The sequence below is a fragment of the Barbatula barbatula genome (assembly GCF_947034865.1).
Source record: "Barbatula barbatula genome assembly, chromosome: 22".
NCBI lineage: Eukaryota > Metazoa > Chordata > Actinopteri > Cypriniformes > Nemacheilidae > Barbatula > Barbatula barbatula.
Genome location: NC_136785.1, coordinates 2,967,141 through 3,039,229, shown reverse-complemented (window position 1 = coordinate 3,039,229; position 72,089 = coordinate 2,967,141). Strand labels below are relative to the sequence as shown.

The 72,089-nt window shown below is 38.7% G+C and overlaps 3 protein-coding genes across 3 annotated transcripts; all 3 read left to right on the top strand.

The window, feature by feature from the left end:
* Window positions 1–29,400: 29,400 nt before the first annotated feature.
* On the top strand, window positions 29,401–30,225 carry LOC306911555 (G-protein coupled receptor 4-like; the record flags this gene model as incomplete). Its single annotated transcript, XM_079487024.1, has 2 exons — window positions 29,401–30,054; window positions 30,172–30,225. 2 exons carry the CDS (start codon window positions 29,401–29,403, stop codon window positions 30,223–30,225), a joined length of 708 nt encoding a protein of 235 aa, XP_079343150.1.
* A 9,616-nt stretch (window positions 30,226–39,841) lies between these two features.
* Window positions 39,842–40,678, top strand: LOC306911554 (C-C chemokine receptor type 8-like; the record flags this gene model as incomplete). Its single annotated transcript, XM_079487023.1, has 1 exon — window positions 39,842–40,678. One exon carries the CDS (start codon window positions 39,842–39,844, stop codon window positions 40,676–40,678), a length of 837 nt encoding a protein of 278 aa, XP_079343149.1.
* Window positions 40,679–40,986: 308 nt separating this feature from the next.
* Window positions 40,987–42,729, top strand: LOC306911838 (uncharacterized protein). The gene is made up of 2 exons (XM_079487515.1): window positions 40,987–41,055; window positions 41,573–42,729. Exon 2 carries the CDS (start codon window positions 41,637–41,639, stop codon window positions 42,474–42,476), a length of 840 nt encoding a protein of 279 aa, XP_079343641.1. The 5' UTR covers window positions 40,987–41,055; window positions 41,573–41,636; the 3' UTR covers window positions 42,477–42,729.
* The last annotated feature ends 29,360 nt before the right edge of the window (window positions 42,730–72,089 follow it).

Sequence of the window (72,089 nt, the reverse complement as noted above, 5' to 3'; positions counted from 1 at the left end):
CTCTGAGTATAAGATACCTCGCTTTCTGAAACGGGCTTGACTTACCCCGCGGTCGCGGGTTTAATATACCTCGCGTTCTGAAACCCCAGAGTATCCCGTTTTCTTTGGTTAACTTACTCGGAGTTTGCACTTACCTTGCTTTCTGAAACGGGTCCCAGGAGATGAAGAGAAGAGCGTTTTCTCATAACTGTTGTCTGCATGATTATCGCATACATCCCATGTTCTGTTTTGGGATTTTTTGCTGGTTTGAAATTTGAGGTTATTGAGGGATTTTGGCTCTCTGGTTTGATTTGTGGTTTTGTTCAGCCAGTGCTTTCTGAACCGAGCTGGAATGCTCACCCCGTGACAGGGCCGAGGGTTATTTACCACACTCCGGAGGAGCAGACACCAGAAAACACCAAGAGGCGGACAACAAGGATGAGTTTAAAAAGGTAAGTTTTTATTAATCTAAAAAGGGATAAAAAGCAGGGGTAGGGATGCTCGTGGCTGTAGCGTGGACGCAATGAAGGGGGGGGGCTGGTAGGTACTTTTCCGTCCTTCAGGTAAGTATATTCCTCTCTAGGTGGGCCTGTGGCTGTAGCGTTGATGAAGTGAGGAAGGGGGGGGTGCCAGTAGGTACTTTTCCGTTCTTCAGGTAAGTATATTCCTCTCTAGGTGGGCCTGTGGCTGTAGCGTTGATGAAGTGAGGAAGGGGGGGGTGCCGGTAGGTACTTTTCCGTTCTTCAGGTAAGTATATTCCTCTCTAGGTGGGCCTGTGGCTGTAGCGTTGATGAAGTGAGGAAGGGGGGGGTGCCGGTAGGTACTTTTCCGTTCTTCAGGTAAGTATATTCCTCTCTAGGTGGGCCTGTGGCTGTAGCGTTGATGAAGTGAGGAAGGGGGGGTGCCGGTAGGCACTTTTCCGTTCTTCAGGTAAGTATATTCCTCTCTAGGTGGGCCTGTGGCTGTAGCGTTGATGACGTGAGGAAGGGGGGGGGGGTGCCGGTAGGTACTTTTCCGTTCTTCAGGTAAGTATATTCCTCTCTAGGTGGGCCTGTGGCTGTAGCGTTGATGAAGTGAGGAAGGGGGGGTGCCGGTAGGCACTTTTCCGTTCTTCAGGTAAGTATATTCCTCTCTAGGTGGGCCTGTGGCTGTAGCGTTGATGAAGTGAGGAAGGGGGGGGGGGGTGCCGGTAGGTACTTTTCCGTTCTTCAGGTAAGTATATTCCTCTCTAGGTGGGCCTGTGGCTGTAGCGTTGATGAAGTGAGGAAGGGGGGGGCTGGTAGGTACTTTTCCGTTCTTCAGGTAAGTATATTCCTCTCTAGGTGGGCCTGTGGCTGTAGCGATGATGAAGTGAGGAAGGGGGGGGGGTGCCGGTAGGTACTTTTCCGTTCTCCAGGTAAGTATATTCCTCTCTAGGTGGGCCTGTGTCTGTAGCGTTGATGAAGTGAGGAAGGGGGGGTGCCGGTAGGCACTTTTCCGTTCTTCAGGTAAGTATATTCCTCTCTAGGTGGGCCTGTGGCTGTAGCGTTGATGAAGTGAGGAAGGGGGGGGGGGTGCCGGTAGGTACTTTTCCGTTCTTCAGGTAAGTATATTCCTCTCTAGGTGGGCCTGTGGCTGTAGCGTTGATGAAGTGAGGAAGGGGGGGGGGGTGCCGGTAGGTACTTTTCCGTTCTTCAGGTAAGTATATTCCTCTCTAGGTGGGCCTGTGGCTGTAGCGTTGATGAAGTGAGGAAGGGGGGGTGCCGGTAGGCACTTTTCCGTTCTTCAGGTAAGTATATTCCTCTCTAGGTGGGCCTGTGGCTGTAGCGTTGATGAAGTGAGGAAGGGGGGGGGTGCCGGTAGGTACTTTTCCGTTCTTCAGGTAAGTATATTCCTCTCTAGGTGGGCCTGTGGCTGTAGCGTTGATGAAGTGAGGAAGGGGGGGTGCCGGTAGGCACTTTTCCGTTCTTCAGGTAAGTATATTCCTCTCTAGGTGGGCCTGTGGCTGTAGCGTTGATGAAGTGAGGAAGGGGGGGGGGTGCCGGTAGGTACTTTTCCGTTCTTCAGGTAAGTATATTCCTCTCTAGGTGGGCCTGTGGCTGTAGCGTTGATGAAGTGAGGAAGGGGGGGTGCCGGTAGGCACTTTCCCGTTCTTCAGGTAAGTATATTCCTCTGTAGGTGGGCCTGTGGCTGTAGCGTTGATGAAGTGAGGAAGGGGGGGTGCCGGTAGGTACTTTCCGTTCTTCAGGTAAGAATATTCCTCTAGGTAGGCCTCGTGAGACAGACCGGGACTTTCCTCATCAACAGACTCGTGGAAGAACTCTTGGGGCAGGCAGCTTCCGGGCTCGGATTCGTTGACGTGCTTGCGAAGCCACCATTCAACTCTTCACAAAAGCTCCCTCTTTGCTCCCTGTAAGGGACGGACAATTCGACAGTGAGGCGGACAGTAGTAGGTGAGACAGAAAACGGAGTACTTTACCAGCCTTCGCTCTCGTTCTGGGTGTAATGGAACGGCATCGTCAGAAGAATGGTAAGGCTGGACTTTCGTTGATGTGGGATACAGTGCTCGTGACTTGTGGCAACAACGGTGCGTTGAGTTTTCCTTCCTCCTCTACACCATCTTTAGGGACCTGAAAACAACTACGGGGACAGTTCAATTTGAAAGCATCTTCAAAGTTATGGACCAGTTTCATCCATCAGAGACTCAGAGAAAACACAGTGGTTTGATCTCACCACACTCGTGCATAAATCACTCTGGTAAATCCTCACACGTGTTGGTTTCACTCTTTCAGACACTGCAAACTCACTCTATCTTTACAGCCATTAATCAACTCGTTTCTCTCCTCTTCATAGGGTGGATGATCCAAAGGATAGTGGTTTCAGAAGATAAGCCCGAACTCAATGATCTCCCCAGCTGGTACAGGTACTGTTACTGTTACTCACTCGCCGCTCACTGCCGCTACTATGATCCACTCGAGTACTCCTGCAGCACTTCACAACTGCCCAAACATTCTCTTCCCCCTTCCTCTTTTCTTACCATGCTTTCAGCCTCTCTCTTTATACTGTGCTTCAATGAAGCGCTTATCATTGGCCTCAGCTGGTGCTCGTTATGGTGTCGCACCGGCATTTCTTCCCCCTAGCAACGAGTCGAAATCTTTTTGGTTCCTGGTTTGTTCACCCGGTGACACATGCATTGTGATTGTTTAACAGAACGTTGTGATTTACATTGTTTTGTTGATCTAAAGGGATCCCTTACTTAAACTGAACTCACAATAAAAGATTTAATGGTGTAATTTGCATTAGTGTTTGTGCGTGTGTCATAGTTCCATCATCATTTTTAAATGATCAGTCCGGACTTTGCATTTCAGGTGTTTAAAGTGCAGGTGCTGGCCAGTTTACATGAAGAGATTGATTTGGATTTTGCTTAGGTGATAAATCCTTCTTAAAAGATGTCATAGACCATTTTTACAGTGTTCCCGCCTATACGATATTTAGGAGGTCAAATGAATTGATAAAAACGGAGGCTCGTGGGAGATATTTAACTCGAGCACACCACACGGGACTGATGGAGAGAGACAATTAGACACCCAAGATAACAGGTGAGATGATCCTCCTAAACCTTCAGAATGTTTCAAATGAACATTAGGAAATAAAAAATGATGCTGGTGTTTTCATCCACTGTATTTTCTTACCTTTAATGTTTACATATTCGATGTTTTCTGTGATGTCTGGCATACGAGGTGTTAATATCTGTGGATATAACTTAGGGTTAACTTAGCATAACTTAGCAATTGAGTCAAATGGGAATGCGTATTTGCTGTTTTATTTAACCAAATTCAAGTAAATATAGGTTGAAATATTAATAAATATGATTTTTATACGGATGTATGAATTGATATGTTCTAACGTAAAGAAATGATGTTCATTTGACATCAGAAAGCCTTTTTTAGGTATAATTTAAATATTACATATAGTATTGTATTAAATGTCATATAATATATAAAAGTAAAGGCTGATGTTTTGATTTTGAAATGGAAACGGTTAAGAACCACAAACAGGATTTTCAATCAAATACAAAAAAGAAACCGTTGGGTTGTTTTAACCCACAGCTGCGGCTAAAATATAGACCCTTAGTTTAAATGAACCTTACAAATTTGCATATTAATATTGATCTGTTTTAACTTCATACTGCATAAACTACCACATAACCCTTTTTACATAGGTGAATGAACCTAGGAGAAGATGATCCAGGAGGAGATAAACGTTACAGTGAACTTCACATCCTCTCAAGCGCACACTAACTACACGACTCCTTTCGGACTAATTGAAAGCCTGGAGATTTGTGTGCATATCTTCAGTTTATTCTTTGGTCTTCCTACACACTTCTATGTTATGTGGCTTATCGTAACAGGATCAAGAACGATACCTCCATCCGAGTTCTTCATCCTCAATTTCTCTGTTTGTGAGATTGTAAGCTGTCTGAATTATTTGGCTTTAATACTGTCGGCCTGGTTTTTATGTCTCCGAAAATTAACACGGTTTATAACAGAACTAGTCATGACCGGCCGTCCTCTGTTTCAGTGTCTGATCTGTGTGGAGCGTTACCTGGCGGTGGTTCATCCTGTAACCTTTCTGAAGTACAAACCTCTCAGATATCGTGTGATCTTGGCATCCGCTGCCTGGATCATGTGTCTTGGAACTTGTTTGTTCTGCATGTTCTGCGCAATTGTACAAGACTTTGTTGGACATTCGTGGTTTTTCTCTGTTCAGTTTCTCGTCTTTCTCTCCATCCAGTTGTTCTGTTGTCTGGCTGTTCTCAGAGCTCTGAAGCAGTCTGGACCAGGAGAGAGAAGAAGAGAGAGAGAGGAGGAAAACCACATGAAGAGAAGAGCGTTTCGTCTCATTCTAATAACCACTGTGAGCATGGTTATCGCGTACATCTCATATGCTGTCTTGGGATTTCTTGCTGTAATGACAACACAGGTTATTAAGGTATTTTGGCTGATTGGTTTGATTTGTTTTGTTCTGTGTGGTTTTGTTCAGCCTTTGCTTTATCTGCACCGAGCTGGAAAACTCAACCGCTTCTTTTCAACATAAACCTGTTTAAAAAGAAATATTGTGATTAAACACAATAACTTTAGAGATGTTTAGAGAACTTTGTATCAGAACGTTTGGTTTTACGTTGCTTGAAACTGATCCGCATGTCAATAAAATATTAAATGGTGTCATGTACATACATTTTAGGTTTAGAGATTTTTATATTAAATATAACGCCCTGTTTTAACATCATGTATGTATATAATTACTATCATCATTTTAAATGATCAATCCAAACCATGTGCTGGACACTTTACATGAAATGACAAGATTGATTTGGCAGGCTGGATTTTGTTTATATGATGAATCCCTCGTAAAAGCATTTGACAGGCCATTGTTAAGTGTTTTTTGAGTTTGCCCACCTAAACAATATTTAAGAGGTAAATGTAAATTCATTTATCCAGACAGGCGCTCGAGGGATATATTTAACTAATGAAGTTATTTGCCCGTTTTATTAAACCGAATTCATTTAAAATCCTGAAAATCCATTCAGTCCATCAAATATTAATAAACATGATTTTTGTATAGGCCTTATCTTAAAATAAATAAATCAAAATACGTTCATTTGACACTGAAGAGCATTTTTGTAGGAATACTTTCTTTTTTTAAAGATTTTTTTTGGGGCGTTTTTGCCTTTATTTAGACAGCTGTTGTTTTAGAGAGGACAGGGAGCGAAGTGGGCGAGAGAGAGGGGGTGGGGTCGGGAAAGGACCTCGAGCCGGGACTCGAACTCGGGTCGCCCGGAGCGCAACAGCGCTTGTAGGTATAATTTCAATATAACATACTATGTACATACATATAATGTTTAAATATAAAGGCTGATATTTTTGGATTTGAAATCTTCCACGGATGTTTTCAACCTTCCCCCTTTCTCTGTCCATCGTACCCGCATGCACGTCCTGTTGCTCTGAGCCCCATCATCAGGCTAATTAAAGATGAACATGTTGCCATGGAGATTGTTGCCTTAACTTGACGTCCTTTCATAACACAGATGTATGGTGTTTTCTTTTAAACAATTCACAAATGTTGACTGAATTTGACTCTCTGTAAATTTGAATATCAGTGTGCCACCTGTCAAACCTCACCGATAGATTCATGTCAAGTCAAGTCAGCTTTATTTATATAGCGCTTTTACAATTTTTCATTGTTACAAAGCAGCAGTACAAGAAAACATTGACTTTAAGCAAAACATAAAAGGTTATGCAAGTCAAAACACAGGTCCAATATCAGACACACTATAAATTCCTATATGCAATGTTAATTAAATAAGACCTATCAAATTCTATAAGAAACATAAACACTGTTTCAAAAAGATTCACATGATCACATGTTGCTCTCATATTAAATGTTGATATTAAAAATACATTTCAAACCTTTCCATCTCGTTTTATTTAACTGCCTCATGGTCCACAAGACAATCATTTCTGCATGAATAAAAAACACGATGAACAAGCAAATCAAAATGTCTATTTTATTGTTCTTCGCATAACATTGCCTGTCTTTTTTTGACCTAATTTGTTTTCAAATAAATATTTGCATATCTGGTTTTAAATGCGCTTGAAGTCATGCACAAGTTCATGTAACACGTCAGTCAGTCACTGCACAAAGACTTCAATCACTCTACAGAGACCGGACACTTGCTCTTTAGGTAAACTTCTCTTTCAAAACGACACTTTTTTCTGCTGATATCAGTTTATTCTATGATAGCAAAAATAATTATGTTATACTTTGTTTCTAAAAGTTATAGAAATGTTCATCATATATATATATATTGACATTAGGATTTCAAATGGAAACTGTATAGATAGACTGTGTAGTATTACAATGGATTATAAAATGTCTTATTTCTGTTCTTTGTGCATTCTGAATGACACTAATCCGTTTTCAAATGTCTCATCTGCATATGTTTTGTAATAGAGTCTGAGAATCTGGGCTGGGAAAACAATCCAGGAGAGATGAATAACTCTACGGGGAACTTCACACCTGAAGCGTACTCCGCAACTCTTTTCTTTGGACTAATAGAAAGTCTTCATATTAGTTTGTCAAGCTTTGGTTTGTTATTTGGTCTTCCTACACACTTCTTTGTTATATGGCTCATCATCACAAAATCAAGAACGATACCTTCATCAGAGTTCTTCATCCTCAATGTCTCTGTCTGTGAGATTGTTAACTGTCTGAATTTTGTGCCTTTTATACTGTTTACCTGGTTTTTGAGTCTAAAACAATTAGCACAGTTTTTATCCGGACTTGGCATCACCGGCCGTCCTCTGTTTCAGTGTCTGATCTGTGTCGAACGTTACCTGGCGGTGGTTCATCCTGTAACCTTTCTGAAGTACAAACCTCTCAGATACAGACTTGTGTGTTCTGCCGTTGCCTGGATCATAATTCTTGGATCTTGTTTGTTCTGCATGTTCATGGCAATCTTAGAAGACTTTGTTGGACATTCATGGTTCTTACTTGTTCAGTTCCTTATCCTCCTCTCCATCCAGTTGTTTTGTTGTCTGGCTGTTCTCAGAGCTCTGAAGCAGTCAGGACCAGGAGACAGAGAGAGAGAGAGAGAGGAGGAAAACCACATGAAGAGAAGAGCGTTTCATCTCATTCTCATAAATACTGTGAGCACTGTTCTCACATATGTTCCAGTTATTGTGACTGGAGTGTTTTTCATTGTCTCACGTCAGCCATTTACTCGGGCAGCTTGGCTTCCTTCTTCGTTTTTTTATATTCTCGCTGGCTTTATGCAGTCTGGTCTTTATATATACAGGGCTGGAAAACACCCCTGATTCTGTTCCTCAAAACCAGGAGGAAATTGTTGGAGAATTCTTTAACTTTTATTACTGCGCATTGTTTTCTTGGTGAGCATAGCTGCTCTGTCCTGTCCAATAAAGATGTAAAAGCCCATAAAACAGCCTTTTTTATATCATCACTAAAGCATCTGTGATTCGGTTCGAACGAAACAGAAGGGTCGCTAGGTTGAAGATCAAAGATATATCGTTCTAAAACACGGCCACCTTTAACAGGGCTAGAAGTAGCTGCAGCGGTACTAGAGCTGACCAATCATGTTTTGAGAGAGGAATAGGACCGCCTACCTTATTAACATACGGACACAGAAATACAGAAATAAAATGCATAAATCAATGTAAAAATAAATGTAGAAATAATGAGGTATCACAAAGAATGGTGCAAAGATCATATTTTTGACAAATGTATTTATATATTTATGTGTTAATTGATTTTACTATTTATACAGTTATGCATGTTTTTTTCTATTTATTTATTTATGCATGCATGTATTTATTTATTTAATTATTTATTCCTGCATTTATGCATGTTTTATATATTTATTTATGCGTGTATTAATATATATTTATTTATGTATTTATACTTTAGTCATTTCTCGTCCTCCATAAAAACTTGCTGTAACCTGAAAACAAGTTGAAAATGTGAAAAGTAAGTTAAATGCGAGTTAATGTAAACTTCATCACATAACGTTTTACAGATCTAAGTAAATATGGACATGGAAATGTAATTTAGATCCGTCTTTCTTACACTCGTTTAATTTGACATATTTGCACATCTTCTCTATTATATGACCTGAAGTCTTCTGCTTTTACAATACGAAGCCCAAGAATACTGATATATAAATACATTCACAGACATCAATAAATAAATATTATAGTCTATTTCTCACGCAGAATGAATTACCCTGCACTCTAAAAACACTTTCTGGTGGTTTCATCATTATTGTATTATTGGTTTGAATTAATCCAAACATAGGCTTAAAAAAATATTCTCTTAATCATAGATCACTTCTGCGACATTATTTTTGCGTTTTAATAAAGAAGATTTTAAAAGAAACACCGGGAGGCAATAAATAACTCTACAATGACATGTTTGTTTGTCCAACAAAATACTTTGTCAAACATCACCTGTTTTTACATTGAGGACATTGTTTTGACCTTGACGTCCTGTTATAAGAGACATATAAACACAGTTCTAGAAGCTATAAATATCTATTTCTTTTGGACTCAATCTTACTACAAAGTTATTTTATATTATGTCAGTATGATTTTTGTCTTAATGGATTATTGCCACAGAAATTCAGTCTTGATGTCCTGTTTAAACACGGCTGTATACTGTATATTTCCGATCATAATTCTGAAATGTCAGTCCAAACATTTGCATTTCAGGCGGTTAATGTGCAGGTGCTGCCCAGTTTATATGAAGAGATTGATTTGGAAGGCTGCTTATTGTTAGTTTTTTTTGCCTTTCGTGAGTTTGCCCGTCTATACGATCTTAAAGGGTTAAACTCAAATTCATTCAACCAAACAGGGCCTCGAGAGAGATATTGAACTCAAGCACTATTTAGAGCAAGAAAGATGAAAGGTAAGATGTTCCTGCCGAACCTTTACGAACTTAATGTATAAAATTAACATTATAAATATTATAAATAATTATGCTGCTGTTTTATTTAAATCTTGAGACTGTTTTCCTCTCGAACCTAATGTTTTTTTTACCCCAAATAGGCCTATTTACATATGTGACGTGTATGAAGTATTGCGCATTGTGACTATTTCAAAGTCGATATCTATAAGCTTATAATTCAGAAAGATTCTGGTTGACTCTTCACATTGCAAGTACAATAGCTACATGTATACTTTTATAAATTGTATTTTGTAAATGATAAATAACATTGTTACTGTGGATGTTGTAGGGGTGTAAGAAACAAATAAATGAAGCTTTTTAGTCAAATGGTACTGGGTTATTTGCTGTTTTATTAAACCAGATGAATGTGTTATGATTTTAAACCTAATTTATTTCATATGAATGATCTCATACGTAAACACTTTTATTTAAATAGGTGATTGGTTTTACCTTGGTGTCTGAGCTGAGAAAAAAACAAGGAAAAGATGAATAACTCCGCATTGAACTTCAGCACATCGGGAGCATCTACCAACATCATAACAAATTCATTCGGACAAATAGGCAATCTGGAGATTTGTGTTTACAGCTTAAGTCTACTGTTTGGTCTTCCGACACACTCCTATGTGATCTGGCTCATCATGACGGGATCTAAGAGTGCAATTGCATCCGAGTTTTTCTTACTCAACTTGTCTGCCTGTGAGATTGGTATCTGTCTGGATGGTATTTTCTTTGTACTGATGAAATGGGTTTCAGGTCTCTCCCATTTAGCACTGTTTTTACAAGGGCTCATCATCACTGGTCGTCCTCTGTTTGAATGTCTGATGTGTGTCGAGCGTTACCTGGCGGTGGTTCATCCTGTAACCTTTCTGAAGTACAAACCTCTCAGATACAGACTCATGTGTTCCACCGTTGCCTGGATCATTTGTTTTTGCTCCTGTCTGTGCTGCACACTCCTTTTAACCTTATGTACCACTGACATTTATACATGTTTCTTCTTGCAACAGTTTTTTCTCTTCCTCTCCATAAGTCTGTTCTGTTGTCTGGCTGTTCTCAGAGCTCTGAAGCAGTCAGGACCAGGAGAGAGAGGGAGAGAGAGAGAGGAGGAAAACCACACGAAGAGACGAGCGTTTTATCTTATCTTTATAACTACCGTGAGCATGATCATCACATACGTACCATATATCATTTTGGGAATATCTTTTATTTTGAAAACACATTTTGTTAATGGATTCTGGATTACTGGTTTCATTTGTTTTGTTGTGGCTGGCTTTGTACACCCCGTTCTTTATCTGCACCGTGCTGGAAAACTCTCCTTCCTCTGTCCTCCGATGTAGCATATGTTAGTGAATAAGTGAACACTCGATTTTGCGTATCATTAGGATCAGTAACAATTTCGATAAATCTCATAAATAACCAAGCATCTTGTTCTCATTTTGATGGTTGCTATGGAGATTGTTGCCTTAAACTTCCTATCATGATCCAGACATGTAGTGCTTTCTTTCACACAATTTGAAAGTGTTGACTTTCTCTGTGCCAATTTATATATTTCCTAAAGATTTATGGATATTTTGCTCATTGTGATTCCTCCATCCGAGGTCTTCGTCCTCAATCTGTGATTGTTAACTGTCTGAATTGGTTGGCTTTATACTGTCTGTCAGCCTGGTTTTTGCGCAAGGCATCACCGCCAACTAAATCATTGGAAACATTAAATGAAATCACATTTTTTGGAAACATTCTCCATTTAAGCATAAAACCTCTCATTCTCTTTACTATTTTTAAAACACAAATTGTGTTTGTTCGGAGAGTGTTTAGATACTATTAGTTTGATAGTTAGTCAATACATATAACTCATATAATTTTGACGGTTCCTACAAAGATTTCCTTTCACTTGACATCCCATATATTATTTGTTGTTTATAGGTTTACATGTTAATATAAAGTGTGCATTTTAATATCTGTGTGCCACCTGCGAAAGCAAGAAGACTGAACATTCATGCATCACTCACTTGAGAATTTGTTTTAAATGTTTATTTCAAAATGTAATGCAAATTTAGTAAAATATTCTATTGAAAAACCTTTGTCACATTTTTTTATTCTCAATGAATTTATTTGTGTACCCATCCCTTTTGTCCATTAATAAAAAAAGGATCATGTGTTAAATTACAAATATAAGTCAATGTCTTTTTGACACACAGTGATACATCATAGGGAGGCACTAATACACAAAGTGCTATACGGTCTGTTTCGTACAATACAGTATGATTTGATTTCGTGGAATTATTTGTTTTTTTTCCTACTCTCACCTATGGCCATGACCTTTGGGTCATGACCGAAAGGACAAGATCCCGGATACAGGCGGCCGAAATGAGCTTCCTCCGCAGGGTGGCTGGGCGATGTCTTAGAGATAGGGTGAGAAGCTCGGTCACCCGGGAGGAGCTCGGAGTAGAGCCGCTGCTCCTCCACATCGAGAGGGGTCAGCTGAGGTGGCTTGGGTATCTGTTCCGGATGCCTACTGGACGCCTTCCTCGGAAGGTGTTCCGGGCCCGTCGGATCGGGAGGAGACCCTGGGGAAGACCAAGGACACGCTGATGGTACTATGTCTCCCGGCTGGCCTAGGAAACGCCTCGGTGTCCCCCCGGAAGAGCTGGAGGAAGTGTCTAGGGTGAGGGATGTCTGGGCATCTCTGCTTAGACTGCTGCCCCCGCGACCCGGCCCCGGATAAGCGGAAGAAAATGGATGGATGGATATTTGCATTTGTGGTTAGCTGATGAACCGGTTCACATATATTCCACTAAAAGCTTTGAAATCAGTCTATAAAACACAGCACAGAGTTTTAAAAACATCCACAGAGACCGGACGTTGACTCTTTAGGTAACGAAATCGTCTTTAAAAATGAATGAATGAATTCTCAGTTGATGATTATATTCTATGTATGTAAAAGAATGTTATAAGAATGTCTTATATATACTGTAATATAGGATTCGTGTTATTTATTTAGCTATAGTGTCTGAGCTGAAATCAAACCAGGAGGCAATGAATAACTCTACAGCGATCTTCACCACACCTGAAGCTTTTTCTGACTCCTCGACGCCTTTCATTGGACTAATAGAAAGACTGCAGATTTGTGTGTACGGTTTCGGTTTGTTGTTTGGACTTCCTACGCAATTCTATGTTATATGGCTGATTGTCACAGGATCAGGAACGATACCTCCATCAGAGTTCTTCAGTTTCAATCTGTCTGTTTGTGAGATTGTTAATTTTCTGAATTGTTTGCTTTATATTCTATCATTCTTTTTCCCAATTTTTTATAAAATAGCACAGTCTCTATCAGGGCTGGGCATCACCGGCCGTCCTCTGTTTGAGTGTCTGATCTGTGTCGAACGTTACCTGGCGGTGGTTCATCCTGTAACCTTTCTGAAGTACAAACCTCTCAGATATCGAGTGATCTGCTCCACCGTTTCCTGGATCATTAGTTTTGGATCCTGTTCCGCGAGCAGGTTTCTCGGAGGCTCGCAAAACTTTACAGGGCATTCGTGGTTCTTCTCGGTCCAGTTTGTCTTCTTTCTCTCCATCCAGTTGTTTTGTTGTCTGACAGTTCTCAGAGCTCTGAAGCAGTCAGGACCGGGAGAGAGAGGGAGAGAGAGAGAGGAGGAAAACCACATGAAGAGAAAAGCATTTGATATCATTCTAATAATTACAGTGAACATGATTATCATAAATGTTCCAATGATCATAAGTGGAGTCATAACTATTTTAATTCAAAAGAATATTCAGGTAGTTTGGTTTCCCTCTAATATTTGTTATGTTCTGGCTGGTTTTGTGCACCCTGCTCTTTATCTCTACAGAGCCGGAAAACTCTCCTGCCTCTGTTCGGTATAAATGTTTTTAATCTTCAGATGAAATGTCTCTGTGTTGTAAGGTGATAGTTCACCCTAAACGAAACTTCTGTCATGATTTACTCATCCTCATTTCAAAGCTGTATGTCTTCCTCAGAACACAAAAAATATATTTTGAAGAATGTTGGTAAATAAATCGTAAACAGTTCATGGGACCATCAATTATTGCTTGTGAATGAAATCCTTTGCAGTTTTGTTTTATTTAAAACACAGATGTCGCTGTGTTTATAAGATATGGTTGTATTCCAATAAAACATTTAAATTAAAGACCCGATGTCACCTGTAAGAGTTGTTGTCTTAAATTTGACCTCCTACACGACACAGATCTATAGTGTTTATTTTTTACACATTGTTTTTACATGTTGAGTTTTTCTGAACAGTATACACATTGAAATATTCATGCCTCCTGCGAAAGGTCACTTCGAGATTTGTAAACAATGTCAGAAGACAACATTTTTAAGTCATAATTGATACTGCAAATATATAAATACTCTCTATCATTAAAATACTTGGCGTCTTGCATAGCTTTAATCAATTAAAATGAATTACAATATACCATGAATGCAAATTTTAGAAACAAGAATTATGAGCTGTCAAATAAAGAAATCCCATTTGCAGGAAATGTCATTTTTTCTCTCTGTCTTTTTAAAGCTTATTTATTAATTTACAAGTATTTGCATGTCTGTTTTTTATGACTTTGAAGTTAGTCTACAAAACACACCTCAGTGATGTATCTACATTCGCAGAGACTGGATATTTGCTCCACAGGTGATACACTTCTCTTTTAAAATCACTACTTGTACTTTTTCTCTGCAGATGAGATTAAAAATGAATGGAGACGTGTCAAATAAATCAACATTTTAGATGAGCATTCAGTATATATATAACTATGATTGGAAGCATTACTTTCTTTTATTTAGTACAAATGAATAATGCATTCAATCATCCTACAATAATGCTATTTTTATTTATTTCAATTTTTTAATGTACAATGCTGTGTTCACTAACAATGCAGTGTATTGAAATGACACATAAACAATATATTTGCATTCATGTTTTTATCTTTTATCAAGGCTTGCATATTCTGTAGCACGTTTTGACTCATGAATATAAAAACAATGTAACATTTGACAATTTGATCCTATTAAAATGCTGGTAAATACCAGATTTACATTAAACATTAGTTCATTTAGCTTCTGTTTAAGCCAATAATATCTGCAACGGGGGAAAGGTGCGTTGAGACATTTCTGATCAGAATGATTGTTTCCACTTCCATCCATGTAACTTGCTGTAATAAGGATTAAAAGTGGAAAGTGTGTCGAAACACAAGCTATATAAAAATATACCTTCATAAATGTAAAAATCGCTTTACCCTCAGATCACATTGTTATTTTGCTTTTAACTGAAGTTCCCTTTCTGTCGGTCTCTCGACGTTGTGTCGAAGCCGACAGATGGGGTTCGCCCTTGAGAACCAATCGTCTCTGACTATTTTGAAAAGGCCAATGAAATTGGCGAATGAAATTTGCATGCCGGGCTCCGCCCCCGGATATCCGGGTATAAAAGGGGAGCCGGCGTGCTCATTCATTCACCTTTTGTTCTTCGGAGCCTTCGCATCTGATGACATTCTTCGAATTGCCGATTTCTACGACGCGGTGCAGCGGAGATTCCCCTGGGCGTCCTGGCAGTTCCTGAGGTATTTTTCTAAAAGAGCAATTTCCTCAGCGTGGCATTGCCCGCTGATCTCTTGGGTGCAGTACACTCATCGAGGACGGGGACGGACACGGTGGTTGCCGCAAGTGTTCGGGGGTCCGATCACTGTGGCAGCCTCGTGGATTCGTCCTGCCCGCACGGCGCGCGGATGGCTATTCAGACGTTGCGTCACTGCGCGCGGATGGCTAGTCAGACGTTGCGTCACTGCGGGCGGACGGCTATTCAGACGTTGCGTCACGTTGGCTACGTTCTGTCAAGAGCAAGCCACCACCTCGTTTGCTTCCCGTTCTGTGACCGCAGCGGCTACGGCCCTGCCGTCAGCGGCGGCGAGCAGCGAGGGTGATGTGGGGATTATCGTGAGCGTTAATCCGTCAGCCGGTCGGCTCGCGGACCGCTCGCGCCCCGTCTCGCTTGTTTAGCAGGTCCCCAAGGATGGTCCTAAGCCATCTTATTCCTCAGCCACGCGCTCGGACACGAGCCGTGGAGATGAGGTGTCTCTTGCAACATCGGAGCGCGACCTGCTGGCATCAGACTCTGGCGATTCCCTGAAGCTCCCTCCCTCGGGAGGTCGAGCACAGGTGAGAGCAGACGTCAAGATGTCAGCCATGCTCGCTCGGACCGCCGTGAGCGTCAGGTTGCGGTGCAGCCCTGGTGCTCGCGGCTGGGTACTCGCACATTGGGCCCGGCTCAAGTGCCAAGTTTTACCGAGCTGCATAAGGAGTTCAGTAAGACCTGGAGCGTCCCTTTCGGCGCGCTTCCGTTTAGCTGACTCTATCGCCCTCTCTTCCCTCGGGGCGGGGAGGCAGCTAGGGACTATGTCAGTGCACCCTGGGTGGAGCATGCAGTCGCGGGTATCCGCAGACGGCGGCCACCTGGGGGGCTTGACCTAGACTCACCGTCCAGGGCATGTAAGGTCTCAACATCTCTGGTGTTGGGGCTGGCAGTGCCGTGGACCAAGCTGCCTCCACTCTTACGCATGGCCTTCCTGCAGGCCAGGGCGCTAAAGAGAGCCCCACGGGGTAAGACCGACCCAAGTAGTGCCGCCGCCGACTGGCCCTCCGGGGACCGCGGTGGCAGCGCAGGCTGGGTCGGACGATGTCCACATCAGTGGCCCGGAAAGATGCCTCGGACCCAATCTTGCGCAGGGGGGCGATGTCGAGAAAGGCCACTTTCCCGACTCCCCTCTCGCAAGGTCGGCTGATTGGTGGCGCTGTCAAGGACTGCTCCAGCAGCCTTTTGACAGTGTAGAAACAGACCGGCCTGCTGTGACCCGGCCGCCTTTCGGCCGTCGAGGTCTCGCACGTGGTCTGCCCCCAGCAGCCCTGGCCTTCTCCAGCGTCGACTCCGGTTCTGGTGCCCCCGCAGGTGGCCCCCCGGAGGAGGACGTCAAGAGAAGGACCACCTAGAGAGATTGAACCATCGGGCCCGACCCAGCCTGGGTTGCTGGATGGTCGGACTGGGGCGGTCCCTGCCGCGTCCCAAACACCTTCTGGGCCCCTTCGGGGGCCTAGTGCCCGCCTTCTCACAAGGAGAGGTCTCTCTCTGGGTCCCACTTGCAGCCGCTCTCACCCTCTGAAAGATGGTGTTCGGCAACTCGACGTTGCGTCGTGGCGGCACGCAATGACGAGTATAAAGCAGCCCTCAGCACTCTCGCTTCGACGGTGCGTCGAGCTGCGCCATCGCCTGGCAGGTGATTTAGCGGAGCCGTTCCCCCCGGGGAGAACAGCACTGCTAGTCATTGAACCAACCCCCGCGGGTTGATGAAGTAGATCGCAGCCCCCCCTGTGAGGTCTCTGGGTGCTTGGTTAGCATTTCAAACCATCACGGTGGCTGGGAGTGTGGTCCGTCTCGGCATTCGATCCAGCTCGCCAGACCTCCGCCGGACTTCAGGCATCCTCTTACCTCAGCAGAGGCAGGGATGTTCCTGTGCTCCAGGCCGGGGCTGCCACCCCTCTGGCGAAGGCGATCGAACCGTCCCCTCGGCCGAGATGTCCAGTGGCTTCGACAGCCGCACTTCATCATCCCCAAAACCAGGGGTCGCTGCATACCTTGAGCAGCACCTTGCAAGGGTGCCGTTCGGGAGGCGCAGAAGCGCGTCCTGGTGTCTGTCAGACGCCAGGAGTGGTTCATGACAACTGACCGCATACTCTCATGTACAGTTCCCTCGGCACTGTCGAGGGGCTGGCATGTCAGTAAACGGGTCAGCCGGGAAAAAGAGAGCAGCTCTCCCTGGCGCGGAGCTCCCCCTTTTCCTGGTAGAGAACTCAACACTGTCTCCATGACGGCGTGCTCGCTCACGAGCACGCACAGTCAGTGCTGAGCTGCTTGAACTTTCAGGCAGCAGCCAGCGGTCCCCTGAAATCAGTTTCAGAGGCTCCTGGGCATGGTGTCCTCGGGGGTGGCCTGTCCCCCTCGGGTTGACGCACATGGGACCGCGACAGCACTGACTACAGAGATGAGTTCCCTGGAGAGCGTGGCGCACCGGCAGTAGGCGTATCGTCATTACACCTGCTGCCGTCGCATCCTAACCCCGAGCAGGTCTTGAGGCCGGTCGTGGAACGACAGACGCCTCCCTACGGGGTGCGGGTGCGGTGTGCAATGGGCGCGCAGTGTCGGGTCGCTGGACGGGCCCCCGCCTGCGTTGGCAGATCACTGCCTTCAAGTTGCTAGCTGTCCTGCTTGCACTGATGAGGCTCCGGCCTCTCGTGCAGAGCCAGCATACTGGCCCGGACAGCACGACCGGCGTAGCGTACTAAACCTCAGGGTGGCACTCGCTCGCTGCAGTCATCGCAACTCGCCCAAAACGCCTCCTCCCGTGGAGACAGCAGGTGGCAAAGCCCCTGCAGGTCACATGCCCACCGGGCGTCCTGAACCAGACAGCCAAGCGCTCTCTCGTCAGTTGACACCCCGTGGGAAGTGATGACTCCACCCCTGCGGGCTGGCCTGGGTGTGGTTTGGGCGGGCACAGGGGGACCTGTCGCCTCCCTGAACACCACCCAGTACCGCTGGGCATTCCTTGGACGAGGACCCCCTCGACACGGAGGCCCTAGCGCGCAGCCTCCAGTGGAGACAGCAGGTGGCAAAGCCCCTGCAGGTCACATGACCACCGGATGTCCTGAACCAGACAGCCAAGCGCTCTCTCGTCAGTTGACGCCTCGTGGGAAGTGACGACTCCACCACTGCGGCCGGCTTGGGTGTGGTTTGGGCGGGCACAGGTGGACCTGTTGCCTCCCTGAACACCCCCCAGTGCCGCTGGGCACTCCCTGGTCGAGGCTCCCCCCTCGACACGGAGGCCCTAGCGCGCAGCTGGCCGCGGGACAAGCGGAACTACGCTTCCCCCCAGTGAGCTTCATTGCGCAGGTCCTGTGCAAGGTCTGGGAAGGGAGTATCAAGTGCTGCTAGTTGCGCCTTACGGGCCCAACTACACTTGGTCCTCGGAGCTAATACTCCTGACGACAACTCCCCCTGGCCAAATCCCCTGGCGAAGGGCCTACTCGCAGGGGATGGACACGTTGTGGCGTTCGAGCCGGACCTCTGGGTCTGGCTCCTGGATGGGACGAGGAGTTCCTGGATGACCTACCCCCCTCAGTGGTGGAGACTGTCACTCAGGCAAGGGCCATGCCCACAAGGCTGGATGCCTTTAAGTGGCGCCCCTTCTCGTCCTGGTGCTCTTCTCGAGGAGAAGACCCGCGGAATTGCTCGCTCAGGAACGTGCTGTCCTATTGCAGGAGAGGCTGGGGAGTAATCTCCCCTTCCACATTGGAACGTGGGTACCCGCTGTCGCGGTTATCACGTACCAGTTGCTGGTGAGCCTCTGGGGCGGCATGACCTGATTATTAGGTTCCTCTAGGGCGCGAGGGGCTAAGGCCTCGTCCGCGCCCCGTACCCTCTTGGGACCTTAAGGTGGACCTTTGGGTCCCCTTTTTTCGGGCCCTGCCGAGAGCCCCTTCCTCGTTCTGCGAGGGGGGTTGGCTCTCCTGCTGGGGCTCGAGTCCATCCAGAGGGTGAGGCACCTGCAAGCATTCCGTGTCCACCGATTGCCAAATTTCAGGCCCGGTGACTCTCACGTGATCCTGAGACCCCGGCCGACTTACGTGCCCAAAGTTCCGCCGCCCCCCTTTGGGACTAGGTGGTGAACTTGCAGGCGCTCCCACACCGGGAGAAAGACCCAACCTGTACGTGGGGTGTCCAGTAAGCGCATTGCGCCTCTACTCGAACCACACTGAGGGCTTCAAGGCCCTGAGCAGCTCTTGTCTGTTATGGAGGTCAGCAACGGGAGTGCTGTATCCGAGGAGAGTTGTAGCGCTGGGTCGCACACGCCGTCACTACGGCGTGCCGATCCTAGCCGTGCCCATTTGAGTGACGGTACACTCCGCTCGGGGTGTGACCTCCTCGTGGGCATCGGCTTAGTGCGCCTCTCTGGCAGACATCTGTAGAGCTGCGGGTTGGGCTACGCTATACCTCGCAGAGGCTTACAACCTCCGTGGGGAGTCGGCAGCTCGAGTCTTGCCAGCAGGTGAGACCAGCAGTCGTGGGGCGTACGCCTGCGCATAGCGCCATTCCCCTTCTGAGGTGGACCAGTGCGCTATGGGCTGCCTCCCTTCTTTCCCCAAGGGTGAAGAATAGGCAGTCCGTCCATCCATCAATAGCACTCAGGGCGGCGGGCTCGGCGGAGCAGCCCTGCCGCCTATGGCCGGGTATCAAGCTGAGTTATTACATATAGCTCTAACCGGACCTAGTGCCCCACACGTAGTAACCCCCCACTAGGGTGGTTCCGTCTGAGATGTCGTCATGAGATGGTTCCCCGCGTGGCAACCCATGACCTCCCCAGGTGGACATCCACCTTGCGGCATTCCGCACATACCTCCCATGAGTTCTCCCCTATTTGGTGAGACCATGTTGGTGTCTCCACTGTATTCCCCCCTAGGGTGGGAAGTGGTCTCCGTAGCGCACGTCCTCATTGAAGGAACAGCGCTTACCCAGTAGCCCTACGACTGGATGGCCCTCGCCAATGGGGCCGTCTGAGTTGGCAGAGGGCAGGGGCTACTCATCTTTGCCAAAAGCTCTGGGAGCCCCTGCCTGCCCACTGGAAGGTTACAAATTTCGCGATAGCGCTCACGTGTGGCTCGCCCAGGCCGGTCAACGTCGCTTCGCTAGAGATTGTGACGCGGCTAGTGCCGTGGCGTTTTCCATAGGAACCCCATCTGTCGGCTTTGACACAACGTCGAGAGACCGACAGAAAGGGAACGTCCCGGTTACGTATGTAACCTCTGTTCCCTGATGGAGGGAACAAGACGTTGTGTCCTTCTTGCCACGACAATAGCCGTCCGCTGCAGCAGTCACGAGATGCTCTCAGGCTCCTCAGCACAAAAGGTGAATGAATGAGCACGCCGGCTCCCCTTTTATACCCGGATATCCGGGGGCGGAGCCCGGCATGCAAATTTCATTCGCCAATTTCATTGGCCTTTTCAAAATAGTCAGAGACGATTGGTTCTCAAGGGCGAACCCCATCTGTCGGCTTCGACACAACGTCTTGTTCCCTCCATCAGGGAACAGAGGTTACATACGTAACCGGGACGTTATTTTAGTTTTCTCAGATTCTTAGTGAGAAGACAAACCGGGTGGAAATGAACACCTTTGTATAGGTGTATAATAAGAAAATCATTTTTGAAAGTTTTTTTTTGACAAATTAAATATAAATGTGTCTTTTAATAACATATATGACATTATTTTTTACAAACGAATCAACCAAATTGCCTATTCATGACATTAGAAGGTCGTTTCTTACCTTGAAACTAATAAACTAGAAATAAACAACTCTTCCACACGGAAATTTGGTAAAAATGAACTTATAAATATTTCAAATTCACATTTCAAATCTGTTTTTCTCATGTGGCAAGTAGTCGTGTAATAAGCCTTCAGTGTGATACACTATTTCTGCGGTAACATCCGGCTGCCTGTACATTATCCCTTACATAAAGCAGCTCATGTGAATGGCTTTGCTTCCCAGTTGAAAATGCAGCCAACCAATACTAAAACCTACACAACATATTTACAACTCTTTACATTTTGGTATGCAATACTGAGACCATTAGTGTACAGTTTATAGCAGCATAATGTATATCTAATAATCCTTTTCACTGACAGATGATGTTTAAATCAGATTTGGTTGTTGTACATCGTTTTTTTATTTTCTATAAACGTTTCATCCATTATTCTGGCAACGTATCCGATTTTTCCACTCTTTTAAAATAATGCTAAGATTTCCATATCAGGTGTGGATTTGGTCAAGGCATGTTTGAAATGAATATAGATCTTGTTTTCCATTAGTTTTCATTTACTTTGAATATCTGGTTTTATGATCTGCGGCTGATGAAGTCAGGCACTTTTATTCTTGGAACAGCGGTCTACAAAACACAGCACAGAGAATAAAATACAGCCACAGGGGTCGGATATTCATTCTTCAGGTGATAAACTTTTATTTATTATTGATTTTATTGTTTTTCCATAAACAAAATTAAATAATTTCATTGTCAATAGTATTAATTAAGGATGATGTGTGTGGATTAATAATGTGGATTAGTTTTTAGGCAAACGGCCTGATTGATATGAATATTTACAATTAATTTAGAATCAAATCCATTTAGAAGAGAAATGATAACAAATGATTAAATATTGTTTCAACCAGTTAGCATTCTACGATAAGCAACAATTTTACAGCGGCATTAAATATGAGAATTGAGTTTTCTTCTGGGTATTTTGGAGATCAAGCAGAACTAATCATGATGCTTTATTGAAAAAATCTGTAGTAATGTTATACTTACAAACTCCTAAAAAAGGTTCCTAAAAGTGTTAAGGAGTATTGTGATTTTTTATTATCATATAATATAAATATGTAATATTATTTGTTATTATTATATAATATAATTATTATAATTTATATTTTATTGTTATTAAAGTCTGTAATGTATTAAACATTTCTCTTTAAATCATCCTTATGTTGACTTCCTCTACTTTCCTTCCTCCCATAAATCAATGTAGACATATTATTTAAATATTTAGGAACATCTGAGCTGAGAAGACAAACTAAAACGAAGATGGATAACACTACCGTGAACTTCACCACTATGGAAGGATCTACTAACTTCACAAGTCCTTTATCTCAGGGTTTAACCTATGTGGAAATTTTTATTTTCACCTTGAATGTCCTGTTTGGTTTTCCCACACAATCCTATGTGATATGCCTCATCGTCACAGGACCAGGACGAGGAATTTCATCCGAGTTCTTCCTGTTTAATCTCTGTATCTGTGAGATGTTTAACTGTCTGGATTGTTTATTGTTTTTACTGTCAGAATTGTCTTTAGTTTGTATGACTCTTGCACTGTTTTTACAAGGACTCGTCATCACCGGTCGTCCTCTGTTTCAGTGTCTGATGTGTCTCGAGCGTTACCTGGCGGTGGTTCATCCTGTAACCTTTCTGAAGTACAAACCTCTCAGATATAAAGTGATCTGCTCTGCCGCTGCCTGGATCATTTGTACCGTGTGCAGTTTGTTTTGCTTCTTCATTTTAATCTCACAAAGAGTGACTGCACACGCATTTTTCTTCGCGATATTCTTCCTAACCATCCTCTCCATTCAGTTGTTTTACCTTTCGGCTGTTCTCAGAGCTCTGAAGCAGTCTGTACCAGGAGAGAGAGGGAGAGAGAGAGAGAAGGAAAACCACATGAAGAGAAGAGCGTTTTATATCATTCTTATAACTACAGTGAGCATGGTTATCATATATGTGCCAATGTCTGTCTCAGGATTTCTAACTGTTATGAAAAAAAAGTACATTGTGGAAATTTGGTTTCCTGCATTGCTGTCTTACATGCTGGGTGGTTTTTTACAGCCTGTTTTTTATTTACACAGATGTGGAAAACTTTTCTGCTGGGCTTCTTCCTAAAACATCAATTGCTTTGTGTGCAATTGATGCATATTTGCCCTTAAATGAACTGTTAAATGGGCTTAGGGGTGCATTCATCCCTTTTAAGTAATTTAAGTAAGATTCCAATCCTACGGGAGAAAACATGGTCATTTTAAAGGCACTGCAAACTGTTACTGTGAACCGTGTCACCAGTCAGTCAGCAAAAACAATGGAGTTTATGCATGCATTATTTACACATTTTGTTTATTTACAAACTAATGTAAAAGTAAAACAGCAAAAGTTCTGTCTCTTTATTCTACATTATTTCAGGAAATCCTTAGCCAACAGCTGTGTGAGGGAAAGTGCATGAGATGAGTAGACCAAACCAAATTCATTTTCATATTTCACATGAAAGATACAGCATAGGTTTAAATCTAATGGTCTTTTGGTTACGAATCCGACTCTCTAACCCGGCCACTTTTCAAGTTTAAAGATTTAAAGATAAAGATACAGTTATGCAAGGTAAGCTATATGATTTTGTACTTTTGGATAATTCTGAACGTGTATTTTCAAAGTAGCCTACATATATCCTAAACCTTACAAACTGATGTTTATGTTGCATTTCTAAATCTGTTTATTTATGTTTGAAAATGTATTTAACTTCTCGAGTCATCTATCAAATATTAAATTATGTGATGGTCTTTATTGAAATGTGTACAGTTTTTTGGTTTCTACTAAGAATAACGAACCTATAGGAGGATTAATTGAATATGTTTAAAATAGCTATACATATACAGGGAAACTTATATGTTAACAAATATTAAAGATTGATTAATGGACATAAGTAATATTTACATACAGCAGATGTGCTTATACACTTATTTACATATAAAGTAAATAAATAGATCACAATATATCACTTACACATATATTTACCATGTTTTATTAAATGTGAAAAATATAAAAAAGTGGCCAAAATCGAATATGTAAATACATTTTGAACACATATTGCAAATAGATTTACACTGTCATGATCCTGCCTCTCCTTGTCTTGGTTTTCGAGTCTTGTGGCAGGATCATGTCAGTCCCATGTGTTTTGTGTGGAGAAAGAGCATTGTTTTGGTTTGTCACACCATGCTCTCTCTGCGGTGTCACATCCTTTAGCCCTGCCCCCTTGTTTCCCTGTTAGCGGCCCATTAGTGTTAATCTTGTCACCAGCCCTGATTCATCTTTCCCTTAGCGTTTTATTACCTTCACCTGCCTTGTGCAATCCTCCTGTTAGCTTTCCTTTAGTGTTTCATTCATGTCAACTGCCTCCACTCTCCCTGTGTGATCAGTCCTCGTCAGTGTTTCCCTTTATCAAGTCCCAGTTTCCCCCTGTCTCTTGTCTGGTCATTGTCATTATTTGTTATCATCATCCCTGTTGAAGTCACTGTCCTGTCCTGTCCTGTCCTGTCCTGTCCTGTCCTGTCCTGTCCTGTCCTGTCCTGTCCTGTCCTGTCCTGTCCTGTCCTTGGTAGTTCCTTGTTTCATGTTCCTGGTCCATGTATGTAAATACCCAAGGACTTTATTTGTTATTCCTAGTTGTTAATGTTTGCCCCCTTGTGGGAAGTATTTGGTTTCAATTTTGTATCTTAGTTTTGTTAGTGTTTTCCCCCATCGTGGGTGTTTTTGTTCTTGTTATTATTAAAGTATACTTGTTAACCCCTTCATCCCCGTGTCTGCCTGCACTTGGGTTCTTCCACCCTCCACGTTCACGACATACACACATTGTGTATATATATATATATATATATAAAATAGATTTTTCCTATTTTTTTTAAAAGTAAATAAACAAAATATATTTATTATATATCAACCTATGCAACTATGGGATATCATGGAGATGAATCTTCATTTCATTTTGAGGTGACATGACCATTTGAGGAGGTGTGTCCCTGGCATCTTAGTTGATAAAAAGAAATGATCGGTAACAAAAATATTCAAATTGGGAACTGTAAAAGATTAATTGATTTTTTCTTATACAAAATACACTTGATGAAAGTCAAAATTAATGTCCTTAACCTAACTGTTTTTTTGATGTGCATCATATGCTAAAAAGGACTATTAAAATGTTTTCATTGAAACATAAAGTTAATGTTTTGGTTGGTTCTCCCCTTATAGCTATCCGTGTTGGATATACCGCATATGTTTTTACTACTTTAAGCATTTGAATTTCAGATTTTTGTGGCACATGCAGCCAGGCACATTTATTCTTGTGACAGCTGTGGAATTTAGGCCAAATAAAACACAGCAACGATATTTAAATATCCACTTTTTTCCAAAGCGACTTACTTTGCATTATCCTACACATTTGCTTTTAAGTATGTGCAATCCCTGGGATCGGACCTGTGACCTTGGCGTTGCTCACGCCATGCTCCAACCACTGAGCCACAGCAAATCTATAAATGTATATAAAGCTATAAAGGATATAAATGTATTTCTAAACAAAAGGCAATGATTTGACTTTCAGCAGATTTACGTAAGAGTTGTGAAATAGCTTTTAGGCAAAGGGCTGATTCATGTCATGCCAAACCCATTTAAAAGATAAAGGATTATAGGTTATTATATGTTAATCCATATACCTTTATGTAAATAATAGCATAATTATGTTTCTTTTCCATATAATGGGAATGTTGTTCTTTTGTAGGTGATTATAATGTAAGTAATATTACAACATGTACATCTTTAATAATGTTATGTTTTATTTTATAGTTGTGTCATTACAGAGTAGGATTTATTAATCATTCCTTATTTCTACATAGATTATCGTGTTGTTTTACATGACAGCCTATGTACACAGCTTTTTATGTTCATACTAAACTGGGTCTCAAAATTTCCATGACTGGTGTTGAATGTGCTACACATGTTGAAAGGCCAAATAAGTGAGCATTATTGTTTTTAGTTAATTATTTAGATAAGAAACAACTTTCCTGTAGCTCAGTGGTAAGAGCATTGCGTTAACAACGCAAGGTTGTGGTTTGATCCCAGGAGATTGCAGATACCTATGTAAAATGTATAGGGTAATGCAATGTAAGTCGCTTTGGATAAAAGCATCTGCCAAACGCCTAAATGTAAATGTAAAACAGTTTAATGTTCTTCACCTCAAAGAATTGTAAGTTGACTAATTTATTTGTATTTTTTGCACAACATGGTTATTCATTTTTATGTAAACATTAGCCATCAAATTAAAACATTTCCCTACAGAGTTTAACTAAATTGTTTCCTTTTGTTTAGTTAGCTCTTTAATTCATTGTTGTTCTAAGCTTTAAATATTTGCATGTCTGATGAGATTTGATAAATGTAGCCATGCACACACTGTCTTGCTCCGACAGCTTTAAAGTCAGCCGGCAAAACACGGAACGGCGACTCGACGCGATAATCTTGATCATTTCTAACTCTCTTTTTCCAGAGATCACAGTTTGTGTTTTATAATTTAATGTGCTGGGAAATAAAGAAAAATTAATAACTATACACTGTACGTCACCGAACGTGAAGCTTCTGTCAGTGTCAACTCCATAAGGCTGCAGACTCTGGAAACGTGTGTATTGGCCATCAACTTTCTGGTTGGTGTTCCTACACACTCTTATGTGATATGGCTCATCGTCTCAGGAAGTAGGATTTTATCCGAGTTCTTCTTTCTCAATGCCTCTGTCTGTGAGCTTGGCAACTGTCTGAATTGCTTGTTCTTTGTACTGAACATGTGGACTTCAAGTCTCTTTGTAATTGAATATTTATTGAAGGGACTTATTACCACCGGTCGTTCTCTGTTTCAGTGTCTGATCTGTCTTGAACGTTACCTGGCGGTGGTTCACCCTGTAATATTTCTGAAGTACAAACCTCTCAGATATCGAGTGATCTGCTCCACCGCTGCCTGGATCTTAATTCTCGGCTCCTGTTTGTGCTGCATGTTTATTGATGTCTCTTCTGTTCACTATGTTTTCATCTGGTTCCTCTCAGTGCAGTTCCTCGTCTTTCTCTCCATCCAGTTGTTCTGTTGTCTGGCTGTTCTCAGAGCTCTGAAGCAGTCAGGACCAGGAGAGAGAGAGAGAGAGAGAGAGAGAGAGGAGGAAAACCACATGAAGAGAAGAGCATTTCATCTCATTCTCATTACTACGATGAGCATGATAATCACATATGGCCCTTATATTCTGTCTGGAATATTTGTCATTATGACGGCGAGTTATTGTTACGGATTATGGGTCACTGGTTTGATTTGTTATGTTTTGGCTGGGTTTGTACAGCCTGTTCTTTGTCTGCAACGTGCTGGGAAATTCTTCTGTCTCTCATCTTAAAAATACACATGCGACGGAAATCGTTCAACATTTCGCTTTTCGTTTTAATTCAGATTTTTGTTTTTGTGCAATTATGAATTGTAAAACGTTAAGGGTAAACGAGAAAATGGGATTTTGCAAAAGAACATTTTGAAGAACATAACCAAACAGCTATGGACCCCATTTATTGTTTTATTGTTTGGACACAAAACCACTGAGACATTTCTCAAAATGTTTAATTTTATGAAACAAACATAATTCTGAGAAAGGTTTACAGGAATGATTTTAGGGACAATCATAACAGAATATATACTGTATTTTTGGTGAACTGCTTTATCCCGAAACATAATTTAACCATAGCCTGCTCATAAAATTGAGACTTTGTAGAAGGAAAAAACGTACATGTTTTTAATATTTACTGCTTGTTTTCATGTAATACTCATTGGCAATCACTTACAGATCGTTCAAAGAAAAAATCTTATAAGAGAAACAAGAACATGCATAACTCCGCAGTGAACCTCTCAACAAACGGAGATTCCACAGCTGTGTCCATTGGACTAGTGACCGTCTTGAGATGTGTACCTGGAAGTGTGTCCGAGTTCTTCATCCTCAATCTCCCTGCTTGTGAGATCGGTATCTGTCTAAATAGTTTGATCTTTGTAATGTGGTTTCGGAGTTTGTCAACATTTGAACTGTTTTACGTGTTTAATAGGAACATTTGACTAAACAAAGCTACATTATTTTTAGATTGTTATAACTGTATTTGAACATTGTTAATCACTTTAAATGAATCTTTGTGTTTATGACTCCAGGAATGACATTTACATTGAGGATTTTAAATGGCATACGTTACATCCAGATCCTTGTGACTTTCCCTTTTTATTTACAACCAGACTACATTTATGTGGTTTATATGATTTATTTTCTCAATAAAATATTTAATCGACCTATCAATGACCAATTTTTCCATGAATTTGCTTGCATTTACATTCTGTCAATCACAGATATCCTAGTTTTTGAGCACTTTATTTTATGATTTGCATGGAGTCATGCATTCATGTAAAAAATACAACGATAAGTCATTCTTACATGTAGATATCAAAACAGATGTCTATCATAGTTTTGCAAGGCTTTATTTTAAAATGTGTATATCTGGTGAATGTGATGTGTGCCAATGTGGACGTTTATCAGATTTATAATGTCTGTTTTGGACGACTTCCCATCACTATTCCTGTGATCATTTATTATTTGAAAACTCAATATTACAGTACGTAAGCTCGAAAACACAGAACTTGTTTTACTCATGAAATTGAAGCGTGTCGACTTTGTTAACTGCCTTTCATTTAAAGGCTATTTGTTTTGCTAAACACTACATTTGGTTTCTTTCAATCTTTGCATATCCAATATGTTTGTGACATGTGTTTAGGCAGGCATATAAATCCTTGTGACAGTTTTCAAATCAGTCTACAAATCTCAGGGATTGCCTCACATCCAGAGAGACAAAATCCACCCCTCAGGTGATGATATTAACATATTTTAAGAATCATTGTTGATCATAGAAATTTGTATGAATTACGTATATCTCAACACTGTACTAGTTTGAAGAATGTGCTAGTTTTTCTAAGATTTTGGATTAATAATAACAAAATAAATTTCGACTTTATTATTTACATGTGATCCAAATGATGATGCATTTTGCTATAATGGCCTTGAAATGTCCAATCATTAATATAAATTATCATACATTTAGTTCAGAAACGTTGTGCAAATTTGAGTTTGTTGCTTTGATTTCTGTTCCAAAGTATAGAAAAATCGACATTATTAGACATCACTAATTCAATATACATATTAGTGTATAGTATGCATAAAAAATACATTTATGTTAAAAATTGTAGATGAAACAAATATAGGCTACATATCTATATTACAATAATTCCATAAAAAAACAAGTATGAAACACTAACTGAATGTTGTGTACGCAAAAAATCTTTTGAACGATTCAGATCTTCACACTGTATCTCTTTTGTTCTGCACAGACCACGATTACAATATCATCTATGCTTTGATTGTGAGTATCTGGCATAAGAAGACGCGGAGAAAATGAAGAACTCTACAGTGGACTTCAACACATCTGAAGCTTCTTTTGAGTCCAGTGGTGTGCAAATATCTGTGTACATCATCAATGTTCTGTTCGGTCTTCCGACACACTCCTTTATTATATGGCTCATCATCACAGGAACGGGAAGTCCAATTCCATCAGACTTCTTCAATCTTAATCTCTCTGTTTGTGAGATTGGTATCTGTCTGAACAGTGTGTTTGCCATTTTTTTTTATCTTCGGTTTTCAAGTCTCAAAGGATTAAGGTACTTTTTATCAGGATTGGGCATCACCTGTCGTCCTCTGTTTCAGTGTCTGATCTGTGTGGAGCGTTACCTGGCGGTGGTTCATCCGGTAACCTTTCTGAAGTACAAACCTCTCAGATATCGAGTGATCTGCTCCTTCGCTGCCTGGATCACTAGTCTCGGCTCGTGTTCATGCTGCATGTTTAGTATAATCTCACTGAAATATGTTTGGTTTGTAGAGTTTTACTCGATTCAGTTCCTCATCTTTCTCTCTATCCAGTTGTTTTGTTGTCTGGCTGTTCTCAGAGCTCTGAAGCAGTCAGGACCAGGAGAGAGAGGGAGAGAGAGAGAGGAGGAAAACCACATGAAGAGACGAGCGTTTCATCTCATTCTGATAACTACTGGGAACTTGGTTGTCATTTATCTCCCATATACAATATCCGGATTCTATTATATTCTGTCAAATAAGTATATTTCTCAACTTTACTCTTTTTCTTATCTTTTGTTCATTTTTGGTGGCTTTGTTCAGCCTGCTCTTTATCTGTATCGTACTAGAAAACTCTGCTTCCTGTGTACACCATAAAATCACCAAGTGTGCACTTTTATCAAACCACATATTTTCCTGAGCTGAATGTGTTCATTCGTCTGTTTTTTCAATAAAACACTTATTAATGACCCACTGTCATCTTTTTGCATTGAGTGTTGCCACGGAGCTTATTGTCTTAAACCTGACATGTTGTCATGACTCAAAGTCATGTAGTCATATAGTGCTAATATTGCTTGGTCTGAATTTTTACATATCAGATTGTTGAATGTGTGACACCTGTGCTAACCACAAACCCTGACCTGTGTTTCTGACAAATATAGATTGCTTTGAAAAAAATCTATATTCTCTGTTTTGTATGACATGTCGCTTATTGCTCCCCGAACTCTTTGTAAGTCGCTTTGTATAAAAGCGTCTGCTAAATGACTAAATGTAAAAGTTTTGGCAGACTGATTATCAAGTTTTTTATTTTTATCTGAAAGTATATAAAGCAATAATAACTAATTGTGGTTTAAAAAAACAAAATCACAATTTATTTTCAAGTTCATTAAGTTCATTAGGTCGTAAAATTATACTTTAAATTGGTGAAATATATCAGATTATTTATTCATGATGTTTCTTTAAACATTTGCATACCTGGTCTTTACTATAACGCAGCAGCATATCGAGTCTGCACAAAATTCCCCCGGACGTCCTTGAAATCAGTCTACAAAACATTGCACTAAGATTTGTACAGACCCAGAGAGATCAAGAATTTCATGCTGCAGGTGATAAAACCTTTTATTTGATTTGTTTTCTGCTCAACAGTCTCTAAAGTGTATTTTTAAGGTGAGGGGTATGTTCATATTTGGCTATGTAGTTAAAACTAAAGAGTATTGTTGAACAACGAACACATTTATTGTTATGCATTTATAGTAACTCCATTGAGAACAAAGGATATTATCTGAGGTTAACTTCCGGTCTGTGTTTGTTGATCAGCCTTGCTAGTGGCTGTAATGTATAACAATATATATTTTATTTTATTTTATTAATATTAATATTGTATTGTATAATAACTACTAAATAAACAATTGGTTGAATTTTATTGTATATACATTTATTAAATAAACAATTTGTCAAATGGGTCGTTTAACTTTGTTGCCTTTAAGTTTAGTCAAGTAGCGGTGCTTTTCCGGGTAACCCAAATGAATACTAGCTAGACATTCTTTTAACTTGCTTGCTAATGTCATTTACTTGTTTTGATTTTGCTTGTTTCAGAAATAATCTACAGGGACTCTTTGCGGATGTGTTCCAGGAGTTGAGTTTGGGCCACAAAAGCAGACATGCGCAAAGACGTTTGCTTATGCTGTTGCTTTTGAAATCATCCATTTGTGAATGTAAATATCACACAACCGTCAAATTGTAAAATCATTCAAATAAAAGTGTGCTCTTTTCATTTCAATAAAATTAGATTGTCTAATCGATCACAATTGTGTTTTTCCTCAGCTGAAACACTGAACTCAAAGAAACACTGAAATAAACTACTCTGCAATGAATGTAACTACATTTTCCACAACCAATTCAACTGGGCTTTACAATAGTCTGCAAATGGGCATTTATATCATCAACCTCTTGTTTGGTTTTCCTGCTCACTCCTATGTGATACGACTCATCACCACAGGAGCCGGAAGTGGAATTGCAGCAGAGTTCTTCATCCTCAGTTACTCTGTTTGTGAGATCGGAATCTGTCTGAAAAGTTTGATCTTTGTACTGTCAGTGTGGTTTCAGAGTTTCTCAATAATTGACCAGTTTTTAGTAGGCTTTTCCATCACCGGCCGTCCTCTGTTTCAGTGTCTGATCTGTGTGGAGCGTTACCTGGCTGTAGTTCATCCTGTAACCTTTCTGAAGTACAAACCTCTCAGATATCGAATGATCTGCTGCACTATTGCCTGGATAGTTTGTTTTGGATCTTGTGTGTTTTGTATGTTTACTTTAAGGTCATATCAAATTATGTACATATGTTGGATGACCACGCAGCTAGTCGTCTTCCTCTCCATCCAGTTTTTTTGTCTTTCGGCTGTTCTCAGAGCTCTGAAGCAGTCTGTACCAGGAGAGAGAGGGAGAGAGAGAGAGAAGGAAAGCCACATGAAGAGAAGAGCGTTTTATATCATTCTTATAACTACAGTGAGCATGGTTATCATATATGTGCCAATGTCTGTCTCAGGATTTCTAACTGTTATGAAAAAAAAGTACATTGTGGAAATTTGGTTTCCTGCATTGCTGTCTTACATGCTGGGTGGTTTTTTACAGCCTGTTTTTTATTTACACAGATGTGGAAAACTTTTCTGCTGGGCTTCTTCCTAAAACATCAATTGCTTTGTGTGCAATTGATGCATATTTGCCCTTAAATGAACTGTTAAATGGGCTTAGGGGTGCATTCATCCCTTTTAAGTAATTTAAGTAAGATTCCAATCCTACGGGAGAAAACATGGTCATTTTAAAGGCACTGCAAACTGTTACTGTGAACCGTGTCACCAGCCAGTCAGCAAAAACAATGGAGTTTATGCATGCATTATTTACACATTTTGTTCATTTACAAACTAATGTAAAAGTAAAACAGCAAAAGTTCTGTCTCTTTATTCTACATTATTTCAGGAAATCCTTAGCCAACAGCTGTGTGAGGGAAAGTGCATGAGATGAGTAGACCAAACCAAATTCATTTTCATATTTCACATGAAAGATACAGCATAGGTTTAAATCTAATGGTCTTTTGGTTACGAATCCGATTCTCTAACCCGGCCACTTTTCAAGTTTAAAGATTTAAAGATAAAGATACAGTTATGCAAGGTAAGCTATATGATTTTGTACTTTTGGATAATTCTGAACGCGTATTTTCAAAGTAGCCTACATATATCCTAAACCTTACAAACTGATGTTTATGTTGCATTTCTAAATCTGTTTATTTATGTTTGAAAATGTATTTAACTTCTCGAGTCATCTATCAAATATTAAATTATGTGATGGTCTTTATTGAAATGTGTACAGTTTTTTGGTTTCTACTAAGAATAACGAACCTATAGGAGGATTAATTGAATATGTTTAAAATAGCTATACATATACAGGGAAACTTATATGTTAACAAATATTAAAGATTGATTAATGGACATAAGTAATATTTACATACAGCAGATGTGCTTATACACTTATTTACATATAAAGTAAATAAATAGATCACAATATATCACTTACACATATATTTACCATGTTTTATTAAATGTGAAAAATATAAAAAAGTGGCCAAAATCGAATATGTAAATACATTTTGAACACATATTGCAAATAGATTTACACTGTCATGATCCTGCCTCTCCTTGTCTTGGTTTTCGAGTCTTGTGGCAGGATCATGTCAGTCCCATGTGTTTTGTGTGGAGAAAGAGCATTGTTTTGGTTTGTCACACCATGCTCTCTCTGCGGTGTCGCATCCTTTAGCCCTGCCCCCTTGTTTCCCTGTTAGCGGCCCATTAGTGTTAATCTTGTCACCAGCCCTGATTCATCTTTCCCTTAGCGTTTTATTACCTTCACCTGCCTTGTGCAATCCTCCTGTTAGCTTTCCTTTAGTGTTTCATTCATGTCAACTGCCGCCACTCTCCCTGTGTGATCAGTCCTCGTCAGTGTTTCCCTTTATCAAGTCCCAGTTTCCCCCTGTCTCTTGTCTGGTCATTGTCATTATTTGTTATCGTCATCCCTGTTGAAGTCACTGTCCTGTCCTGTCCTGTCCTGTCCTGTCCTGTCCTGTCCTGTCCTGTCCTGTCCTGTCCTGTCCTGTCCTGTCCTGTCCTGTCCTGTCCTGTCCTGTCCTGTCCTGTCCTGTCCTTGGTAGTTCCTTGTTTCATGTTCCTGGTCCATGTATGTAAATACCCAAGGACTTTATTTGTTATTCCTAGTTGTTAATGTTTGCCCCCTTGTGGGAAGTATTTGGTTTCAATTTTGTATCTTAGTTTTGTTAGTGTTTTCCCCCATCGTGGGTGTTTTTGTTCTTGTTATTATTAAAGTATACTTGTTAACCCCTTCATCCCCGTGTCTGCCTGCACTTGGGTTCTTCCACCCTCCACGTTCACGACATACACACATTGTGTATATATATATATATATATAAAATAGATTTTTCCTATTTTTTTAAAAAGTAAATAAACAAAATATATTTATTATATATCAACCTATGCAACTATGGGATATCATGGAGATGAATCTTCATTTCATTTTGAGGTGACATGACCATTTGAGGAGGTGTGTCCCTGGCATCTTAGTTGATAAAAAGAAATGATCGGTAACAAAAATATTCAAATTGGGAACTGTAAAAGATTAATTGATTTTTTCTTATACAAAATACACTTGATGAAAGTCAAAATTAATGTCCTTAACCTAACTGGTTTTTTGATGTGCATCATATGCTAAAAAGGACTATTAAAATGTTTTCATTGAAACATAAAGTTAATGTTTTGGTTGGTTCTCCCCTTATAGCTATCCGTGTTGGATATACCGCATATGTTTTTACTACTTTAAGCATTTGAATTTCAGATTTTTGTGGCACATGCAGCCAGGCACATTTATTCTTGTGACAGCTGTGGAATTTAGGCCAAATAAAACACAGCAACGATATTTAAATATCCACTTTTTTCCAAAGCGACTTACTTTGCATTATCCTACACATTTGCTTTTAAGTATGTGCAATCCCTGGGATCGGACCTGTGACCTTGGCGTTGCTCACGCCATGCTCCAACCACTGAGCCACAGCAAATCTATAAATGTATATAAAGCTATAAAGGATATAAATGTATTTCTAAACAAAAGGCAATGATTTGACTTTCAGCAGATTTACGTAAGAGTTGTGAAATAGCTTTTAGGCAAAGGGCTAATTCATGTCATGCCAAACCAATTTAAAAGATAAAGGATTATAGGTTATTATATGTCAATCCATATACCTTTATGTAAATAATAGCATAATTATGTTTCTTTTCCATATAATGGGAATGTTGTTCTTTTGTAGGTGATTATAATGTAAATCTTTAATAATGTTATGTTTTGTGGCATTACAGAGTAGGATTTATTAATTATTCCTTATTTCTACAGAGATTATCGTGTTGTTTTACATGACAGCCTATGTACACAGCTTTTTATGTTCATACTAAACTGGGTCTCAAAATTACTACACATGTTGAAAGGCCAAATAAGTGAGCATTATTGTTTTTAGTAAATTATTTAGATAAGAAACAACTTTCCAGTAACTGTTAAGTTAACAACGCAAGGTTGTGGTTTGATCCCAGGAGATTGCAGATACCTATGTAAAATGTATAGGGTAATGCAATGTAAGTCGCTTTGGATAAAAGCATCTGCCAAACGCCTAAATGTAAATGTAAAACAGTTTAATGTTCTTCACCTCAAAGAATTGTAAGTTGACTAATTTATTTGTATTTTTTGCACAACATGGTTATTCATTTTTATGTAAACATTAGCCATCATATTAAAACATTTCCCTACAGAGTTTAACTAAATTGTTTTTATTAATATTTTCAAGACTGTCTCCTTTTGTTTAGTTAGCTCTTTAATTCGTTGTTGTTCTAAGCTTTAAATATTTGCATGTCTGATGAGATGCGATAAATGTAGCCATGCACACACTGTATTGCTCCGACAGCTTTAAAGTCAGCCGGCAAAACACGGAACGGCGACTCGACGTTCACACCGCAGGTGAGAATTTGTTTTGTGTCATTTTGTTAATTTGATTTTCTCATAACTTTCAGTGCATACGTTATAACATTAATGGTGCTAAGCTTTTTCAACAACAACACACTCAGCTGTGTGCGTTGGTTATATAAATGTACAGGCCAGATTGTAAATACTAGGCGTACTGAAAACGGGTTCATGAAAAACTCATTGTGTTGATCTGTGCTTGTCCTAATAATCTTGATCATTTCTAACTCTCTTTTTCCAGAGATCACAGTTTGTGTTTTATAATTTAATGTGCTGGGAAATAAAGAAAAATGAATAACTATACACTGTACATCACCGAACCTGAAGCTTCTGTCAGTGTCAACTCCCCAAGGCTGCAGACTCCAGAAACGTGTGTATTGGCCATCAACTTTCTGGTTGGTGTTCCTACACACTCTTATGTGATATGGCTCATCGTCTCAGGAAGTAGGATTTTATCCGAGTTCTTCTTTCTCAATGCCTCTGTGTGTGAGCTTGGCAACTGTTTGAATTGCTTGTTCTTTGTACTGAACATGTGGACTTCAAGTCTCTTTGTAATTGAATATTTATTGAAGGGACTTATTACCACCGGTCGTTCTCTGTTTCAGTGTCTGATCTGTCTTGAACGTTACCTGGCGGTGGTTCACCCTGTAATATTTCTGAAGTACAAACCTCTCAGATATCGAGTGATCTGCTCCACCGCTGCCTGGATCTTAATTCTCGGCTCCTGTTTGTGCTGCATGTTTATTGATGTCTCTTCTGTTCACTATGTTTTCATCTGGTTCCTCTCAGTGCAGTTCCTCGTCTTTCTCTCCATCCAGTTGTTCTGTTGTCTGGCTGTTCTCAGAGCTCTGAAGCAGTCAGGACCAGGAGAGAGAGGGAGAGAGAGAGAGGAGGAAAACCACATGAAGAGAAGAGCGTTTCATCTCATTCTCATTACTACGATGAGCATGATAATCACATATGGCCCTTATATTCTGTCTGGAATATTTGTCATTATGACGGCGAGTTATTGTTACGGATTATGGGTCACTGGTTTGATTTGTTATGTTTTGGCTGGGTTTGTACAGCCTGTTCTTTGTCTGCAACGTGCTGGGAAATTCTTCTGTCTCTCATCTTAAAAATACACATGCGACGGAAATCGTTCAACATTTCGCTTTTCGTTTTAATTCAGATTTTTGTTTTTGTGCAATTATGAATTGTAAAACGTTAAGGGTAAACGAGAAAATGGGATTTTGCAAAAGAACATTTTGAAGAACATAACCAAACAGCTATGGACCCCATTTATTGTTTGGACACAAAACCACTGAGACATTTCTCAAAATGTTTAATTTTATGAAACAAACATAATTCTGAGAAAGGTTTACAGGAATGATTTTAGGGTGAAACAATCATAACAGAATATATACTGTATTTTTGGTGAACTGCTTTATCCCGAAACATAATTTAACCATAGCCTGCTCATAAAATTGAGACTTTGTAGAAGGAAAAAACGTACATGTTTTTAATATTTACTGCTTGTTTTCATGTAATACTCATTGGCAATCACTTACAGATCGTTCAAAGAAAAAATCTTATAAGAGAAACAAGAACATGCATAACTCCGCAGTGAACCTCTCAACAAACGGAGATTCCACAGCTGTGTCCATTGGACTAGTGACCGTCTTGAGATGTGTACCTGGAAGTGTGTCCGAGTTCTTCATCCTCAATCTCTCTGCTTGTGAGATCGGTATCTGTCTAAATAGTGTCACGGATGTGTTAGAGAGAACCCAATTGCAGGCAGCGAAACGGGGATAACAAGGACTTTAATATAAACAGAAAACAGGAACAAAACAAAAACCCACGAGGGGTGACAACAGGGTACACAATAAACTGAACTAACTACAGACTAAACACTTGACAAGAATTACAACTACAAAACACTCACACTGACTAGACTAACAACTCAAAGACATAACTGAAAGACATAACTGAAAGGCATGAAGCATGAAGCATGAAGCATGAAGCATGACGCATGACGCATGACGCATGACGCATGACGCATGACGCATGACGCATGACGCATGACGCATGACGCATGACGCATGACGCATGACGCATGACGCATGACGCATGAAGCATGAAGCATGAAGCATGAAGCATGAAGCATGAAGCATGAAGCATGAAGCATGAAGCATGAAATAGTAAGGCATACCAGTACACTAGATGCAACGAACGAGCACAGGACAATGAACACGAGGATGTTTTAAAGGGAGACAGACAAAGGATAATAAACAAGGGTCAGGTGCGGGTACTGAAACACTCAGGGAAGGTTAACGAGGAAACGAGATGGCGGGAAACACTGACGAGACACGAGAAAGCACATGGCTTTCTCACACAAAACCTAAGGCTATGCCATGACTCCGCTGCAAGACCAAGAATAAACATGACATGATAGCGGAATCATGACAAATAGTTTGATCTTTGTAATGTGGTTTCGGAGTTTGTCAACATTTGAACTGTTTTAAGTGTTTAATAGGAACATTTGACTAAACAAGGCTACATTATTTTTAGATTGTTATAACTGTATTTGAACATTGTTAATCACTTTAATTGAATCTTTGTGTTTATGATTCCAGTAGTTTGTGTTTATGACTCCAGGAATGACATTTACATTGAGGATTTTAAATGGCATACGTTACATCCAGACTTTCCTTGTGACTTTCCCTTTTTATTTACAACCAGACTACATTTATGTGGTTTATATGATTTATTTTCTCAATAAAATATTTCATCGACCTATCAATGACCAATTTTTCTATGAATTTGCTTGCATTTACATTCTGTCAATCACAGATATCCTAGTTTTTGAGCACTTTATTTTATGATTTGCATGGAGTCAGTCATTCATGTAAAAAATACAACGATAAGTCATTCTTATATGTAGATATCAAAACAGAAGTTTATCATAGTTTTGCAAGGCTTTATTTTAAAATGTGTATATCTGGTGAATGTGATGTGTGCCAATGTGGACGTTTATCAGATTTATAATGTATGTTTTGGACGACTTCCCATCACTATTCCTGTGATCATTTATTATTTGAAAACTCAATATTACAGTACGTAAGCTCGATAACACAGAACTTGTTTATCTCATGAAATGGAAGCGTGTCGACTTTGTTAACTGCCTTTCATTTAAAGGCTATTTGTTTTGCTAAACACTATATTTGGTTTCTTTCAATCTTTGCATATCCAATATGTTTGTGACATGTGTTTAGGCAGGCATATAAATCCCTGTGACAGTTTTTAAATCAGTCTACAAATCTCAGGGATTGCCTCACATCCAGAGAGACAAAATCCACTCCTCAGGTGATGATATTAACATATTTTAAGAATCATTGTTGATCATAGAAATTTGAATGAATTACGTATATCTCAACACTGTACTAGTTTGAAGAATGTGCTAGTTTTTCTAAGATTTTGGATTAATAATAACAAAATAAATTTCGACTTTATTATTTACATGTGATCCAAATGATGATGCATTTTGCTATAATGGCCTTGAAATGTCCAATCATTAATATAAATTATCATACATTTAGTTCAGAAACGTTGTGCAAATTTGAGTTTGTTGCTTTGATTTCTGTTCCAAAGTATAGAAAAATCGACATTATTAGACATCACTAATTCAATATACATATTAGTGTATAGTATGCATAAAAAATACATTTATGTTAAAAATTGTAGATGAAACAAATATAGGCTACATATCTATATTACAATAATTCCATAAAAAAACAAGTATGAAACACTAACTGAATGTTGTGTACGCAAAAAATCTTTTGAACGATTCAGATCTTCACACTGTATCTCTTTTGTTCTGCACAGACCACGATTACAATATCATCTATGCTTTGATTGTGAGTATCTGGCATTAGAAGACGCGGAGAAAATGAAGAACTCTACAGTGGACTTCAACACATCTGAAGCTTCTTTTGAGTCCAGTGGTGTACTGCTGAGACTGCAAATATCTGTGTACATCATCAATGCTCTGTTCGGTCTTCCGACACACTCCTTTATTATATGGCTCATCATCACAGGAACGGGAAGTCCGATTGCATCAGACTTCTTCAATCTTAATCTCTCTGTTTGTGAGATTGGTATCTGTCTGAACAGTGTGTTTGCCATTTTTTTTTATCTTCGGTTTTCAAGTCTCAAAGGATTAATGTACTTTTTATCAGGATTGGGCATCACCTGTCGTCCTCTGTTTCAGTGTCTGATCTGTGTGGAGCGTTACCTGGCGGTGGTTCATCCTGTAACCTTTCTGAAGTACAAACCTCTCAGATATCGAGTGATCTGCTCCTTCGCTGCCTGGATCACTAGTCTCGGCTCGTGTTCATGCTGCATGTTTAGTATAATCTCACTGAAATATGTTTGGTTTGTAGAGTTTTACTCAGTGCAGTTGCTCGTCTTTCTCTCCATCCAGTTGTTCTGTTGTCTGGCTGTTCTCAGAGCTCTGAAGCAGTCAGGACCAGGAGAGAGAGGGAGAGAGAGAGAGGAGGAAAACCACACGAAGAGAAGAGCGTTTCATCTCATTCTCATAACTACTGTGAACTATCTTGTCATTTATCTCCCATTTTCAACTTCAGGATTTTACTTTATTCTGTCAAAGCATCAGATTCCTGAACTTGACTTAGCTAGTTTTGTTTTTTTTGCGTTTGCTGGCTTTGTTCAGCCTGTTCTCTATCTGCATCGTGCTGGTAAACTCCGCTGCCCGTGTTCGCCATAAAATCTGCACCTGTCTTATCTCATAGGGCCCATTTACTGTTTCAGGAATTGTTAGCATTGTGCCACGCATGTGGATATTATGACAGTTCGGGTTTTAGCTTTGATCTGTTTTTTTTGCTGGCTGGTTTTATTCAGCCTGTTCTTTATCTGAAGCGCAATGTAAAAATAAAAGTTCCCAGTTCCCCAAATCAATCTGTAAATGTAAAATTCCCAATAGACCGAGAAGCTCTGTACTGTATATTTGCATATCTGGTGTTAATATTAGGTGTAGCTTGTGGAGTCATGCACAAATGTCCTCGTGACGTTTTTTAAGTCGGTCTACAAAAGAAAGTGCCAAGATTTAAATACATCCTCGTGGACTAAACATTCACTTTTCAGGTAACAAACTCTTCTTTTAAACTCAGATCTTTGTTTCTTAACAATTATTGTAAAACATGTTAAAATGTCATTGAAAAATAATCATTGTAAAACGTTAAGGGAAAATGAGAAAAATTAGATTTTGTATTTGAATGCATACGCCATTGAATGTATAGAATTAAAGGTATAGTTCATAAAAAAGAACCCTCACGTCATTCAAAACATGTACGATTTGCAAAAGAAGATGATAAATTGCCAAACAGCACTGGACCCAATTGTTTTCTGTTGTATGGACACAAAACCCAGGAGACATTTCTCAAAATATCTCTTTTGATAAAACAAAAGGCATTTTGAGAAACGAAAATCATAATAAATTTGGGGTTAATAAATGATAACAGAACGTATATTTTTGAGTGAACTGCTTTATCCCTTTATGATCATTGAACAACCGCACTAAAAATGTGAAATGTTTTTGGACATGTTTTGGAAATGGATATGTTAGTAAAAACTACTGTTTGTTTTCATGTCATACTTATAGTGAATCGCTTACAGACCTTTCAAAGACAAACTCTTATGTATGCGCCGAGAAGAGAAACAAGAACATGAATAACTCTGCAGTGAACCTCTCAACAAACGGGGATTCCACAGCTGTGTCCATTGGACTAGTGAACCGTCTTGAGATATGTGTGTACCTCATCAATCTCTTGTTTTGTCTTCCTACACACTCCTATGTGATGCGGCTCATCGTCACAGGAACAGGAAATGGAATTGTGTCCGAGTTCTTCATCCTAAATCTCTCTGCTTGTGAAATCGGTGTCTGTCTAAATAGTTTGATCTTTGTATTGTCGATGTGGTTTCGGAGTTTGTCAACATTTGAACAGTTTTTAATAGGATTTTCTATTACCGGTCGTCCTCTGTTTCAGTGTCTGATCTGTGTTGAGCGTTACCTGGCGGTGGTTCATCCTGTAACCTTTCTGAAGTACAAACCTCTCAGATATCGAGTGATCTGCTGCACCGCTGCCTGGATCATTTGTTTCAGCTCCTGTTTTCTCTGCATGTTTACTTTAGATTCGCAATATGCTGTTTATATATGTTTTTTGACAATGCAGCTACTTGTCTTCCTCTTTATCAAGTTGTTTTGCCTTTCGGCTGTTCTCAGAGCTCTGAAGCAGTCAGGACCAGGAGAGAGAGGGAGAGAGAGAGAGGAGGACCACATGAAGAGAAGAGCGTTTTATCTCATTCTCATAACTACTGTGACAACCGTTCTCACGTTTGGTCCGATTACTGTTACAGGATTCTTCTTCATTGTGACACACAATTATGTGGATAGACCAGAAGTTTGGCTTTCAGGTCTTCTTTGTTTTGTGCTGGCTGGTTTTGTTCAGCCTGTTCTTTATCTGCGGCGCACTGGAAAGTTCTCCCGCTTCTGCTGCCAAATTTGACTAAATGAAGTTACTCTTTTGACAATTATCAGAACTATTTTTGAACATTGTTAATAACTATAACTGTATCTTTGCTCTAAGTTTGGGTTTTTGAGTCCAGGATTTAGATTTACATTGAGTATCTTAAATGGCATACGCTACCTCCCAAATCGATTACAGACTTGAGTTTGTCCCATTTATTTATTTATTTATGAGGTTTATTATAGGCTGTATGATTATTGTCAGATGTTTTCAATAAAATACTTGAATGACCTATCAATGACCTACTGTCATATTTTTCCATGTTTTTGTATACATTTGCATCAATCACAGAAGTTGTTAAAATCACAAGTTTTGAATGCTTAGTTTATCATTTGCATGGATCATAGTGATGCATGCATGCATGGAAATACAATTGAGTTTGCTTCCCCCCAAATAAAATCCAGCAATAAATCAGTGTAACATGTAGTCATCATAGTTTTCATCATAGTTTTCATCATAGTTTTCATCATAGTTTTCCTCATAGTTTTCATCATAGTTTTCATCATAGTTTTCATCATAGTTTTCATCATAGTTTTCATCATAGTTTTGCAATGGTTCATTTTAAAATGTGTATATCTGGTGATGTGTGCAAATGTGGAAGGTTATTAGAATGATCGTTTGGGACGACATCACTATTCCTGTCATCATAACACACACTCTGTGACAAAATCAGTTTTACCTGTATTTTTAATGTTTGCATATCCAATATGTTTGAGACATGTGTAAAGCCAGGCATATAAATCCCTGGGGCCGTTTTCAAATCAGTACAAATCTTATGGAATTATTCACATCCAGAGAGACAAAATCCACTCCTCAGGTGATCATTTATAACATACCTTTTATAAAATCTTGCTATAATGGCCACTTATAAATGTATCTTCTTAGCAAATGTTAAGGTAAAAATCATTAGTAAAAATTATTATACATTTAGGATTTTAGAAATTATATGTTCAAATTTGGCTTTATGTTGTTTTAATTTCTGGTCCAAAGTTCAGAAACCCTACAGTATTAGATGTCACTAATCAAAATATACACATTTGTGAATAGTGTGCATACAATAATGTTTAATATTAAAAATGTTGACAGATATGACATATACCTAAAAAATGGTTGAATAATTCAAATCTTCACACTGTATTTCTTTTCTAGCACAGACCACGATTAGAATACAATTTCGGTTTTGCTTGTGCGTTTCATGCCTTAGACATAAAGAAGAAAATGAAGAACTCTACAGTGGACTTCAACACATCTGAAGCTTCTTTTGAGTCCAGTCATGTACTGCTGAGACTGCAAATGTCTGTGTACATCATCAATGTTCTGTTCGGTCTTCCGACACACTCCTTTATTATATGGCTCATCATCACAGGAACGGGAAGTCCAATTGCATCAGATTTCTTTAATCTTAATCTCTCTGTTTGTGAGATTGGTATCTGTCTGAGCAGTGTGTTCACATTAATTTTTTATTTTCTTTGGATTTCAAGTCTCTCGGGATTAATACGCTTTTTATTAGGACTGGGCATCACCGGTCGTCCCTTGTTTCAGTGTCTGATGTGTGTTGAGCGTTACATTGCGGTGGTTCATCCTGTAACCTTTCTGAAGTACAAACCTCTCAAATACAGACTCATGTGCTGCAGTGCTGCGTGGATCATAAATCTTGGCTCCTGTTTGTGCATGTTTAGTATAATCTCATCGAACGTTGTTTCGTTTGTAAAGTTTTACTCGATTCAGTTCCTCATCTTTCTCTCTATCCAGTTGTTTTGTTGTCTGGCTGTTCTCAGAGCTCTGAAGCAGTCAGGACCGGGAGAGAGAGGGAGAGAGAGAGAGGAGGAAAACCACATGAAGAGAAGAGCGTTTCATCTCATTCTGATAACTACTGGGAACTTGGTTGTCATTTATCTCCCATATACAATATCCGGATTCTATTATATTCTGTCAAAACAGTATATTTCTCAACTTTACTCTTTTTCTTATCTTTTGTTCATTTTTGGTGGCTTTGTTCAGCCTGCTCTTTATCTGTATCGTACTAGAAAACTCTGCTTCCTGTGTACACCATAAAATCACTAAGTGTGCACTTTTATCAAACCACATATTTTCCTGAGCTGAATGTGTTCATTCGTCTGTTTTTTCAATAAAACACTTATTAATGACCCACTGTCATCTTTTTGCATTGAGTGTTGCCACGGAGCTTATTGTCTTAAACCTGACATGTTGTCATGACTCAAAGTCATGTAGTCATATAGCGCTAATATTGCTTGGTCTGAATTTTTACATATCAGATTGTTGAATGTGTGACACCTGTGCTAACCACAAACCCTGACCTGTGTTTCTGACAAATATAGATTGCTTTGAAAAAAATCTATATTCTCTGTTTTGTATGACATGTCGCTTATTGCTCCCCGAACTCTTTGTAATTCGCTTTGTATAAAAGCGTCTGCTAAATGACTAAATGTAAAAGTTTTGGCAGACTGATTATCAAGTTTTTTATTTTTATCTGAAAGTATATAAAGCAATAATAACTAATTGTGGTTTAAAAAAACAAAATCACAATTTATTTTCAAGTTCATTAAGTTCATTAGGTCGTAAAATTATACTTTAAATTGGTGAAATATATCAGATTATTTATTCATGATGTGTCTTTAAACATTTGCATACCTGGTCTTTACTATAACGCAGCAGCATATCGAGTCTGCACAAAATTCCCCCGGACGTCCTTGAAATCAGTCTACAAAACATTGCACTAAGATTTGTACAGACCCAGAGAGATCAAGAATTTCATGCTGCAGGTGATAAAACCTTTTATTTGATTTGTTTTCTGCTCAACAGTCTCTAAAGTGTATTTTTAAGGGGAGGGGTATGTTCATATTTGGCTATGTAGTTAAAACTAAAGAGTATTGTTGAACAACGAACACATTTATTGTTATGCATTTATAGTAAATCCATTGAGAACAAAGGATATTATCTGAGGTTAACTTCCGGTCTGTGTTTGTTGATCAGCCTTGCTAGTGGCTTTAATGTATAACAATATATATTTTATTTTATTTTATTAATATTAATATTGTATTGTATAATAACTACTAAATAAACAATTGGTTGAATTTTATTGTATATACATTTATTAAATAAACAATTGTCAAATGGGTAGTTTAACTTTGTTGCATTTAAGTTTAGTCAAGTAGCGGTGCTTTTCCGGGTAACCCAAATGAATACTAGCTAGACATTCTTTTAACTTGCTTGCTAATCTCACTTACTTGTTTTGATTTTGCTTGTTTCAGAAATAATCTACAGGGACTCTTTGCGGATGTGTTCCAGGAGTTGAGTTTGGGCCACAAAAGCAGACATGCGCAAAGACGTTTGCTTATGCTGTTGCTTTTGAAATCATCCATTTGTGAATGTAAATATCACACAACCGTCAAATTGTAAAATCATTCAAATAAAAGTGTGCTCTTTTCATTTCAATAAAATTAGATTGTCTAATCGATCCCAATTGTGTTTTTCCTCAGCTGAAACACTGAACTCAAAGAAACATTGAAATAAACGACTCTGCAATGAATGAAACTACGTTTTCCACAACCAATTCAACTGGGCTTTACAATAGTCTGCAAATGGGCATTTATATCATCAACCTCTTGTTTGGTTTTCCTGCTCACTCCTATGTGATACGACTCATCACCACAGGAGCCGGAAGTGGAATTGCAGCAGAGTTCTTCATCCTCAGTTACTCTGTTTGTGAGATCGGAATCTGTCTGAAAAGTTTGATCTTTGTACTGTCAGTGTGGTTTCAGAGTTTCTCAATAATTGACCAGTTTTTAGTAGGCTTTTCCATCACCGGCCGTCCTCTGTTTCAGTGTCTGATCTGTGTCGAGCGTTACCTGGCGGTGGTTCATCCTGTAACCTTTCTGAAGTACAAACCTCTCAGATATCGAATGATCTGCTGCACTATTGCCTGGATAGTTTGTTTTGGATCTTGTGTGTTTTGTATGTTTACTTTAAGGTCATATCAAATTATGTACATATGTTGGATGACCACGCAGCTAATCGTCTTCCTCTCCATCCAGTTTTTTTGTCTTTCGGCTGTTCTCAGAGCTCTGAAGCAGTCTGGACCAGGAGAGAGAGGGAGAGAGAGAGAGGAGGAAAACCACATGAAGAGAAGAGCGTTTATTATCATTCTGATAACTACTGTGAACACGCTTATCACATACGGCCCATTTACTATTGCAATAATCATTACCATGGTGCCAAACACTCATGTGGATGTAATGACAGTTTGGATATCAGCTTTGATCTGTTTTTTGCTGGCTGGTTTTGTTCAGCCTGCTCTTTATCTGCAGCGCACTGGAAAAATCCCATTCTTCTGTTTCCCAAAAAATCAGCAAATGTAAAATTCCACTAACTATTATTACTCTGTTGAAAAAGTGCAATATGAATGTAATAGTCTTGTTAGTTAGCCTTTGACTGTCATTTAAAACAATTTGTCATGTTAAACTTTACATTTGTTTTTATTAAGTTTTTGCATAAGATGTTTTGGTGTGTATGAATTCAGACATATATAATCTCTCCCTGCGACTGAAATCAACTATAACCCCCACCAAGTCTGCGAGGAACCTGGGGTGATGTTCGACGACCAGCTAAAATTCACTTCCCAAATCGCAGCAACCTCTCGAACTTGCAGGTATGTGCTCTAAAACATCAGGAAAATCAGGCCGTTCCTGTCGGAGCATCCCTCTCAGCTGCTTGTCCGAGCTGTGGTCATATCAAGACTGGACTGCTGTAATTCTCTACAGGCCGGCCTTCCAACCAATGCAGTCAAGCCCCTTGCAAATGATCGAGAATGCAGCTACACGTCTAGTTTTCAATCAGCCTAACAGAACCCACGTAACACCCCTTCTGATTTCTCTTCACTTGCTGCCAGTTGCCGCCCGCACCAAGTTCACTGGCCTTCAGAACATTAACGGCAATTTCGCCCATCTACCTCACGCTGCTCCAGGTCTACATCCCCTCCCGTCATCTTCGTCTGAAAATGAGCGACGCCTGGTTGTTCCATCACAGCGAGGCACCAAATCGCTTGCAAAAACCTTATTCGGTTCCTCTTTGGTGGAATTACCTACCAGCCTCCATCCGAACTGCAGCATCCTTTACAAGTTTCAAAAATCCTCCTAGTAGCATGACCTTGTAAACTAACTGTACTGTTAAGTGTGTTGACAAAATGTTTATATGCTCTCCTACTTGTAAGTCGCTTTGAATAAAAGCATCTTCCATATGAGTATATGTACATGTATGAGTCATTAGTTTCCCTTGTTTGGTGGGTGTGTCAAGAATGTCTATCCAAACAGCAGCAACATGTATATAACCCACGTGGTATTAAAGAGGCACAATGGGTCCAAGTAAAGTCGTTTATGAATGTGTGTATGCAGCAATTGAAGATATGAGAAGACATGTATTTTGCAGTATTCAACCAAAGGTGTAAAGAGTACCTGAAAACCCTACTTGAGTAAAATTACAGATATCTTGCAGTGAAAATGACTCCATTACAAGTTACAAGTCACGAATTCCAAAACAACTTGAGTAAAAGTCTTAGAGAATATGATTTTAACAGTATTTGAGTATTTTACTCATACTAAATGTAAGATCAAAGCATCACTAGTCATCAACGCTTAAAGGGAATGTTCATCCAAAAGTGATATTTCAATCATTTACTCACGCTTGTGTAATTTCATACCTCATGTTTCCTAAATTCTTTAAAATATCTCAATATTTACAAACAAAATAAATCCAATATTTTTTCTTTTACTATGGTAGTGGATGATGTCCCAGAACTGAAAATTGCTAACATTCTCGAAAAATATCTTTCTCTGTGTTTATTGGAACAAATAAATGTATACAGGTTTGGTGAACATTTTTGGATGAACTATCCCTTTTAGAAACATCGCAGCCACCTGAACACCTCAAAATTGCAACAAATCAAGGTCAACACCAAAGCCTACGTCTATTACAAACACCCAAGTCTCAGTTAAACTCAAGTGCTCATAAGGAAACCAATATCCTTCAAAAAGGTCCCTTCAGTAAAACGGCTAAATAAAAAGTAAAAAGTAAAAAATTCAAGTCTGGTTTTGGCCTTATCACTGGCTGCAGTCATTTCCTCTTCCCACATAAAACTTTTATTTTCCAGATGTTGGCACCAGATTAGTGCCCAAACATCTGCATACAGGAGCAGACTTTAGAATTGTCCCATTTATTTGACCAGAATTTCTGTCTACTCTCACAGGACGTTTTGTATAAAATGTGTTTAGTTTGTTTAATCTGTTTTTTATCAGCAGAAGACTGAAAAACTCCCCTGCTGGTCTTGGTCAGCTATAATGACCAGCCAGCTAACATTGCATTTGCTTTATTGTGTTTGTGGGCTGTCCGATAGATGAGTACACACTGAGTACACATAGGACGCCTATTTTGCCTGAATAGTACAGGTGCATCCACGTAGCATCTGAATAGGGTTTTAAAGAATGTGTTTTATTAATTTTAATAAAACAGTAGTATAGGTTTTCCCACTTTAATATTCTCAGAATGAAAATTAAGTGCATTTTCTTATTCAATTTTTTTAACCATTTGAATAGAAGACAATCTGTAAGTCATTTTTTCTTTATTTGCATGTGTGTTTTTTGCACACATGCACCATGCAGGAAAATACATATGAGAGGTTCATGCACTTGACTAAAACATCTGATTTATTAACACGCAGACAGACGGACCAGATTCACTTTTCAGGTGACAAAAGCTTTTTTTATTTGATTATGTTGCTATTATATTATGCAAAAATGTTCTTTGTGATTGCCAGCTTGTTAAATTGTCTATTTAGAAAGATGTACATCTATTTAAATAAGTGAAAAGTAAACCACCTTATCATTAAAATTGAACAAAATCTATTTGAAGAGTGTATGATAACTTTATCATACAGTCGTGGATAAATGTAATTATTATTAGGTTATGGGTTATGCCGAATTACAGATTATAGTGCATTAGGAAGTTTTCTTCCAGTAAACAAAATTATATACATTGTTTTTAGCCATCATTCAAAAACCTCATTGGACTTTTTTCTGTGAAAGAAAAAAAACAATACTGTACTTATTTATACATTTGTATTCTGAATGTGAGCTATGTGGTAGCTTACAAAAGACAAAATACATAAATTGTTGACTAAAAATATTGATATCTGCTCAAGCTCGTTTATAAACTATATCAATAGTTATTTTGATAAATGGACCACAAAATAATTTGAGATGTTTTGTTTTTCAAGTGAGGGCTAATGTGAGGTTTATGAGGAAAAATTACTTTTGTGCTATTCCTTATTTCCTCTTTTATGTTGCATGGAAATGATTTGATTTGACGATTTAAGTAAATAATAAATAAATAAAAAATATAAATGACCTATTACATGTTTGTATATTCAAATAATAAAAAATAGAAAAAAGTCATTATTTTTACTTACTGTAAATACAATGTAGAATGCTTTGCAAATTGTTTTATTTATTTTGAAAGAAATTTACTTCAATGACTGGATTTATTATACAGTTTTTTAGCCTTTCAAAAATAAAACATATTTACATGTCTGTTTTTACAGCCACAATATATCGTATTATCATTTGAAGAAAGCCACAAATTAAAATCTGCCTGATAAAATGTTCATGAAGTCCCACTCATTGGAACATCACAAACTTTTCTGATCTGTCTTTTCTGATTTTATTCTAGATAATATGCCATCAATTATCTATTACAATATTTGTTTTTCAATTTAAAAGATTTCCATATGGGTATGCTTTCCTGAATGTCATTTTTTATTTTAAATATTTGATTTATGTTGTATGACGTGTAGCATACCACACCGCGCACATATAAAACCCATCTACCAAACACAACATAGAGATTTTTATACTACGACAGATGCTGGACGTTCATTGTTCAGGTGATAAACATTCAATTCATGTTTTTAATACTCTTTTCCTGTTCTGAAGTTTATGTTATATTGTGTGGAGTCACTTATGATATTTGAATAAATCCAGGATAATTTTACTTAAATAAACCTAAACTAAAAAATATGTATTCAAAATGCACCATATATCCTAAAATGACTTATTTTTCTCTAGATAATATCGTCAGTGTTTATTCTGCAGTGAAAAGACAAAGAGAAGATGAATATCTCTCATATGAACATCACTACACCTGAAGCATCTACAAACTTTACAATTGGGTCAATGACAATTGCTGATAGTTTGAATTTTTTAATTTACAGCATCAATTTCCTGTTTGGTGTTCCCATAAACTCCTATGTTATTTGGCTCATTGTCACAGGAACAAAAAGTGTAATTATATCGAGCATTTTCAACCTAAATCTTTCAGTTTGTGAGATCGGTAACTGTCTGAATTCGTTACTTGTTATTCTGATATTTTTGTCATCAAGTCTCACACCAGTAGGCAATTTTTGTCAAGGACTGGGCATCACCGGCCGTCCTCTGTTTCAGTGTCTGATCTGTGTGGAGCGTTACCTGGCGGTGGTTCATCCTGTAACCTTTCTGAAGTACAAACCTCTCAGATACAGACTCATGTGCTGCACTGCTGCGTGGATCATAACTCTTGGCTCCTGTTTGTGCTGCATCTTTATTTTGGTCACATTTGTAACTATTTCTACATTGTTTTTTTTGGTTCAGTTTCTCGTCTTCCTCTCCATTCAGATGTTTTGCCTTTCGGCTGTTCTCAGAGCTCTGAAGCAGTCAGGACCAGGAGAGAGAGGGAGAGAGAGAGAGGAGGAAAACCACATGAAGAGACGAGCGTTTCATCTCATTCTTATAACCACTGTGAACATGGTTATTCTTTATGTCCCATTTATTATCTTTGGATTTGTTATTATTTTCACAAACCTTAATTCTTCTGGACTTTGGTTTTTTCCTGAGCTTTGTTATGTTATGGCAGGTTTTGTACAGCCTATTCTTTTTCTGCAGAGAGCTGGAAAACTCTCCTGCCTCTGCTGTTCTGCATAAAATATGCTATTGTTATATTTTAAGAACTTAGATAATATTTGTTATTATATGTTATATTGTAATAAAGTAACTATGTGTTTTTGATGTTCTATGGATGAATAAAAGTACCTCGAGATCAAGCAGATTTAGCTCTACTTACGCTAAAAGTTCTTTGTATGTGTGACTGCGGCGCTTCGACAAATTCTCTTTGCAGATACTGTGAGTTTTATTAATTCTGCACTAGTTTATAGAAAATATTTTTATAGTTTTTTTGGATAAATGTTATGTGTCACTAACTGAGTTTCCTCAACACAGAGATATGAGCCCTCCGGGTTTAAGATTCAAGCACTAGAATCTTTTCATTCAAACAGCGTTGTTTGTATTTCATGGCTACTTTTATGTTCTTTGATTGTTTTTTCTTCTTACCTAAAAACTTACCTTCCTAAACAAAAATGAAATTTGTAAAACTTTTTAGGTTTTGCTTTTGATATTTGTTTTCAGGTTTTCATACATTAATGTCAAGTATACTGTATGCTACAGTCAGATACTGTGAAATCAAAGATCTGAAAACCTACTTAAAATACTGTAAATAGCTCCAAAATGTTTCGATTTCTACACAAACCCTCTCCCACATTTTTTATGGGAAATGCGGTGCATTATAATATAGTGCTATCTTTTAAAACTCTTTTTGCAATTGTTTTGTTTGCACACGCAGAATAATACAGACCAAGACATATGAGACCATGTTTGTGTTCTTGTGACCCAAAACAGATGCTTGTTTGGCAGGAGTGCGCAGCATAGAATGCAGATGACTGTTGTCGCACAAATCTGATAATCTCTCTATTAAAGTGGATTGTGGAGACATTTTAATTATTCAGGATCTGATAGCGTGTAAATTCAACACATCCTAATATTGATAATCCACTTCTAATAAAGTTTGTACTTTGTCTTTCAATAAATTGCTTTATTATCACCACTCTGAGGTTTGACGCTGTTTATTTTATTGGACTTGAAATCATAATTCTCTCGCAGATTTTTCAAATGTTTGGCCTCATAATCTCATTTCAGTTCGCAAAAATGTGCATAGCCGGGGTTTATTGCATGAGACATGTTCAAGCCTGTTTCATAATCCTATAAGGAACAAAAGATTGGACTTTATTTTAAGCCATTAAAGCTTTATATTTTATACCAATATGTCTGTTTCAAAAACCTTAGCATTCATTCATAATCTTTGGGTGATCTGATTAATTTATATATATGAAAGTCACTTTAGTCTTATAAATATCTCATGTACAGGCAGAGTGTCATGATTCTGCCTGCTCTTGTCTTGATTTTCTGGTCTAGGGGCAGAATCATGACAGACCCACGTGTTTTATGTGGAGAGGATCATATTATGGTCAATCAGGACATAATATGCGTTCTCTCCTGTCTCGTCATTTGGCCCTGCCCCTCTCGTTTCTAGTATTGCTCTCCTCCTGTGTCGTATTACCCACACCTGCCTATCGTTATCCCCTTTGTTAGTCTCCCTATATAATACCCTCTTGTCTATTGTCTTGTGCTCGTTCGTTGTACATGTTTCATGCTTTTTGCCATGCCATGTCTTGGAGTCTTTGTCATTGTCATTGATAGTCTAGTCTAGTCAAGTCAAGTCAGTGTGAGTGTTTTGTTTTGTTAGTCTAGGTGTTTTTGTAGTTGTAGTTCTTGTCAAGTGTTAGTCTTCAGTTTATTGTGTTCCCTGTTTACCCCTCGTGGGTTTTTTTGTTCCGTTTATTATTTATTAAAATCCTGTTTAAACCCTGTTTCGCTGCCTGCACTTGGGTTCTCTTTCCGTGTTCCTGACACAGAGAGTGAGAAGTCCCAACAATCACATGACACACCTTTTCCATCTTTTCTGATTTAAATCTGTGCATCAAATTCCATATAAAATAATTTTCTATTTTAATGGCTCGACACGGACCTGTAATGTTTTTTCTGTTTCAGTGTTTGCTCAAAGAACCTCATTTTTATTTGAAATATTTGCATCTGATGTGTGGCATTCAACACCTAGCACATATTTCTTTACGTCTGTTCTGATGTCTGGCTATAAAACACAGCTCAGGGATTTATGTACATGTACAGCAACTGGTCATCTGTTTTATTTCACTGCGACGGTGTTTCTCCAATTTCTAGGTATTGTAAAGATATTATGTTTTTTTAGCATATTTAAATTACACTCCTTCGCTCTAGATAACATCTGCCATATTTATTTAACAAGTTTCGGAGTCGTAAAAATACAAAGGAAGATGGATAACTCGAGAGTGAACTTCACCACACCTCAAGCATCCACAAACTCAACATCTCATTCGTCTGCGCCAGCAACGCTTGAAGACACATTAAAAATGTTTGTCTGCTCTTTAAATATCCTGTTTGGTGTTCCCACACATTCCTATGTTATCTATGTAATTGGAGGAATAAATGTCGATGTAGCAATTATGGGGTTTTGGAAAACAGCTCTGCTCAGTGTAGCCATGCAGGCGGGACGTTGAAGTGGGTAACAGGGATGCTAAATTTGCACATGTGGCTTAGATGCATGTATTATATACGCTATTGACAAAACTGGTCCAAAACACTCACTGAACAGCAGTTTAAAAAAATGTTTTCGAAAATGTTACTGCCATGTACTGAAATAGTTTGAGTCATATTTGGTGTCGTTTCATTTAGCATTGCTCTGGTTAAGTAATCAAGTAATAAAATTGGCAACCGACCTTTTCCTCTTGACATGTAAATGATTTGATACAGTAAATAAATAGTTGTTTCATGTTATATTGAAGTTTGCTTGGATGTATGCACGTAAAATTCATGTCGTGTAATAGTTATTCACAACACAAATACAGTTGTTATTGTATAGCCTACTTTGAAAATATTGTATTGAAATTGTTTGCTCGATTTCAGTAAATAATCAGAATGTATACTGTGAAGTCTGGTGAGTGATTTTAACACTTCCTACAAAGTTTGTTTGGGGTCAAAAATGATGTGAGAGGTGAATGGCCAGTTGTACAGGATACAATAAATGACATTTCAGGGCTCCAGCTCATTTTTCCCAAAGTTGTTCGCATCTGAAGCAGTCAGGACCAGGAGAGAGAAATAGAGAGGAGGAAAACCACATGAAGAGCAATTTATCTTATTCTTATTACTACTGTGACGAGCTTATCGCATATTTTCCAGCAATTTTTTAAAGATTTTATATTTAAGCAGACCGTTATGTGCCTGCACCATTACTAATCGGTTTTGTTTGTTTTGCTGGTTTTGTTCATTTTTTGTTGCTTCATAATGACCAGCACCACCTTGGTATCCATTTTGAGGTTAAATGAATAGTTCTCCTTCGAAATGAAAGTTCTGTCATTAAATACACGCCTTGTTATCATCTCAAACCTGTATGACTTTCTTTCTTCTGCCGAACACAAAATATATTTTATGGGGAAACATTGGATCCCATTGACTTGCATTTGTTTTGTGTCCATTCAATAGAAGTCAATGGGGACCAACAGTTTTTGGTTACAAACATTTTTCAATATATATTCTTTTGTGTTCTGTGGAAGAAAGAAAGTCATACAGGTTTGAAATGACAAGAGGTTGTCCTTTATTTCATGAGACACCTGTTGAAGCTCACTTTTTTTCTAAACATTATAAGACTCTACTGTATATAGACTGTTCAGATGTTGAGCACTAAAGCTGATGGTAGTTGTACTGCGAGTCTATTGTTTGTCACGAGTGTGCAGTTTTGACTGGCTTTCTGACATTTATTATGGAAACCAGAAAGACGTGTGTCATTTGTGCAGTTAGAGGCTGCTGGTATACTTTAAATATACCTGCAAAATACTTGCTTTGACCAAAATCCACAGAGCTGAATGCAAATCATGTGGTGGGATCCAGGCGGAGTGAACATTTGCTCCACTTTGACTGGAAATCACATTTACTTTACAACCATGAATACGCAGTGATAGAGACATTATAAAAGTCTTAACGTGGGTTAATGTATTAGACTATGATCATTGTACACCTAGACAACAACAAAACAAGTTTATAATGAGTTTGAACTGATGCATTAACCTATCTTATGTAACCTGTTATGTGAGTGCTTTCTGGGAGAAAAATGCTTATTGTGTAATTGCGTTACTTAAACCTAGAAGGCTTAAGTGAAATACCATAATTTTACTGTTATAATTGTCAATTTGAAACTAATTCACTTTTCTGTATTAGGGTTTATGACATTAAAAGTTGTTATATTGACAGCTAAAATATTGTCTTAATTTTTCTTTACTGTACTGTATTGTTGGTTTCATCACATAATGCTTTGCTTATTCCTTAAGTCTCACAATAGAAACAATGAAGTCTTTATTTTTATGTCAATGTAGAAATGAATCATGAGCTATCTGATTTCCGTTTTCAGGAGTAAGGTGTATTTTTTATTTTAACAATATGAAAAAATGACATTCGAATGCGCAATGCGACGGCAGGTTTGACGCAAGTGTTTATTGCTAGTTTCATCCCCACGCAGTTATAATTTTTTATGTTTTTTTTAATTTTATAATTTATCATGTGAACTTATAAATTGTTATATTCGGACGCACACAGACATCAAGAATCAGCATATTAATCTCAAAAATGGTGACAATAATCAAAAAGTGTCATGCTGCAATGCATACTGGGTACCACGATAGTAGAAAAATCTCAGCATGGACTGTGTCATGCATAAGTTATCACCACTGTTGATGTCTTTTCTTCTGAGGTTGAAGTAATCTCTTTTTTCATTTTGCTTGCATTTGTAGAATTAGTATTTCTTATAGTTTTGTAATACATGCACCACACGTAATAACCTAAAGAAAACATGAACCTACATTGTAATTTTCATTCTTAAATCTTGCAAGCAGAAAGCACTGTCTTGTGTGTTTACATCGGTTAAAATAAGAATGAATCATGTTCTACTAAACGCAAAAATAATTTAAACATATGCGAGTCACAGCATAAATTAATTAACATTGTTGTTGCAGTCGACTTTTGACATGTTCATGAAAGTTCACTGGTTTGTTACGATGGGGACATTTGCACGCCTCTAAACATGACGCCGAACAAAATGAAACGTGAATGGTTGCTTTACCTGTCAGTCATATGGCCTCTTGGGGCGGGCCTTAGCCAATGAAAGTTCCCAGACCTTCTGGCCATGGGGTTAGTTGTACAGTAAATTATTTATGTTGTGAAATTAGTTGTTGTTATATTGTTTGTTTTAGGCGCTCAAAATGACATCGTCAGTCATAACCTCCCTGACTGCTTCACACTTACATACAAATTAACTTTTTTTATTAGTTTTTCTATTGTGTAATAAATATATGTGTAATAAATGCTGAAGTCTTAAAAAAAGTGTAAAGTATATTTAGATACAAATCTGTTTTTAAGTTATATGTTTACATTTGTAACACATACAATTTAAAATGAGACTCAAACATGTAAATAATTACGATTTTTTTTTAAACTATTCAAAACCTTGTCTTTCGAGGTTGTTTTGCTTAGGTTCTTTGATCCAAGCAGAGAAAGGAAAACAATGAGGACAGAAAAGAGAGATGGGTATAATGTGGTTACAGTGTATACGTGTGGGTTTTTCAATGAAAGATCTATTTGATACCTATTTAATGGTAATTGTGTATTTGTTTGGTTTACAATGTAACATGTATTCAAGATGGCACTCCACCCGAAGCAAAACACTTCAGACAAATCACCATAACTGGATGCTAATTCATGGACTGTATATATTGGTTTAGGACAGGTGCTAGTAAGTCTCTGCTGAATACGTCCTGGGATGTTTTTCACATCTGTGAGAGACGTTAGGTTGGTGGCAATAGTACTAAATCCATTTATGTATCCACTGATGTCTATAAATCACCACAACTGAAGAATTGCTGTGAATTTTTGGTGGTGATAAGATGGGATAATGTATAATGGCATACACAAGATTGTAACTGTGTTTGTAATATTTGTGATTAAGAGCATACAGTACAGTACAGATGGCATTTATACTACACAGGATGATTGTCAAGTGTAATTTACTTCACATATGTTATACACTGACATGAAAACGAATCAGTAGCTATCCTATTACAGTTTTCCACATAAGCTCTTATTTTTTATTCAAATGGTTGAAACAATTTGAATAGAAGACCTGATGTTTATAAATCTCCATTTTTTTACTCAAAACGTTTGCATAATTACAGATTTTGGATAAATTGCATATGATGTTCATGTAACCCTTAGACAGAGTATAAAACAGATGAGAGGTTTATATCAGGGGAGAAAGGACATTCTCTTTACAGGTGAGAAACTCTTTTTGTGTTTTTCACACATTATGTAAGGGTCAAGTTAGGTTTTTAGGATGGATTATTATAAAGCTCGCCCTTACCAGACCTGTTATTGATCAGTTTTGAAGCGCTCAACAATATCTTGCTTCAAAAATATTTTTACTTTTTACTTTTACAGTATATATTTGAAGTTTCCTTGTTGAACGTTTTGTGTTGGTATGTTTAGTTGATATTTGCTGATATGAGCTTGTTGTGAACGTGGCACGCTGTGCAAAATATGACAGATCATTTTGATGCTTCTAAAATATTTGACAAAACCACATGTTAAGCAAGGCTGACATATCAATAAATGTAGGTTTGTTTCATAAGCTTTCTTGAATAACTCAAAATGCACTTTATATTCTTCATTTTTGAGTGCTGTTTCAATCATAGGTGAAGCTGTTTTATATTTTCTAGAATGACATCATGTACTGATGGTAAATGAACAGCTCTTTTTTTCCTTTACACGACAGTTGCAACTGTTTGTCTGAGAAGTGGAAAATATGAACTTTACAGCAAACTCTACCACAGATATGTCTGGCATCTACACAACTCATTTATTTGACTTAGTGAATATTTGTTTCTGCAGCGTCAATCTTTTGTTTGGTCTTCCTATGCACTCCTGCATTATTTGGTTCATCGTCACGAGAACAGGAAGGGGAATTACGTCAGAGTTCTTCTTCCTCAGTTTATCTGTTTGTGAGATTAGTCTCTGTGTTAAAAGTTTGTTGATGGTATTTTGTCATTTTCTTTTCTTGGAATATGTCATGGATTCTGTGCTGTTTTTACAAGGTTTTGCCATCACCGGTCGTCCTCTGTTTCAGTGTCTGATCTGTGTTGAGCGTTACCTGGCGGTGGTTCATCCTGTAACCTTTCTGAAGTACAAACCTCTCAGATACAAACTGATGTGTTCTGCTTTCGCCTGGTTGATGATTATTGGCCTCTGTGTGTTCTCTATGCTTTTCTTTAACTCATTTAACATTTTATTTTGTACTATTTTCTTCTTGCTGCCGTTCCTCGTCTTCCTCTCCATCCAGTTGTTCTGTTGTCTGGCTGTTCTCAGAGCTCTGAAGCAGTCTGGACCAGGAGAGAGAGGAAGAGAGAGACAGGAGAAAAATCACATGAAGAGAAGAGCGTTTCGTCTCATTCTAATAGCTACCGTGAGCATGATTATCACATACGTCCCTTATATTGTTTATGGTTTATTTTCTCTTTCCTCACAAAACATGATGAGGCTGTTTCTGTCTTTCAGTTATGGTTGTTTTGTGTTGGGTGGTTTTGTGCAGCCGGTTCTTTATCTACGGAGGACTGGAAAACTCTTTTGTGTCTCTTTGTAAATGATTATAATTCCAATCCTTTATTTTGTAAATTGTTATAAAATATTTCACAATGACGGACTTTTTATTGATATTATTGAAATAACATCAACATTATAATGTTAACCAATTGTATTTCATTTTAAAGGGTCCACCGTTCTTAACTGACCTTAAATTTAAACCACTACTTTAAATTTTCTTGATTTTATTCTCACCACTAAATTAACATGTGACACTTGTTTTGGTCAAGCATGTTTAAACTAAAATGTCTATTGCTGTATTTTGTACACGTACTGCATGCAACTGCGCTTTATACCAATATCAACATATTGTTTATGTCTTACAAACTGGTCTATACCTTTAGATTAAATTCACTTTACGTGTGGTGTTAAAAGCCTCAGAGTTATCTGTCCTAATAAATATGCTGAACGTACAAAGTTTTTCAAAATTTAAAACAAAAATTCAAAAGAAATGTGTACATTTGCTTTGAAAACATTATAGACCCCTGTCTTATGTGGGTAGTTACTAACTATTGCTATCGTTCCCACTGAAATGCAAGTTCGTGCATTTTTAGTAAAAATGTTAACCATTTGAAAAGAAAACGATCTGTTATGAACATGTCTTTTTACATTATTTGCATTTGTATTGTTTGCATATGCTATAGAGAGGAATACATACAAGGTCATGTTCATGTTCATAACAAAAACATCACAGAAATTCACTTGTTTGCAGATAGATCGGACCAGATTCACTACTCAGGTAACAACATTTTTTTCTTTCATTTGTTTTTTTTACTAATTTGTCCATTTGATTGCAAATAGAGTTCTGAGGTTAGTAATATTATGGCTTTGCACATACAGCATATTTCTAAGGTCTACTTCAATTGTTATAGGTCTAGAGTGAGAAATAGAAATTTGAAGAAAGTAGAGTGACCGTTGAATGATTCACTTTAAACAATTTAAACCAGCTCTTATCGATCATTTTGTTTGTCTTATAATGTTGTATTTGTCAAGATACAACATTATCAGTGAAATTATCCAGTGCCTTTATCTTTTAATTGTAATTTATGTTATTTTAGAAGCTTAGAAGGTCCAGTCTTTTTTTATTGTTCCTGGCGTTACATGGAAGAATGAATAATTGTATAACCTGATTTTCTGTACACTTTTTGTACATAAAATGATTTATTTATTGATATAGATTTTTGCATTTATACGGGGTCTGTGTCCGAATTATTTTTTTAAAGTGTTCTTTTGATTTTTTCTTTTCTAGTCTTACCTCTTTCAATAAAAAGAAAATCAAAGGGACGAGGACATGAATAACTCCACAGTGAACCTCAACATAACTGAACCACCCACAAACTCTATGACTCAACTTTTGGGGTCAATGAGTCCTCTGCACATTAGTTTTTTATGCATAAACATCTTGCTTGGTCTTCCTACACACTCTTATGTTATATGGCTCATCATGGGATCAGAAAGTAGATTTACATCTGAATTTTTCATCGTCACTCTCTCGTTTTGTGAGATTGCAATCTGTCTGAGTTGGTTACTTGACATTCTGTCAATATGGTTTTTAAGCCTCCTGAACCTGGCTTTTTTTTCGAAAGGATTTGGCATCACCGGCCGTCCTCTGTTTGAGTGTCTGATCTGTGTCGAGCGTTACCTGGCGGTGGTTCATCCTGTAACCTTTCTGAAGTACAAACCTCTCAGATACAGACTCATATGTACTGCTGTCACCTGGATTATGAGTTTTGGATCCTGCTTGTTAAGCATGTTCCTTTTTAACATATCTTCGTATGATATTTTTCTTTGGTTCCTTTCAGTGCAGCTCATTGTCTTCTTCTCCATCCAGTTGTTTTGTTGTCTGGCTGTTCTCAGAGCTCTGAAGCAGTCTGGACCAGGAGACAGAGGGAGAGAGAGACAGGAGGAAAACCACATGAAGAGACGAGCGTTTCATCTCATTCTAATATCCACCGTTAGCATGTTTATCGCATATATTCCGCCTATTTTCATAGGATTGTTTTTTGTGATGGCAGAACAGTTTGTCCCTGAACCATTTTTAACTGCTTTTTTTTGTTTTTGTCTGCTTGGTTATGTTCATCCTGTCCTTTACTTTCAGCGGGCTGGAAAACTCTGCTGCCTTTCTTCATTGTGATTCCTTCATTTGTAAAGTTAAAACTTTATTTTTGATAACTTTTATTTACATATTTGCAAATTCTAACTTGCTAGATTATTTAATTTGATGAATGTCTCATTTGTATGTCGCCTTGGATAAAAGTGTCTGCTACATGACTAAAGGTAAATGTAAATGCAATGAATAAATTGTCACTTTCTCCTACATTATATTAGGATTTATGATGTTACATATTATGATGTAAGAAGTTACAATATGTTGTTAGTAGATATATCTCATTCATAAAATAGTTGGCTGCTTGATTTCCATAAATATTAAGGCGAGAAGGGCTGGAAGAGAGCCGTGAGGGATTGGCGTGAGGCCGGTCCTGCTCGCCACACATATCAACTTGATTTATTTGAATTTATTTGGTTTAAAAATATGCTTTTAAAACATTTGTTTGTGGATTTATTTTCTGCAATAAATTATAACCAATGTCACCTGTTTTTCCATTTTGAGATTTTTTCATTTTTATACGCATTAAATCATCACACGGATAAATTAAGATACATACATTTTTCCTATGTTGACCATTCATCTCACTTCAGCACTCCAAACTTTGCATAGAAAATGTTTACTCCGTTACACCTGATAAAATCCACTTTCAGACACTTGAAGAAGTTTTTATTTAATTTTTAAACACATACACAACATGCACATACTGTACATGTAGTCCCATACATATTAAAGGGATAATATGGCACGGCTAAAATTAATCTTATTGTTGGTTTTTAGATTTCAATTTCATGATTCGCCTATGCAGATAATGGTGTAGGTTTGAGGGTAAATGTATTTGGCATGCTGTCCGGGGAGAGGGCTCCGAGCTAGTTTGTTCTTCCGAGCTCAGAGCACTCCCCCCCGTCCAGGGTGAGGGCTCTGAATCCGGCATTAGCCCGAACCCGGAACACTCCCCCCAAGAGATGCAACGTTTGCAGGACAGCAGCCGGAGATATGCGCACGTACCCCCCAAAACGAGGCTGGTATGGGCTGTTGATGACCTGGCCTTGCTTAGTACAAAAGCCATTGTTGCCGATTCTGGAAGACTCTTGTAACGGAGGCGGGCACTGCTGAGATTTCTGGAGGAAGGGTGCCTGCTGCTTGTTGATCCGGGAAATTAGGGTCCGATGAGCTTCTTAGACCAGATGTAGGATATGAAAGTCTCTGACATCCAGCGGGCAAGTGCTTGGACGTGAGGCTGGTAGAGACCTTTTTGGGCGACTGTGGTAGCTGCGCCGATGCGAAAGGAATGGCTAGAGAAATGTTCTGCAGGTATGCCAGATTGGGGCAAAACGGTTTTGAGATGATTTTGGAACCAAAAACTTGAGGCTGGACGACTGGAATCAACTCTGAAGAGAGGGTCGGATGGGGATTGGGTAAGGGTGGATGAGTGAATGAAGGTTGAATATGTAGTGGAAATGGCTGATCTGTCTTACTTTGCATTATGTGGAAGGAGACTGGACGTGGTGGTCATTTTGGAGCATCTTAGAAATCCTAAAAAGGCCAGAGTGAACATGGCGTTGAGCGTGCAGAAGGTGTGCATGCCTCTGGGGAGTGTAGAAATGCATTTGGTCAATATGTCCAAAGTTATAGGTTGTCTTGTGTCCGGGGCGAGCGGGTTGAGCTCTTTGGATTCCTTTGATGAGCATGGAGTTTTTAGAACTGGCTATAGTTGGAGAATTGGATTCCGCTTAGGTGCCCTTTAATTGAGCTGGCCTGAAGATTTTTGTTGATATTCAGGAAGGATATGAATGAGGTGATGGTTGGAGAGAGAACTTGGGACATGGCGTGTTGTATGTTCAGTAGAATGGTTAATACTCCTCCACACGTTTAGGTAAGACTTAAGAGTCCTGGCGGAGACGGCTTGGATAATATAATTGAGGGAAGAGTCTAGGAGAGTTGCTAGTGGGTGATTTAGGGGAATATCAGTTCTGAATAAGGATGTACTTGTGTTAGCAGGGGCTCCGCATCAGGTTGCTTCTGTTGTTCCGGTGCTGCCTATAGTTTTTTACATTTACATAAATTTGAAAATGTTTCCTCTTTGTCATGTTGTCAGCGGTCTCTCTCATTTGTGTCGCCAGAATAATTAATGTTAGGCCTCCATTGCAGGCTGCCGAAGGTGTGAATGGGGTTTAGAGAATGACACTGTTCGTGTTTGATTCTTTACTGTAGTTTTAAACTAAGATGAGGCATTTTGTTCATTTTGTAGTCAAATGTTTAACCATTTGAATAATAGAAACATCTATAAGTCATGTTTTTTATTTGCATGTGTTGTTTGCATATGCAACATGCAATACAAAATGAAAATCTATAAAGTTTCATTTTGACGCCTTCAGTGACAGAATAGCGCAGAGACTCACTTACAACACAGAGGCAAGATTCACTTTTTTTTCCTTCCTTTTTTGTTTTTCTATTAATAAATAGCAGAAATATTCCATTGCAATAGGCAGCCTTTAAGAATTATAATAATTCTCATATGAGCTACCAGTTACATCATTAAGCTTTTTATACTGTGCTAGGCTTTAATGGACTAGTTTTGATGCACTTATGTATTTTGTTGCCTATGTTGTTATAATTGCTTCCAATGTTTCCTCATCTGTAAGTAGCTGACTAAATGTAAATGTAATGTAAATGTAATGCTGCTGTTTTTTATCGGTTCTAAGGCTTGTAAGGTTTACTGTACAACAAAAAAACAAGTCACAGCTTGGGTTTGATCTAAGCATGAGTAAAGAGTCCTCTGTTTGAGTGTCTGATCTGTGTCGAGCGTTACCTGGCGGTGGTTCATCCTGTAACCTTTCTCAAGTACAAACCTCTCAGATACAGACTCATGTGTTCCATCGCTGCCTGGATCATTTGTCTTGGATCCTGTTTGTTCTGCTTGCTTATGTTATTATCAGAGAAATTTTACATATATATAAGCTTCTTCACATTGTAGTTCCTCGTCTTTTTCTCCATCCAGTTGTTTTGTTGTTCGGCTGTTATAAGAGCTCTGAAGCAGTCAGTACCAGGAGAGAGAGAGAAAGAGGAGGAAAACCACATGAAGATAAGAGCGTTTTTTCTCATTCTTACTACACTGTAAAAATTAAAACATGCTATTTACTTAAAAAAAATTAGGTAACATTATTACACTTTTTAGTATTTTTTAAGTATTTTTTTTTTGTGGAATTTACCTTAATAAATAAAGTAAAATTCCCCAAACTTTTCAATCAACGGCACTTGATGACTTTCTATAATTTAAGCAATGTGCTTTATTTATTTAAGTTGTCTCACAAACATTTTTAGTAAAATTCACTTAACTTTTCAATCAACGGCACATGATGACTTTCAATAATTTAAGCAATGTGCTTTATTTATTTAAGTTGTCTCACAAATAAGGTTAGTAATATTTCCTCATTTGTATTGATGAAAATGACTTGAAAATAAAATGTACTGCCAAGTCGTCAAAGCAGTTTTAAGACTCAAACAAAAAAACTTCCATTTTCAAGATAACTGAAAATGGTCTTTTTGTTCCACAAACGTGTGGGAAAGTTTCACATTCCGGATTTTTATAACAATTTATAGCAAAATGTGATGTAACAAAACCATGTAGACCAATCTCAAACGCTTAATCCCGTTTTCAACAGACTTTGGTACAATGCGTTGTCTCTCAATCTAAGTCATGAGGAGTTTGTTTTTAAGCGATAGTAATTTGCTGGACAACTTGCACACATCGAGTTCCAAGAGGAGCTTTTGAAAGGCCTCAAATGTGTTCTTCAGTTTTTTCGGGTACGTGAGGCCAAGAAGAACAGCACAGGCTCTAGCCAAATTGCCCAAGCCAGCCATTACTTGCACCCCCTCCAAGATGATGCTGATGTCCTCCTGATGATCTCATTTGCAGATGGCAATATTCATTATCTGCTGCAGTATATCTTGCTGCACATCTCCGTTGTCACACTGTAAAACAAACATTACATGAGTCGTTTTATACGGTCTATCTCTATACTGCGTTGGATGTCATTTTTTTAATTGATTTGTGTATGGTTGTAAACAAAACATTTTATTATAACAGTTTAAAATGCTATGGTAACTAAGTTAACCATCTTAGTTTAACTTTAACATTAATAAAATAATAATAATATGTTTTAGTGGACACAAATAGTCACAATAACATAGCTCAAGTACAGTTTCAACAATGAAAGAGGGTGTATTCAGAGAATAAAAAACGTTAAAAAAAAATTGTTGATACTTGTGTGGAGGGATGATGTCAATAATGTTCAGTTCACTTATTAAAATGTTTATTCCGAGCCAACTCGCACCACTCCAAGTGTGATTCAACTAGCTTCGCTGCCTTTGGAGGTGGTTGCATCTCTTGATGCCCGGTGGAGTGAGGTTTATATACACAGTTCTTACTAGCTGCTCTCTGTATGTAAATGACATAATATCCTTCTATACATCACTCCTTTTGGGTATGATAACCTTCATTTTTTATACAATATTTCAATGGTCCACTTTAGACATTCTACTAACTATAAGTATACATGCCAACTAACTCTCATCAGAGTAACAGTACGCTTGTGGCCAAAGGTCTTGGGACACTTGTGTGAAATTGTTCGCATTAACGTTTGTCTTAAAATCACACCCAGAAAATACACATTCTACGGTTTTGTGATCTCTGAGGTGTTTATACAAATGTTGAAAATAGTCCTTTTCAGAAGAATGTTGTGTATTACAAATGTTAAAGTAAAAGGAAAGCACTGCCTCTGGCTCCAAAGTGTCCTCATTTATATGACATCTAGTCAAATGTGTGCGAAGGGCACCGTGTGTTTTGAAAAAGCATGGACAGTTGTAATGTGGGCAACTTATAGTATGGCTATGTGTAAATGGTCCATGTTTTAGTCTGTAGTGCACCAAAAGAGCTCCCTTTGAAGATGATGTCAACTGGCAAACTTCGCACTTCCACACCATGATTTCATGCTACATTGTCAAAGTCCTAAATGCAGGGTATTTAGACTGACAATAGGCCTTAAGAAGCCTGCATTAATTCTTACAGAGATGCTGCAACAAGGAGCCTCACAATGATCTGTAAACAAAAAAAGTTACATATTAGAAATTGTACAACATAGCTTGAAGAGGTAGACACACCTCTTAAATATAAAGATGTCACAATTTTAAAGATTTTGTACAATTATAAGCATATTTAATTAAAGCCTTTTAATAGTTATAATTTCAGTTAATTAAGGTATTTGAACCACAGACATCAAAAGATGAATCTGTATACCTGCACTTGATTGTAAACACAAACCCAAGCAATACCAAATTAAAATAGATATAGTTGATTGTGCCTTCCGACAAGTGTCCTAATTGTTGTGTTGTCTCATTTAAAACAACTCTGACTGCTTCAGTTTGAAGTAATCCACCCGCTTCGAATGTTATCACTCGATTGAATGGGCGTTATCAGTGGTTATCAGCTGATACATATGGGCCAGATGGGGGCTGCTGCGCCTACTGGTAGGCTCAGAAGGCTGTTATCACCCATCCAAATGCCTAATCATTGATTCAGACACAAGAAAGACTCCAGATCCAGTCCCAGAGGAATCCAGCTCACCGGTGATCGAACGTATACTGGATTACGCGATGACGTTGCGCTAATTCCCGTTTGGATTACGTGATGACGTTGCGCTAATTCCCGCTTGATAGTTTCCCTCCCGCGTCATATTTCACGCACTTTCAGGTAAGACAATTTAAATGATGAAACTGTGCATTCAAACTACGAATAATTAGTCAATAAGATAAACAAATACAGAAAATCTTTTTTAGTTGGCGTGACATGAGTGTAGAAATGAGATAACGTTATATATTACTTATTAGCCTGAAATATACGATATGCTTTCCTGCTCACTGAAGCTAACGTTATATTATACTCGCATTGACTGAAATATTAAATTCCAAGACGTAATTCTATGGCAAATAAAGTTCTATGGGTTAAAATCTGTCTGCCTGTCTGACTATCTAATAGATCACTAAATAGATATCCCTCATCTGCATCCCATGTCCACTGATGTGTTTATATCTTATAGGCTGTGATAATAAGTATGGGTTGTAGTTTGCCTTATCCAATAATTGCCAAATATTTTGATTTCAGTTATGGGAAAAGCAGTTAAGGGCACACGCTTCAGGAGTGTTAAGATTAAGGTGCTACGGAGATCTGTCACTGGCCCTGCAAAGGTTTCTTACCTACATCAAGGTCTCCCTGAGCCCAACTGCCAACTGACCCCCCCTTCAGACCCCTCCACGTCTATAACATCTCAACAGGCTGAACCTGATGATGTGGCACCGAGCTGCAGCTCATGTTCTGAGACGTCTTACAGTAAGGCAAAGAAGAGAGAGCTTCATGCCTGGGATGCAGTCAAGGATGACATGCTTAAGGTGTCGTTTGAATGTTCAGCACCGATCACTACCAAGTGTGTTGTCTGCCAAGAACATGCTGATTATAGGTGCGTGGAGTGCAGCGCCACTGCAGTGTTTTGTGAGGCTTGTCTCAAAAGGACTCACAGAAATTCACTGCACCTTCCTGATAAGTGGAATGTAAGAATAATAGCATGCAATCATACACAAAGAAAGCAAATTCGTAGTAATTTTTATGAACTGAATAATTTTTTTTATGTAGTAATAACTGTTAGTGTTTTAAAAACTTTTTTGGGCTATATTCAATCTTACAGAATGTTTACTATGAGCCATCCACCCTGGGGTTAGTCCTATATTTACCTGAAGGCCATGCTACCCATGCTGTGTACACAAAGGACATGAAGATCATTGTCAGCACAGGTTTGTCATTTTACATTGACATTTAATTTTCTTGACAAGTTAAGGGATCCAATCCTTTTAGATGGTTTCCTATAAAGAATTCATCAAAATTTGTAAAAGAAAATTGAAAATTTCAATAAATTAAATAACTAACATTATAAAACGGTATGTTCTGGTCCTTGATTCTGATTGACTGAACCGAGTTCGGGTGTAAAGGTATAAAATACCCTTAAATATAATGACTGACCGCATTACATAGCCTAAATATCACTTCATTTACTTTATTTTATGAAACCTTTCTAAAGATATGGAATAACCGTTTTATAAAAGCCATAAGCTTAGAGTCTCCACTTCGCGTCATGCCACAACACCCTTCTGCTTCCTGGGGCTTATTGCTTTATTAAGTTATAGGCGACACAGTCAAGTGATTAAGTCTATACTGATAATGTAGTCTCTATAGTAGTACTTTGTAATGTTTTTATTTTCCTTTTTTATTTTGCAGGACGGCTCTGCACCGTCACAGCCAATATGTGTGCGTGTGAACCAGAACCCATAACTCTGCTAAGGTATGGGCTATGGCCAGCAACAGCCGACAAGCCCCAGACAGCCTTCTCCATCCCCCTGCTAGAGCTTTTTGTTTGTCTGTCATTGGAGTGTCAGGTTTCTGTTGAGGGTTTTTGCAACACCCTGCGCTGGAAAAATAACCTTAGACTTGCAGAGGTAAGCCAGTTTGCAGAGGTCAGTTTGAAGTCCTTTCTATGAAGTGAACATTTCAGTTACTTTCATGGAAGATTGACCAGTCCATATAAATGTTACCACCTTTCTTGATTGTACTATCAATAATTATCACAACTAAAAGTAAACATTTATGAAACCATCTAGGATTTACAGTTGTAACATTACAAAGTATTCTTGATATTTTTCTATAAAATAACAAATTCTTAGTGAACCACCATCAACAGTTTCACTGACTTCTGCTTATACCGTAGGTTAACGCACTCTACAGAGCCCTGGTGGGAGAATCGATATCTCATTTTAGGCATCACCATTTCCGAAAAAGAAGTTTGGTAGATGTTTGCCCACAGATAGATGATGGCACCACATGTCCAGCATGTCCAAAGGTTGGTTCTAGTTCCAGCGTGGTCCTTGTTTGATTAACCATAATTGCATTTTCCATGACCACATGGCATTGAATTAATATCTGCATAATTAGTTAATTTTTGTATAAAGTATTATAATAGAGTAGTAATAGTATAAGTGCATCAACCTGTTGCAGGATTACAGTAAGTGTTTGTTTTCCAGGCGGATGGAGATATGATAGTGGCATTGGATGCCAACTTTGGCCTTGTGAGGAAGCAAAGCTCAGGGACAAGTGCGGTTGAGCCATTACATGGAACCCGCATGTTTGTTGATGAAAAGGATGTAGAGGAATACCTGCTATCACATCTTGACAGCTCAAAGCCTCACGAGGTTAAACATAGTTGCAGAATACTCTTAAAGACTAAAAAAAGACCATTAATCCTCCCATAAATCTATGTAATCACGATCATAATGAAAACATAGTTTAGAACGTTTCATGTTTTGGTTTTCCATATTTCAAATTAAGCTCATGGCGACGCTCCTGAACTAACTGTTATATTCTGAAATAGTTAATTTAAGGAATAATAATAAAGTTAAAACCTAAAAATGGCTTACCTCTTTATGTGATTATCCACCGCTCTGACAAAACGCCACTGCTCACATGCAATTCACATCTTCTTCATCTTGTCTTGTTTAATGTCCTTAGTACCGTTCAGTCCTTAGTACCGCCACCTACTGTATAGCTTGCTCCCATGGGTGATGGATCCGTTGTTTATTTTTTTCTGCCCCACCCACCCCAAATGATCACGCCCGATCACACACTCCGTGTGCAGTGCGTTTGCCCCCGGTGGGCTCTCGCTAAATCAATGGTGTTTCGAGTATGACGTCATCACCCAAACGTGTTTTTTTCGTCATTTTAACAATCATAGGTAGTTTAGATGGTTAGAGTAAGGTTGGGGTTAGGGTAAAGGTTTCGTAAGAATTAAAAAAATTTACAGAAAAAATTTCTGTAGCTCAGTGTTAAGAGCATTGCGTTAACAACGGAAGGTGGTGGGTTCGATCCCAGGGGATTGCAGATACCTATGTATAGGATAATGCGATGTAACTCGCTTTGGATAAAGAAATCTGCCAACTGTGTAAATGTAAAACCAACAAGCCACGGATCTGACTCGAAACACCACCCGTTTCATACCGCACCCGTTTCATAACATTACATCATTGAGCAAAATATCTTCCAGAACTTCATCAAAGCGCTTTTAAGTAGATTGCATAACTATGATTTGTTATATACGCCTGTTTCATGCTCTTTTAGATCTGTGTAGTACAATTTATAAATAAAAACCCATCGTGATTTGAAGGATACGAAGTCACTTTTTAATCAATGCTTGTGACAAATTTCTGGGTTGCTGTTTCAAAATAATATGATTATTATTGCAGGACGCATGTGTGCGCGTGCGCAGACAGAGAGAGTTCTCGCAATACACTTTTCAAAGCAACGTGAAGAAACATCGCCTCTGAATGATGCGGGGGAGGGGTTATATATATATATCTGGATGTGGCCCGCCCACAGATTTGGACCGGCCCTCTGAACAATGCCTTATAGTGTGTTCACACCAAACACGAACAAAGCGTTAAGCGAGAGTGATTTACATGTTAAGTCAATGCAAAGATGCAATGACCTACTTGCGGCGCAATTCGCGCTAATGACGCGAATTGAGCGTTCGCGTGATTCGCGAGAGTTGAAAAATCTGAACTTTGGCGAAAATTCGCGCAGAGTTAACCAATCAGGAGCTTGCTCTAGTAGGGCCGTGAGCGAGCGTCAGAATATTGGCTTTCAGACCCAAATTTCTCTAAGTTACTCACATAGCCTAATATTTTGTTAAATTCATAACGTACCATTGCGATAAAACTGACGCGCGAACCATCGGAAATAAGAGACGACAAAATGGCCAAGCGGTTGGGACAGAGAAAGGTTAATTAATATGCATAAGAAAATGTTTTGAATTTGAGTAGCACTAAACTATTAACTATTAATAAACTATTATACCATAAGAAGGCATAATAAATACATTTCAAATCATAATTAAATCTCCACAATAATTCAATTAGTACCTCCGGCCCATGTAATCTTCTGTTACAAACCGACCCGGCTCCCCATTAAAGACAGGGAGAATTATGTGGCCCTTGCAGAAAAAAGTTTGGGGACCCCTGGTCTACAATATAATAGCCACATAAACGTAGCGTGATTATAATAATAAAACATAGCAAATAGGCATTGACAGAGAGTCAAGAAATGATGATGAGAATAATTATTATTAATATTTCAGTAAAGTTCAATAAATCTATTCTGTTGTTAGTGAGGGCTTTAAACTTATGAACTGTGTATGGACTGACAAAAGTGTTACATGAGGAAGCAATTTGACAACAATGCAATAAATATTTTAGGTGCATCAAAAAGCGTGCTGGTTAAGATACCAGCAGACAAGCTAATCCAGCAGAAATTAGTGCATAAAAGGTCACCAAAATGAAGTATTTGAACCTCATAATTAAATACAAAAGGAGGAGAAAACTGCAAAAAGGTCCACTTTTTGAAAAAAAGAACCTCCCCTTTCAACTGGCTGGCTACGGACCTGTAATATATACTTCCTTTATTATAATTGCTTTAAATGTGCCGTTGTGGTTTTGGCCAAAATAACTCCTGGCAATAGTCGTTTTGAAACTCATGGCGACTGTTAAAAACACACTGTCGCTTAAATTGAGCATTAGCAGCACAGCAAAAATAGACTCGGCGACGAAATGATCGCTGCACCGCTGCTTACGCGTGCGGTATGAATGTTCTCATCTGTTAACATGTGCGCCGAAAAAAACGCG

Bases quoted from the DNA above. Each gene is read 5' to 3' on its own strand.
- LOC306911838 (XM_079487515.1), top strand. From the start codon at position 41,637: ATGAATAACTCTGCAGTGAACCTCTCAACAAACGGGGATTCCACAGCT.